This window comes from Varanus komodoensis, unplaced genomic scaffold (genome assembly GCF_004798865.1).
Source record: "Varanus komodoensis strain SLA01 unplaced genomic scaffold, ASM479886v1 scaffold35, whole genome shotgun sequence".
NCBI classification, from domain to species: domain Eukaryota; kingdom Metazoa; phylum Chordata; class Lepidosauria; order Squamata; family Varanidae; genus Varanus; species Varanus komodoensis.
In genome coordinates, this window is record NW_025335856.1 from 898,747 (window position 1) to 969,352 (window position 70,606).

Genomic DNA, 70,606 nt, shown 5'->3' on the forward strand with positions numbered 1-70,606 from the left:
GGCAGATAACACGCCTCAGTCTGCTCTCCTTCCCCACTGTTTGGTCACAGCCACTGCAGCATGGCAGAGACGCGGCTTCTCTCTATCGCAGAGGAAGCTGACTAAGTTCACTGGACCTAGCGGAGAAGCAAATTTGTGGGGTTTCTTTTTTTCAAAATGGTGTCCTTATTTACTTTTTTAAAATAAGTGGAATTCAAGGATACACAAGCCTGCTGTTTTAAGGCCAGCATTAAGGTGATCTCATGTTAAAACGGCTGTCGCAGCATGGCTGAGGTAGTTCCCTTTGGCTGACTTTCTTAACCACTGAGCACACTGACTGAAATTAGCTGCTAAGTGAAGAAGGCCATTTGGGCAACATGTTTGCCATTCCTCCGAAGTTTAAATAGCTTTCTCAGTTCTGGTTGCCTGACGATGCAGCTGTAAGAAGCCCGTTTTCTGTTTTGGAAGGCTGATGACACCAACCTGCTGCTTGAGTGAAGCAGGGGGATTGCTTGGCGGCAAACCCAGGAAACCCTGCAGTTGCTAGATTTTGCTTGGCAGCAAGTGCCACTTGGACCAACAGGATCTGTGGAATGAATGAACTGGGGTGGCCAGGGGCCTGTTAAAGAGATGAGGGCAGAAATAGAGACGGGAATGTTCAGAGGGGGAGGAGAATTTGAATTACACCCTGAAAGCTGTGTGCACACTGATGGACGGAGAACACTGATGGAAAAGCTGGGGGTGCAGTGGTGGAAAGGGCAAGGTTTTAGCAGCCAGCTCCACGCTGCCACTGAATGCCCAAGTTGGGCTCTGACACAACTGTTTTCCTGGTCTTTAGGGATCATGCCAAAGAGAGGACTGGACGTCTCCACCTGTGAGATCTTCCGCTTCTATAAGCTGATTGCAGTCAAAAGCCTGATAGAGCCTGTTTCCATGATCGTGCCTCGGCGGGTGAGTGGGCACCTCAGCTTTGGCATGGCGGCTTCTGAAATGGATGGGGCTGCCCCGGAGGAAGGTTGGTCAGCCATCGTAAATGTGGTCTGCTCTCCCTCTGCAGTCAGAATCGTACCAGGAAGACATCTATCCGATGACAGCTGGAGTCCAGCCATCACTGACAGCACAAGAGTGGATAAGCGGTGCTAATAAAGGTCAGTAGACCTATAATACGGAAGGGTCAGAAAGAAAGTAATCTCAGCTCTCTGGTGTATCCTCTAAATCCTGTTAGCTGCAGCCTGACAGAATAAAGTAGCTTTTAAAAGGGATGAGCGTGACTTGAGAGGTACCACTTCCCCTGATACACACAGAGAGGCTGGGTTTGCATATCCCAGTAAGCCATGGTGAGTTGGCGTGACTTGTGGACCTGCAGTGGGTTTGTCAGGGTGATCAGCTACCCTTGTCAACCATTGGCTTTTTGTTGGAGTCATTTCATCCATGATGAGTTCGCATGTGGTCTGAACCTGGGAGACGCAGTGCATCCTGAGTGAACCCCCAAAACTAGCCACTTGCATGTCCAGAGCAGCAAACCCCATTTGATGCTTTTGTCCATTGGGTAGCTGGTGAATGTCTCTGACAGCCCTCCCAAAGTGTCCAAGCAGCATTTTTGCCCAGCAGCAGGAAGGGGTGGTCTCTCTTTCTTTGCCACCTCCACCACCTGTTTCAGGCTGCTGCTGGTGAAGCGCCATGGCCAGGTGTGTCCCACAGGTAGCTTTCCTCAAACTGCCAAAGTGTTGCTTGCGTCAGCTGTCAGAGGTGTCCTCTGCTGCGCGCAGGAGTGATTGCTGCCAGGGATTCCAGCTCTGGCGCCTGGTTCCTGATGGTTGTGCATCTTTTGTCTCCAGGCCCTATCTTGATGTCTCTGAGACCAGGCTCTGTGATCTTGGACTCCTTGCCTCCATCTCCTGAAAAGACAGCCTTGGAAGCAACAGAGCCTTCTAAGTACCAGTATCAGAATAGGATGGCTGACACCGTTGAAAAGACAAGCAGAATCCCGGAGAAGTGGGGCCACCGGCAGGAAGAAAGGGGGCAGGAAGACAGGCGAATTGGGTTGTCAAATGGCTTTGATGTGTTCGAGTGTCCTCCACCCAAAACAGAAAACGAGGTACGGTTTTCTGCCTGAGAGAAGGCTTGTGTCAGCAGTTTGGATTCCATACCCAGAGCTAGCTCTTTAAGCTGGGTGCTTAATCCAGGAGTGAGCACATAGAAAGCTTTGGGTCAAGGGTGGGGGAAACCCACTTCCTCAGGGTGTGCTCCTGAGAGCTAGGACAGGTCTGCGTGGGTCTAAATCAGCCATACCTCTGAATTTGATGACAGCAGACCCCACAATGGGCACCGAGTGACAGCTATGAATGAAGTGCTATGACAATCAAATCTAAATGGCTTTCAAGCTAAATCCAACCCTTATATAATGCTCTGTATCCTATTTTAACTGGCAGATCACCAATTAATTTCATTTTTATTTTGGGACTGCAGTAGTGCTTCCAAGGACTGTGGCCTGCAAGGGGTGGGGTAGGATTATGTTTCACAGTTGTTCATCCCTGCTCTAAGGGCATGTATACTTCTGGCAGATTCAGTGTTATCTCTGACGCATGGAGGAAAGAGGAAAAAAGAACCCCGCTCCCCTCCTACTGTAGCTTCAAATAACTTGCACCAGACAAGTGCAGAAGCTGGATGAGGGCAGCAGGGATTGAGTGAGTCTCTTGCTCCTAGTAACATCTGCAGGGTGCTGCAGTGCACATACAAAAGAAGAAGAGTGGCGCTTTATTGAACCCCGTATCTTTCTTTGTCTGGAGGTGCATATAGATTTTGTCATAGATGTCTATTCTAAAACTTGAATGGCTCTGTGTGTGAACTGTGCACGCCAGGAGCTTTTAGAACATGTTGCATGAACTATGTATTTATGTATGTACAGCAGTCACTTTTTATATTTGCATTCCCTTCCTTTAATCCCCAGTTCACATATTGGTTTATGGGGGAGTCTCTAGCTCCTTGCTTCAGCACAGTTTCAAAGGAACATCAACCCATTACAGATAATGGCAGACCCACAGGGACAGTAATGTATAAAATCTCTGCTTTCCAGCTGTTGCAGATGTTCTACCGACAGCAGGAAGAAATCCGGAAGCTCCGTGAAATGCTGATCCAGCGTGAGGTCCAGATCAAACAGCTAGACCTGGAGATCAAAAACCTTCGCCAGGATTCAAGCCGGTTCTGACAACACGTTGCTCAGCAGCCTTTGGAAGGCAGCTCGGCTCCAGGACAGCTGTTGCCACAGGACTCGATTCTGGGCGGATTATGGTCCAGACAAGGGAGCACTTGGGGCTTCCCAGCAACTGATTGTCTGCCTGGAGTGCCCCTTTCCTGAGATGGAAACGGGTGGAGTTCTTACGGGTGCTTTGTTTACCAACCCTCTTTTTCACAAGGAGCTCCTAGTTTAAGAGGGGAGCCAGAGGCTCTCTGTGACTTGGAGATGTCTCAAGGTGGAGACCGGTTCCAACAGCCTCCTGCCCCTGTGGGTGCCCGGGTCTTCCTCAAAGAGCAGCGCATTTCTCCAGGGCCTGCCTAGCAGCTTGGACACTCCCTTACTGCCCAGCACCCAACTGCTGAAACGTGACGGTGCAGCCAAAGAGAGCAGCCCGGGGCTCTTCGCTGCAGGGCAACATTGCACTGAATGGCTTTCCAGTTGCCTCAATCTCACCCTTCCACTGCGTGTGTTTCTTCGCTCCTTTGTCACCTTGTCTCTGAACGTTGTACTAGGGTCAATGTAAGGCATCAGGGGAAAAGGTTCAGTTTAACCATCTTCCATTCTTGTCCATTTGATCAGGTTTGGGTTCTCCTTTTCCATGACTCTTAGATTTGCACCATGACAAAGTCCCAGTGCGCCTTACAAATACTGTAGTTGCTGCCTTGATACTTCCACCCCCGCTTTACTTCTTTTTGATCTCTTCCATTACCTGCTGATTTTCATGCTAGCTTTTGCAAAGTACTGCCATCCAAGGAATTGTCCTTGTTAGTTTCAAGTTCAGCAACCTCAGATTTCCCAGGTTTATGAAACCTGGAGTGGGGAAAATGCCATCCTGATTCTTCTAGGTACTTCTCCCTAATCATGAAGGTAGAAAGTGTGAGGAGGGAACAAAAAAGGGTGAGGGTTCCAGACCAACAGGAGCTGGTGGGGCTTGAAGAAACTCTTAAAGTGGCACTGCTTGTGATAAACCTGTAAGGCCCAGCTGACCTACAGGGTTTGGGTGAGGAAAGGGGAAGAAAAAAACACACTAATGGCAAACTGGTTAAACTTTATTAAACAGTGCCTAATTATATTTAAAGACTAGTGATTGATGGTGTTTCTTCAAGGCTTTGTGTGTAATTTTTACCCAGGAGGAATATAATCCAAGGTGCAGAGCAGGAAAACTGCAGCTGAAAGATTTTTGACTGGCAAAGACTGTGCTTCAGAAGAAATGTCCCAAGCAAAAGGGAAGCATTTTAATGCCTGATTGATTTCACTAAGAAAGTGGAAATAAATCCAAGTCCATGGTATTTACTGTAAATATGGCAGTGAGCCAACTAGGATCTATACCACTTATTTGCAAGCAACCCTACATAGTTAGTAGCCCACAGTCTTTACTATTGCCACGAACCACGAATACCAGTGAAAATTACTGGTGACACATTGACAACTTGAGATATATGCACTGTTGCACTTGTTCACCTGAGCTGCTGGTGAGCAAATATTAACAGGCTGCCCGCCTTTGTATGCTTAGCAGGAGGAATCAGATGCACAACTGGTGGTCCATGCACAATTCTCTCCCAGCTGTACATAGCTGTTTTGCAAATGAAGAACCCGCCATACCAAGTAGCTCATTAGCAAAATGGCAGCTTTTTGCACATGCAATCCTGGAATTGTGTAGTCCATGCTGATCACAGAATTCTGTTTTTCCTACAGAATATTTTTGTAGCATCCATAGCAATCCTATATTGCTGTTGTATTGTTTCCAAACTGTGTTTCAAGTGAAGGAGCACATATCCAGAGGCAACTCAGCTTGGCCCTCAGGTTGTGTTGCAGAAAGGGGGCTTTGCCGTTATAAGCCATGAAAGTTAATTGCTTATCAAAGCTGCACCTATATAGCTAATAGAATGCCTGGGATCTACCCAGATGAATCTGTAACTGGGCAAGTACCCCATAGGTGGAAGAGCTGCACCTATGGACACAATTGTACCATCTATTCAAGTTGTGGCTTGGTGTATCCTAGATGAATCTCCAGGGCTGGGGGAACTATGGGTGCACTTCATTCTGATTGCTTGAGAGGTGTGCCTTTTATTTGTTTTGGTGACATTCTGATCAATTGTTTGAAAGGGGCTTTGTGATGCAGCAACTGCTAGCAAGTTATGCTCGGCATGCTCAGTTCCACTCTGAAGTTAGATGGCTGCCAGTTCAATGTTTTTAATTCCGCTTGTTTCTGTTAGCATTCTGATGGTGAGGAAGAGGTAGCAGGTCTGCCAAGATAGGAATGGGGCAGTCTTGAAGGCTGAGGATCACTCTTACTGAGAAGGAAAGTCAGGAAAAGGGAAGAGATGCTATGCTGGAATTCTGTGCAGGTTTATTCTGAACTAGGCTATTCTCAACATACAGGGACACATCTATTCATTTGTATACAATGACTGAGCAAGCTTTTTTCTTTTTGCAAAACAGTGTAATCATTAACTTTTTAAAGCAAAGTAGATTCAGTGATCCAAAAACCAATTTAAGGCCAGTTAAAATTATTGCACATTGGCTCAAACACCACAAAGCCAGATTAGAAGCCTCGGCTGATGCCTTAGGAGACTGTTCCATGATCACTAACCATGTTGTATAAAATCACAATTTCTGCTTGCTTACAAGCAGCAAATAGTTATGGGTCAACTTACAGGATTTCTCTAGGAAAAAAGTTGTCACTTCATAAATAATACAGGGCCAGAACAATGTGGGAAGGACCCATGTACTCCTCCTATCCATCTGGATGTTGGCTTGAAAACCCAGGAACAGCATAGGTGCAGCTGGGCAAGTTTTAAGATCAAACAAGCTCAATTTATGACACAAACCTTCCAATTTTCCAGGCTTCCCACCTTGTGGTGCTTTAGCCAACATGAGTTACCTTGAACTTGGTCTTAAATTGGCAGTTTTTAAAAAATATTTGAACATAAACATCAATTCCATCAAATTGCTTATTTCCTGCGTTTTTTTCCAGTTCACCCCTTTAAGCTCTTTAGTATTGTTAACTTCAAAACAGGCATGGCTTTCAACTATAGACTAGTGCTTCCAGCTGGCTTAAGCTGCATGGAGGAAGCAGTGTTTAACATAGAAAAATATGTGAAAGGGCCATTTTAACTAAAATAAGACAGCCTTTGCTTTCAACACCATCTAAGCCCTTAGATAAGAATTACATATACCAGTATTTCAGTAAAAGAGCTTTGGGTTTTGTTTTTTAAGAACAAGTTTGCATTCACTCTATGCACTTGTGCATTATGTGCCTTCAATTGCAATCCTTTATACAAATTACCTGGAAGCAACATTTGACTCATATTTGTAGGACTGCTTTGTAAAGTCTAATATCCACATATTTTCCCCATCGTTATTTTATTCTGTCCAATCTTATGTGGATGTCCACTCAGAAATAATTCCAGTAGGATTCAGATGTGTAGGATTGCAACCTTCACCCAGTACATCAATGACTAATTTGTAATGCAAGAAAGGCCAGCTTTTTGTCCATACACACATAATGGGAAGCAAATTATTGGCTGGCTCATTGATGTATCACAACGTGTGTGTGTGTGCATACACATATAATAGGGGGTGGAGCTCCTGAATCTAGCATGGAACTCCTAAATTCACTAGCTAGAAGAGGATGAGTTTAGATGTGTTATGGTGCCCATGGGCACCAGGATGCATATGCAGTATTCACTCAGGTTGTGATGTCTCTGAACTTTTAAGTTCTGCACTGGACAGGGAGGGCTTCAACATCCTGGATCATCATTCAGGCTAGCAGAAACAATTATATAACTTGATATGGGCCAAAAAAATCAACTTATGCAGAAAGGTTTTTCCCCATCTTTTAAGTCCTGAGTATACATAATCCTGCTCATACTGTGGATTTACAGTAAATACAAGGCCACAAGAATTTCAGATTAAAACCTGGACATAACAACTTGACAAGTTTAGTTTTACCAAATAACGTTTATTCATTCAAGTTCTTAAAAATACTTTTCTGTTGTTGCATAAAACATCCTAATGTAAAAAATATTCAACGGCTTAGAAAAGGAAAAGAAGGCAGGAAAAGCAAAGCATGAAGAACAGTCCCCAAAACATTAGGACTCTATTTACAAAGCCTCGTTGCACAGAAAGTAAAAAGGGGACCACAGTCAGTGGGTAGTGTGTAGCCCCTGACAACCAGTACCGAGCCATCACACTTGTTCTTCTTGCTATGGCAACGGTGGGAGATGAAGGCCTGGGAACCCCAAGAGGATAAGTGAAGGTGCTAGCCCAGGAAGGCTAGATCTGTAACCACCTGGAGAAATCAGCTGCAGGGTGTGTGGAATGTCACAGGCATGGCCGACTCTTTGGCTCTTTGAGTGCTGCACCTGGGGGGAGGGGGTTGTTAAACGACTACAGATGTGCCTCATGTGCTCCTCAAGTCACAGATCATCCAAGGGGTGGCCCAAGCAATACTGAACAGTCCTTTAGGGGCACGGGAGGTCTTAGTCGTCATCTTCATCTCCTTCGTCATCTGCATCTCTTTTTCGCTTTTCACCTTTCCCACTTTCCTCTTCATCTGTACAATGACATGGGGGGAAAATGTAATGACTGTTCAAGGGGAGAGGCATAGCCCTATTGCCCTATACAAAGCCCCATAAAGAGATAAGTTTTGAGCAGGAGACTTCCAGAGCCACTTACTAGATGAGATCTAAGCTACCCAAGTTATAAAACAAAACTCTCCCAAAAATGGAGTGGATTATCAAAGATTGTTTAAGAAGCAGTGCAGAACAGTCCTTTTTGGCTTGTGATTGTCACTGACACCTTTTCAGGCTAAGCAATTAGCACATTTCCTGGTTCTACACATCAGGTAATTGCTTGCACAGCATTCATTCATTCACATCCCCAGGTGAAAAGAGACCAGTGAGGACCAAAGTACATCCTGTGGCTCCAAGGATTAGATAGCAAGTGGCTGATCAAAGGCACAGAAATTTACACCCCACAGACCAAAAAGATACAAAATACTAGAGCAACACATTATTGCAGTCTTTATTTGCACTTCCAATCTAAAATACAACTATCCCAATGCAAAGTATATATAGGGCAGTCCACATATAGAAGACCAGGCATAATGTGTGGAACTGCCCCATCCCTCAAATAGCTCCAGTACTATGTTCTTAACATCCCTGTGATAGCAGGGATAAGTTTTTGTAAGGTAAAAAACTATTACAATTCCATATAATTTAACAGTTGGGACTCAAGCCAAAGCCTGGAAAGAATGATTACCACCACTAGATTCCATTTCATTTTACCCACCCTCCTTGCTACCTACCCCAACCTTTTGGATGAGTTGGGCTATGCATCTTCGAAGTCTCTGCTGTCACCTTCCAGACCTGCCCTGCACATTGTCCCATTGGCATCCTAATCTTGTCATCCTGAAGTTAAAATTAAGGAGCTGTTACAAAACTTTAAACTTACCATCCTCCTCCTCTTCATCTTCCTCTTCTTCTTCTTCACCATCACGTCCAAACTCTTCCTCCTGAAAACACGCAAGACCACATTTGCCACTGAAATTTTAGTGTTTTCACTTCATATAGCATAGTCATGCTGGAAGGGCACTCAATTTCTGCTAGACAATGAAATTCACTATTTTATATAGTGAAAAACTGTACCGCAGTGAGTCAGACTCTTGTTATTTTAGTTGACACTTGCTACCAAGCTCCTGGCAGAAGCAGAGTGATGAAAAGCTCGCCAATCCAGAGCTGCAGATTTCATTATTTCAGTTGTCCTGCATCCCTGTTCCAGCTGCCAGCACAGCTCAGATAATACTCAGCACATTTTTGGAATTAGGAATTTCACCACCAAGGACAGCAGACAGGCCTAGTTATTCTTTTTCATACTTGGATGGTATGGCAAAAATGCTGTAACACTGAAAAAGCAAAAAAGAGGACATGCATTTAACCAACCTCTCCACTTAATTCATCTTCCTCATCTTCCCCTTCTTCTTCTCCTTCATCCTCATCCTCCTCATCAAACTCTTCCTCCTCACCATCTTCCTCCTCCTCCTCCTCCTCCTCCTCACCTTCTGAGAAAAGAAACAAGCATGAAAACTTTCCTTGAAATCAAGTTGTCCTAGGCATAGCCATTACAAAACATACAAAACCTACTCCCGGACACATTACTATGGAAACTCTTAGTACAGATAGCAGGTAAGCCCCTTTAATTTTACTCACTCTTTTGAAAATATAAAAGCAAAAGAATTGGGAAACTTCCATTCTCATAAGGGATAGTTCTCTGTTGGGAGGGGGCCAGCAGTAATGCCAGCAAGATCCACTATGACTGACCTCAACAAATTACATAACCCTGCCGAATGATGCTCCCTGCCAATCTTGCTGGGTTTCAAGCCAAATAGTGCAAATGACTGGGGAATGCAAAGTACAAGGGATAGGCCTATAATGTATACACAGTTACTACTGATCCGTCCTTATGACCAAATGTCCAATTGATCTAACACTTTCCCATTTCTTGTCCAAAGTTGTCCACTAAAGCCACTGAGAGTAATACACTCTCAGAAACAGCTCTGGCTGAAAGGAAGAATTTTACTACAAATGAAGTTCTCTCTGTGACCATACAGGGCTAAAAAATAACTCTGTCTTGTTCTGATATGTTCAGGAATCTGGTGAGGGTTTACAAATAGTTGCAACAGTCTTTCTCACCACAAAATGCTTTATGTTAAACTGACCGTTGGACACTACTCTGCATATAACTCACAGTGAGTGAGTGCAAGAAACTAGATATTAACACCTCTTCATTTACTGAGGCTTATGAAGCACTGCTGGGCATTAACATTACTCTGTAAGCCTCTCTCTGATGTCAAATAGCAATTGATTTTAGGCTAGCAGGAGAATGAGCCAAAGTTGGAATAAGTTGATGCTGCTGCCATAAATACACATTCTGGCTACATTTGTTGTGTAACAATTTGTTCATTCTTTAAGTTTAAATTTCTACTCGATACTACTGTCATTATTTCTTTACAGTGTGACTTAAGAGTGATTCTTCTCAATAACTGACTTCAGCCATTTTTTGTTTATTTGAGGTGTGGAGAACTAATCAGAAAGATGAGAATATACACCGAGCCACCTCAATCTTACCGTTATCATAGTTCTTCTACAGCTAAATTCCATCCCCAAATGAGCCTAATTTATTTATCAAATTTCTAACCCGTCTCATTAGCCATATGGCTCCCTGGGCAGGTTACAGAAATAAGATGTTCAAAGTTGGCAAAACGTTAGCCAGAGCCAGGAAACAGCCATTTTCAACTAGCCATTAAAACTGCTCAGCCTCACCTTCTTCATCTTCCTCATCAACCCCATCTACTTCAGCATCTGAATCAGAAGCTTCTTTATCTTCCCAATCATATCCATCCAGGTAGGTGAGCTGGGGGAGAAGCTTGAAGACACTCTCTCGGTAGTTATTTAAATTTGTTACCTCACAGTTGAACAGGTCAAGGCTCTTCAGAGAGTGCAATATTTTCTATGATCAAAACAAGTTCAAATTAGTACAGTGTAGACAAAACAACACTGGACAACTCTTACTAATTAATTTAAGATTTGTGTTAAAAGATCATTTTCAAGTGCCTGATTCACGTATTGTGAAGAAACTCATTGAAGCAATTATCTGTCTGAAACAGGAATAAAGTCATTGCAATCTGGTTCTCATTAGTTATCCTTGTTCAGTTATACTCTGTATTCCTGTAACATAAAGAGCTTGAACAGGTCATTCTCAACTTTAGGCCTTCATCCACAGTACAGGGTGATAATGATGTATACTATTGAAGTTATTTAAGGAAAGCTGAGATATGTACAGCCATTTTAAGCATATAAAGTCCTATATAAATATGGTTATTAAATATTACACAGCCATCATATGAAAATTTGGCATGAGTCTATACTTTCAATGGTTGTCTTGAGAACAACAGTGAAACAGATTAACAGTGTATTGGATTGATAATCACAGCTTTCACCATTTACTTCCTATAACATTTTCAAAGAAAATATTTTCAAAGACTGAGTTCAGACATAGGGGTTGGGCGTGGGTTGTTGTTGAACTATGAATTTGCTTAAACACAGGTTATTGTGTTGTCTGAACCTAGCTATGCTACGGAATCATGGGTTCTTAACTACGAACAATCCATGCAAAAAACCATGGTTTTTGTTGTGTTTTGTACTATGGGTTGTTCACCATGGTTTCTTATCTCAATTGGGTTCAGACAACATGATAAACCACATTTCAACAACTCACAGTTCAATCCACATGCAACCTTTTGACTCAATGATATTAATTTCACTTTAGTCAGAGCACTCAATATATACTTCCTATTTATAAGCCAATGTCACAAGAAATTGGAAACTAAGCCTCCTGCATCCAATGCAATCAAGTTGCAGTGACAATTTAAATGGAAGGAGATTTACCTGGAGACTACTCAGTCTTCACTTTCTGAACTCTGTGTGTAGAGAAACCGCATGTCAGAAAGGCTACATTGAACTGTTCTTTCTGACATGCTGCTTTTCTACATGAAGAGTCCCTTCCTTGGCTATAATCCTATATGCAGTTCCAATTCACATCAGTAAGACTTACTTCTGAGTAGGTACATTTGCACTTTTAGCACAACAGAGGGAACAATAACTGCCACTTTTATTCTTAAGTAGTACAGTCAAGGAAAAACTTCACCACTTGGTTCTAGATACTGTATAATCAGACTTAACCATTCTTTCCCCCCCTTTTTCGGAACTTAAATTTAAATGACTTAAGTCTAAGAGATTTTGGAAAATGCTTACAGGAATAAGGAACAACTAGTTTTCTTCAAAGAAATAAACTTCTTTTGTCAGATGTGGAATATAACTTGAGTCAGCATGCTATCACTGAGTTGTAATGCATACGAGCAGAACTTGCATTTCTATCTTAACTCATTTTACTAAATGGATTACATACCTATTTGGTTATTCGTAGCAAGTGATACAAATTACCAAATGGTTTAAGTGAGTTAAGAGCTATTGATTGAGCTACATTATAGTAGAATCAAAAAATTTAAATGCTGTAATTAACATGGTATTTTTGTAGACATACAATGCATAAAAGGAGACACAAAATGGAGTCTAGTTAGCCAGAAACACATTAGAATATGAACATAAAAACATAACAGCCATTAATACGTAAGGGCTTCAGAGCCAACCATCCCCTTTGCTCTTGCACCTGCAATTGATGCAGGCAGGGAAGCATATCCTCACTCATGGGCTTCTTTTGCAAATTATGTCAACAATTAGAGCACCAGTTATGAAATTTAATAGAAGCAGTACTGATTTGGACACACTTATTTAGTACCCATACAAATCTGACGGTGATGCAAACTATTTGTCTTTTCTGAGACTATAGAGGTTGAGCCAATCATTATATGACAGTATCTGACTTTGGACTCTTATTTGGACATCAGAAACATTATAGCTAGATAACCTATTAACATACCAATGGCTCCAAGGTACCAATATCCTTCAGCTTGTTTCCACTGAGATTTAGATGTGTGAGGTTAGGAAGTTTTTCTGCTAATACATCAAGACCTCCAGAAATTCTGTTGTCACTGAGCTCAAGCTACAAGAAAGAACACAAAAGAATGAAAAGATCAGCAACAGGATGTTTAGAATCCAACCCTTGGGAACTAAGAGCATTTGTAATTAAGTGTCCATTACAATAAAATCCTTTATAAAAACTGGCATGGAGATGGTCAAATTCTGTAGTCACTGAGGTGCAGCTGTGATACTGTCAAGGAACATTCCCAATTACACCATATAAACTTACATTTATCAAAGCATCAGCATGGGATGTAACCAAAGTGGCTCCAGCCTCACACAGAGTTAATGCCCATATCTGTATTAAAAATTTAGACCAGCATTCTACTTGCTTAACTGTCACAGTCCTCCCTAAAAAATCCCAAGAGCCACTCATTTTGAATGCTAAAAATCTGATTTTCCAGATGATGATGATCACTACTACACACTCTTTGTATCTCCCCCTTTTTCCTCTTGCAAGGAGCCCAAGGTACCTTACATAGTCCTCCTCTCACTTTTGTCCTCGCAACAATGACCCTGAGGTAGGTTGAGCTGAGAGTGACTGACCCAAAATCAGCTATTGAGTTTCATGGCAGAGTGGGGACTAGAACCCAGATCTCTCACATCTCCAGCCCAACGCTCTAACAACCATACTAGAGACCCCTTGCTTTCCTCATATAATTAGAGTTCTCAAAGTTTTTTGGGCAGAGGAAGGATTATTAAAACAGTTAAATAATGCAACCACATAAAGACAAAAAGAGAAAATGAACAAATGAAAAGAGATCTGAATATATTCACGTCAATACATGCAAACGGAAGTGTGTGGTGCCTTTAATGGGAGGGGGATGGAGAAAATGCAGCTTTCTAATAATTAAACATCAAGAGTATTGTCGATATTTTATAATAAGAATTAATTAAACAACAAAAATTCAATCCTGCAAATCTCTACTCAAATTTAATCCTACACATCCCTTACCAGGTATGATTAAGTACACAAAGGAGACAATGGCCTTGCTGGCTACTTGCTACCTCTATTACCAGAGGTGGGCTGCCTGCATACACCAGTTGCTGAGGAAGCTGGGCAGGTGGAACTCTTGTAGCCAACCTGCTTGAGGGAATCTGTGGGCAGCTGGCTTGCCACCACAGAAATGTGCTACTGCACTGGATGGACCACTGGTCTGATCCACCATGGCTTTTCTTATGTTCTTAAGGCTGCATGCAATCCTATACATTTGCACTTAGCCCTAAGCTTTAATCATGCTTAATTTTGAGTAGGCACATATAGGTGGCTGTTGTTATTACACTGCATCTATATTCCACCTTTAGGGCAGGTGGGTCTTATGTCTTGTCCATAGTTGTTCAGAGACAAAACACAATGATCCAAGTCCCTGAAGAACTGACTTCCTGAAATGAGGCCCAATGCCCCATGCTCAGTCTTTTTTTTACTGCAGCCTCATGATCAGGCATAAATACATAATTACTATTATTTTTTATTCAACTTTTCCCCAAACCATGTATCTGATGAAAAAACCTGAAAAGATTGATATCTTAAAATAAATTTAGGTTATCAGATTTGCTCCAATATGAAATTTCATATTTATCTGTTCTCATGCTCATACATGTAACAAATTCTAACCATGTTATCATTAGCATGTCTATTTGGAAGTTATCAACTCTGTACTGATGGAGCTTAATCATTATAAAGTGTACTTAGGAATGCAGCCTAAATTTCAAAGAATCTACACAGAAAACTTAAGTCACTATCTAAAGAATCTAGCACTTTCAAACTCCATGAATTTCAGCAAAATTAAGCATGTAATCCTCTCATTGAAATCTGAATATGATGGTACACTTAAATTTAAACAATGTGCTAATTACAGTGCTTGTTTTTATTCAGGTAGGTAACAAAATTCCTGATTATCTGTAAAGCTGAATCAGAGAAGTGTCTTAACTAAAAATTCTATTGCATCTGAAAACTAATGACTGAATTCAAAAGCCTTGCTTTTGCCAAGAACAACTTCAGAATCCCTACAATGATGTGTAAGGGACAAGTTCCAAAATAAAACAAAAAGTTTTTGTGGAAAAATGGCTGATGTTCTTTCCCTCATCCTGATAATTTTGTAAAAGAAAGAGGTGGGTGGGGGAGGCTGCCAATCCAGCTATTTTATGCCTCTATAATATTAACTGTTCAGTAACAATCTTTAGTCATTCTATCAGTGCTGGCAAGAACTTACCTGTCTGTGCTCCAAACCAAATAAAATCCATGTAAAATGAAAAGGAAGCAACGTATCTTTGCAAATTAAGTTATTTATTAGATTTATATTCCACTTTTTTGACTAGAACCTTCAAAGAGGCTTACAATATTTGCAAATGAATATACAAGCAAGAATAGCTTCAAAATGAAACTGAATAGCACAACCAACTCCTCTGGGGCAGGATGCAGCATCTGATATTCCTCCCCATGGGGCCACTGATGTCACTTGGCCCTGTAAGGAGGAGTTGGGAGGAGAGATCAAATCACTGGAGCAGGCCCTGATCCTCCCTTTGCCTGTTCTCTCTCATACTTGTATATAGAAACATTCTGTTCAATTTTTACCTCTTAAACAATTACTAGAACAGTACAATTAATGGAATATTTGCAGGAGTGACAATGAATAGCAGCCATGGGAGTGAAATCATCCTAGCCACAAAAAGCCAAGCACTACTACCCTTAGGTTTCTCAGCATTATTACAGTCTACCCATGTTTAATTTTCTTCCATAATTATCAGAGCAACATTGTTTTTAAATGGATCATCAGGCTAAATCTATGAAGACACTTCTTACAACTGTTAACATTTCTTGACTGCGAAGGGCAAACCTCAACCTCCTTTTTTATTTGCAGACAGTTTTGTCAGATATTTTATATGTTAATTAGACAATCACTGTAAACCAGCTTCATATAGTCTGGAATTGGCCCTGCAGAGAAAACTAAAAATCTTAGTTCGCCCACATTGTTTGCATAAAAATCAGGAGTTAGGCATGAAAGAAGGAACAAAAAGAAGGAACCACAGGAATATCTAGTTGAAATTTAAGTTGGCATTGTTATCATGTATCAATTCTATCTCTGATATAATGAACCTGGTATACTTGCACCAGCACTGTGAGAAAAGACAGGAAACAAGCCTACCCTTAAGTCTCAAGCACTTATAAATAGCTTACAAAACAACCAGTTTAAGGAACTAAGGACACTGAAAATGCACTTAGCTAAAAGAACCATTGGGCTTTTGTTAGGGAAAACAGCAGTAAGAGAATTTGCAACAGAGGACTTGCTTTTAGATTCATCTTTATGGAAATGCAAATGAGCAAAGCTTTGCAGAGATCCAGAAATGTCCCATCTCTCCTTTCAATAAAGTTGTAAAATTTCCAGACAATTTTATATTTTTGTATCATGGGGGAAAGCCATGTTTATTCCCTAAGGGGGGGAGTTGGGGGGAACAGACAATTTGGGGAAGTCTAAACTATTTTCTAATCCAAAACTAGTCAAATATTTCAATGTTTCAAAACGAAAAGCCCTTGGAGGGATGGCTTATTCAGTTTATAAGTTTATTCAGTTTATATTCAAAGTCCTAAGGGCAGCATACATAACAAAAGCAAATCTAATTAAACCATATCTCCTTTCTAGGCTTTGAAGAATAGACAAGGCCTTACCTTTTTCAATTTGGGGAGTTTAGGTAGATTCAGGACAGAGGTCAGTCCAACATTTATTAAGCTGAGAAACTCCAAGTTGACAAACGCTCCGGACAGTCCCTCAATTTTGCCTTCATCCGATCTGCAGTTGTCAAGAACAAGCTCTTGGACCTAAAGCAAGATACACACATAAATACAATTCCTTTAAAAGCAACAGCAAGTAGCATTTCCATGTAGAAAGTACTGTTCCTAGCAAAATGCAATACAAGCATGCATTCTTCTGCTGCTACACAATTATTTATTTTGATTTATAGCCTACGCAATCACAAGAACTTGGATCACAAAACACCAGCTACTGATGAATCACTACAACCCTTGACCACCAAGCACTAAGTTGAATAAAAAAGGTCTCACACTGCTTCCAAATGCCAACTCAACTTGCAACTTTGGTGGCAAAGGATTTCAGGATTTAAAGACAGCTATTAAGAGGCAGGCTGGATTTGATTTAAATCAAATCAATTTAAATCACTAGTCAGTAAGACTAGATTTAAATCATGGTTTACTACAGAATTCGCACACATGCCTGCCTTACCCGTAAGTAGAGGAACTCACAAAAATATTTCCAAACTGGGTCTCTTTTACAGTCTGTTGCCATTATAGGTTTTCTCCTCCAGGGAAAGAATATGATAAACCTCAGGTTATACACAAAAAGATCCAAAGAATAGGGGAGTATTCTGCTCAAAAGAGTTCATTTTCACTTTCTACTGCTCATCCCTTCCTCCTCCCACTTAAGTTCTTGTGCAGATCTATTCCACTCCCAACAATCTTCTTCTATTCATTGAATTTTTTGAAACTTAGCACTTAAGAAATAAGGGGATGATTCTGTGTACATAGATTTGCAAAGATACAATGGGATTAAGATCTTTCTCCACTCTGCATGTTTATTTTATGATATGTTTGCTCTGAAGAAGAGGCATGTGATCTCTGCAGACACAAATTCACAGATCTGAGAACTGTAAAACCAAGCATCTGTGATCATATCTTCTAGACAGAAAAATTGCCCAATGATTTTACAAAAATCTCTGGGAAAACTTGACATTGTCAATGGATCAATGGAAATCGCTTACCAACAAATTTAAACATTACATGAATATATAGCCTCATACTACATAATTAAAAACTAATCATAAGTAAAAACCTTATTTCATGATGAATAATCTTTGGATTACTATTTTAAACAGTAAAATTTGTACTTAGATCATTTTTCTTCAAAAAAAATTTATTTTTTAAAAAATCCAACCCTAATTCACCAAGCTGGTGGCTGAAAGTTGTATCTGTACAGAGAAAGGATAGGAAAAACACTGTATGATATATGACAATCTGTGCAAAATAGACAAAGCAATTTGCTCAAGGTCATTCCAAGATTGCACCAGAATACGAAACCCAGGGTAAAGTTTAATGCTTTATGTAGGATTACACTTGATTATAGTTTTGATATGGAAAATGACAATATTCCTATCTTTTAGAATATTCTTTACACTGCAAGTAGCAGAATAATGGGTTACTTTGTGGCACTTTACCAAAAAAATTTTGAGAAACAGTGAATATACTGTCTGTGTAAAAAGTAGCAACTCTGACATGTTTTAAAAGATACAATACCTCAATGATGAGAACACACAAATGCATACAAACCAATCTCACTGTACTCAGAAAATTCCAGCAAGCTGCTTCATCTATTAATTCTGACAGTTCCTACAAGCACCCAGAGAGCTGAAGTACAGTCCTACCCACAACATCACCACTTGCCTAGGCTCCCTTGACAGCATCACCTAGCTTCTTTGCATAGGACAGATGAGGAACAAGGACACTGACAAAGCTTTCCTTAGCTGTAACTTCCTTGTTCCTCCCCTTTGCTGCCTAAAGGAGCCAAGAAATGCCAAAAAATGCAAGCAGGGAAGCTTTAGAGAGAAGGTTGCAAGAGGGTTCTATGGGTTCTTGCAACAACTACAGCTAGCTCACAGTGTCCTGTATGAACTAACCAGAAAACAACACTGTACTATTTTTTAAAATATTCAAATAGTATTTCCAAGATCACAAGGAAAAGGTGCTACATTCAAGGACATGTACTGGCTGAAACCATGCTGTCTTAAAAGCTGAAATGCTCCCACTCTGGGGAATCAAATTAGTGCAATATTGTTATGTATATCCAGTGAACTTGGCTGGAAGCATTGGGAAAAAGGTACATCCAGCAAATAACACAAAAATCTGGTTTGCTCATCTGATCATTTCCACAAGAGACTGATTTAAACAAATCATTCAGGGCTTAGCAGCTTCCTGTCTGAAGGAAGAGGAAGATTTACTCAAGCAAACTTGTCATGAAGATACCATGCATAGTATCCAATGTAAGGTCTATGTAAAGTATCTCTATTAACACAATGAGAGTTAAGTTAATTGTAACAAACTCCCAGTCATTTCAAAAGGTCTACTTTATGCAGGAATGACATTGGATACTCCCCAATGTCCTAAATAAGAAAGGGGAAGTTATAGGACTTCATTAGCAAGATTACTATTACAAACAAACAAAATTCACCCAACTCTGAAGTGGAGGCATTTTGGGGTACTGGGAAAATCAGTTTCTGCCAGCCCCATTATTTACACATTTATCTGATTCCAGCCACCTCAATGCCTATAATTCCAATGGATTACTGTAAAAATGGACAGGATCTTACACTGCCTAAGTTACCAGTCATTCCTTCAAATACCAATTTCAGTCTCTCCACACAGAGTCGTAACATAAGAAAGGCATTAGTATACTTGGGATAATCCCAAGATTTGCAGATGCTCAAAAATCTTTCCCCCACCAAAAACTTGAGGGAGAAAACAGCCCTAGAAAACAGCCCCATAATAAACTCAATACCACAGAATACTGAGATACTGAGAAGAAAAAAGAATGGGGCAGCTAGGGAGAGAAAAGTTGAGACACATATTTAGAGTTATAAAAAGAACCAATACATTTTCTGAATAGTGATAACTTATTTGCTGATCCACACTGAGAAGCTACCATCAAAATGTTCTCAGCAGGGACGCAAAGGACAACTGCCTAGAGATATCAATGCAGACACTGAATATAGCTGGAATTGAGCACAACTATGTTCTGCCCATCTAGCGTAAAGAAGGACAAAAAAGCAGGACAAGACAATGAAGACTGGCTAAACTTGATAGTCACAGAAAATGTATTTATTTGGTGAGTGTGTATTGTGGAGGGAGACTGGAGTGGCTAGAATTCTGAAGCACTCCATACTGTAACAATTTTGTTGTGAGGCCCCACTTGTCACACTAGATTTGTATACCTTTTTGAAAGTCAGACATATTTTTATTAAGCACCATCAGTATATATGGCACTTGATAGAACATAAAAACTCCCTATAAAACAGCCTACAGTCTACCTTTTAACACAGTAAGTGAGACAATACTGAGGAGGATAGGTCCTGTTCTGAGGTATTCTTAGGAATAGAATAGCTACTTGTATACAAAGATTTTCATTACAGGAACTTGAATATGGATATAAATATGGTTTGCAGTACATCAGCAAGGTTTACTGATTTTCAATAGTGAAAAATAGCAAGTAAAATTACAAGTCAAAAATTGCTGCCATTTCTGATCTTGTGCTAATTATTCTTTGTTTCAGTGTTCCTAATCTGTAACACAGGACCATTACTTGCTTACTTTTGAAAATGTCTTTATCAGTTTTGTCAGGCAGTTTTGTAATCTTACATTAGTATCCCTGAAGTAAACTAAAGCTTCTGGAAGATACCAGATTGAAAAGGGCTGACCTACAACACTGTACCTTGTCTGAATGCTAGGTTTAGTCAAGAAATCTAAAAATTAAAAAGTCATGCTGGATCAAACCACAAGTCCATCCAGTCCAGCACACAGTGTCTTGAGACAACATATAGCTATCAGGACTATTAGTAAATGGTAGCCTTATTCTTATTCATCCTCTTTAAAAGCCATCCAAACTGATGGCCATACTACATATTGTGGTAGTGAATGCCATAGTTTATCTAAATGCTGTGTGAACTTCCTTTTATTTGTCTTGAAATCCCCACCAATCGGCTTCATGATATGACCCGTTTCAGTTATTATGAGAAAAATTACTCTTCCTATCCATATTCTCCACATCATCCATAAGTTTGAACACCTGTATGATATTTGCTCTTCTTCGCTGTTTTTCTAAGATGACTAGGCCAGACTTTGTAATCTTTCCTCATATAGGAGTTACTCCAGCTGTGTTTCAAAGCTCAAACCCTATTTTGGGACCTTTAAAAGCACAATGAATTAATTCTTGGGCTGCAATCCTACACCAACTGATACTAACTTATTATGTATTCCAGCTATTTGTTACCAGGTCAGACAACAATCTCAAGCAACCACACTCACTGCATATGCAAAAGTGAAGAAAAAATGCCCCAAATGGGAGGGTGTGCTGGGGAGTTTATCTTTTCATGCCAAACCTAGAACTACCCATGAGGTGGTGGAAAGTAGAGATACATTTGCCAAGGGCTGGCTGGTATCGCAACAGAATATACACACCAGCAGATAATTTTGCAATGAATTCCAAAGAACCAGAAAGTGAGTTATAGAGATAAAAGCACCATATAACATTGGCTTGCTACCCTTGTTACTATAAGAAGACAAATCTAAACCATCACTAAATATATTTGTAGAATTAGCTGCGCTTTTGTCATCAGTATTTTAATTTGTTGTATCAAATAGGAAAGGTCAATTTGTCTCATATTCTTTCTCCCTGCCAAGAAATTTTAATTGAGCCAGAATAAGTCCACCTGCTTACTTGACAAGCCCAATTATTTTCTGAAAATAGTGTTCCAAATCATTTTGAACAGTAGTTAATACTAAGGAAGGCAATAAAACTGTGTAAAACTCTACGTTACCCCATGATGAACTGTTATGTCACCAAATAGATTGCTCAGCACATCCTGATGAGTTTCTTAACAGTATTTTTAAAGTTCAAATATAACATGGTAATATTAATTATATTTATATCCCACCTTTTTTCCTTCCAAGGAAACCAATGCAGCTTACATAGTAGAATCAGAAGAAAACTGATCAGTTCTAACACAGAGAACACAGGCTGCCCTTTGCTGCTGACCCTCAACAAGCATATTACATTAATCTTTATACTCACTGCCTACCAAAATGATGTGTCAGTTGTGTAGATCATAGAATTTTAAATGTAGTTCTAGTTCTCAGGCCTAATCAACACACACAGAAATAACCTTCTAGATAATACTCTTAGCCACCCAAGAGTAAAATATTCTTTATTTTTCAAATTCCAGAAATAGTTATGCAGCTTGAACAACTTTTTTCTTACATTTCCATGATCTTACCCAAGGCAGCAGTACTAATTTATCTTGTCTCCTCCTTATCCCTCCATATCCAAACTGTTAATACAAATCCCACAGATCTTTGAGTAATATGCTTTAGAGGCTATGGAAATGAAGCTGTGGTTGGTTTTTGGAATGTGCAACTGGTACAAGACAAGCAACAGAAGCACATTACAACAGTGCTTCAGTGCCTGTTTCCTAGTTATTTCCAAGGCACATGCATCAGATTTAGATACCACTCAGGTGCCTGAGGCCCTTTCCAGATCCAACTATTGGCATAATTTCCCTCCCTCAACCAGTGATTAAGGAAGATAATGAGAAAACGTTGCAGTTATTTATTTTTTTTACCCTTTGCTAGCTGTTTAGTTTACAGAACATCCAAGCACTGTACTGTGTTATTAAAACATTGTTGGCACTCCCAGGGGTTACTCCCAGCAGTGATTATACTGCTGAACCAGGAAATGCAACAGGAAGCAGCTCCATTATTGTGGGAGGTAATGTAGGGCATCAATACTGCAGAACAGTGGCAGTGCCCAGGTATTACCCACTGATTTTTGCCACTCATGTGGATAGTAACTTATATGCAAAGCTCTTCTGTAATGAAGTAACACTGCTAGTAAAGAACAGTGTCAAAAATAAGTTGGCAAACCATCTTCAGGTTAATATTTTCATATTCAAGAAGCCACTGTCCTTTTAATGAATATGAAGGTAGTATAGCAGCATTTCAATCATAAGTTTCATGAAAAGTCCATCCTTCAAGAAATGGTAGTAAACAAGGACTCCACAGCCTCCTGAAGTTGTGCAAGCCCAAGGGCTGTCAACTAAGCAAAATATTAAATTATTCCCAGCAAGGAATTGTATGCTTTCAAAAGGCCTGAAATCTGTCTGGAACAGGTATGAGTGCGAGAGAGGGAGAATGGAGTAATAAATGTGCAGTATCTCCCAAAATGGAGGAGCTCAACTGGATGAAACTGTTTCTTCTTTTCAAACTTTGCAAGAATTCATAGAAAAAAACCCATCATGTTCATTCCTTGGGCATACCAATTCTCCCTGAGGGAGATGCAGTGCTGACTTTTCTTTTTTCAAGCATACATTTATAATGCTGAAAACACCTAAAAATGTAAAGCAGGAATAAGTTGACTACTCATGAAACTGACTGGGGTTTCCCTGGTGTGCCTATTTGTTCCAGTATCTTTAACAGCATTCAAACTCCCACCTCAAATAATAATAATTTAAAAATTAAAAAGATATATCTTATTGTGGTACAGAGATAAAATGATAAAAACTATAATCACAAATGGCGAGTTTTCTGTTACAATAAGGGAAGAATAATTCTAAAAAAAAGAAATATCACAACTCAAGAGCTGAGATCGGATATGGAGCCCCCTCCAGAGTGTAAAATGCATGGGAAACCTAGCTCTGCTGCCACTTGGTGTGTGATGAAGCCATCAAGGCCATTACCTCAGAAACATGTGCTGCTCCAAACAGGAGACTTAAGCCGATTTAAAATTGATGCTTCAAGTCCTGCACTTAAGTAAGGGTTGGAGTAGATGGCCTTATACACTCCTTCCAACTCTTCTGTAATTCTATGATTCTAAGAACGAACTTAATTAAGCCTGATAAAATATCGGAGGGGGAAGGGGTTCCCCAAAAAAGTCCCATCTTCTCATGCTTTTAAATGCATTTAAATCCCCCGTTTCCAGTTTTATTTCCCATTACGCTGTTTAACATGCTTTTGTTTTTCACTTCGCCATTTCTTTTGAAATCACCTTGAGGGTTTTTAAAGTCGAAAGACGCACTAGAAAGCCCTTTAAAATAAACGAGCAACCTCCTTGAAATCACTCGGGCTTTAAAAGTGCTTAACTTTGGCTCGATTTGTGCCCTTAGTTTGCTTCTGAAGCAGACGGGTGGGGGGGTAGGGCAGGCGAAAGAAAGAGGCAAGTTTTTGGCGGGAATGCGAGCGGCTCCGATATGGTGGGAGAGAAGAGGAAGCCGGCGCGCGCGCCCGCCCGCCTGCTCGCCCTCCGCAGCTGTCGCCCGCTTGAGGAGGGAGGGGCGAGTAGGCCTCGGCGCGCGCGCAGGCCGAGAGCGGCGAGCGCGTGTGTGGCGGGAGAGTGCGCGCCCTTTATGCAGCTGTTGCCCGTTTAAGACGGCGAGAAGGGTGCGCCAAACGCGCGCTACTGGCTGAGAAAAGGACGGACGCGGCGGCTGTCGCGCGCACGCGAGGCACCAACTGCCTCTGCAGGCAGCCCACGCTCTCGCAGTAGAGACGCAGCAGCGGAACAACATGGCGGCCGCCGACTCTCCTCAGCCAGCCAGCCGCTCGCGCGCTCGCTCACACACGCCTGCTCTGTCTTCCCTCCTCAGTAGCTGGCTACGATCGCACTCCTTATCCGCCATCCCCTCAGAGCTCGCATTAAGCCGCGCTCGCTCTCCCCCGGCTGGCGTGGCTGTACTGTGAAGGTAATGGTGGCGGCGGCAATGGTGTTCGCGTTCCTCCTCCTCCCCAGCTTCCCGCTTTCCCACCCATGCTTACATCCGGCGGGGTCCGGTTCCTTAGTTCCAAGTGGATCCGGTTCTTCATGTCCATGGCGGCGGCGTGAGGTGGAGGAATGAGCGGAACGGGCCCGGATTCAGGCCCTGTGCGCACGGCGCCGAGTTAACTCGCAGGGCAGCAGTTGAGGGGGAGTGGCAGGCAGGAGGAGGAGGAGAGGGCGGGAGCGCTCGGCGCCTCCTTCGCAAGCCGTCGCGGCTGCAGTTAAACTGGCAACGAGGCCTCGCCTGAGCTGAACCGAGCCCGATCGCCCGACTGACTGGCTGACCGACTGACCGCCAGGGGGCGCGGCGCTGAAAAGAGACTCCCCGGAACTTCCTCATCGTGGCCACTCCCCTCCGCGCTGGCGAGCGGCGTGGCCCGCGTCGAAAATGGGGCTCCCGCAGGACGGCCCCGCTCGCCTCGCAGACGCGGTCCTCGTTGCTCACGCACTTACCTCATCGGCAGTTCCCAGCACATGCTGGATGGCTCTTGTTTTGCACAAGTGGTCTTCCCCTCCGCCATTCCCCGGGCATCCACCTTCGGCAGGACGTAATGGAAGATTTATGCTTCCATTAAGGTCTGCAAACTTGGGACCCATCAAGCTAGATTCCCCCCTCCCCGAGCAAGTGTAGTGACGCTCCTGCTTCACTGTGGCTGCCCCAGGGATGGCAATCAAGGTGTGGTGTGGCTTTGGCCAGACTGATGGAAGCTTCAGTGCCTTAGCTGTATTGGTTTGATGCATAAGCTGGATCTGACTAAAGGCTCCATCTAGTTCAACATGTATTTTGCCACCGTAGATAACCCAACACTTTTGGGAAGTCCACAAGCAAAGTTTGAAGGCAATATTCTGTTTCTGCTTTTGAAACCACAAATTCGTATACTGCATAGTTGCACTGTTTTAAGTTCCATTTAGCTGTTGTTTTTAATAGCCATGGATAGGCCCCGACTCTATCACTTTTTAAAAGCATGCAAGGCAGTGGCCAACACAGCTAAATTCCATAAATAAGTTACTATATATCTGTTTTTGGTCTACTGCCACTCAGTTTCATAGGAAGCCCCTGACCTACTGGGGCTCAAGACAATGTCATCTTCCACATAAAATTCACATTTTTTCACTGCTTAGTCCGTCTTTGCTTTCTGCAGAAAAATCCATTAAGTTAAAAAAGATTGGATAGCTGTACAGTATCTTTTGATTAGTAGCACTAGGATCCCTTCTCCTGGAAACATCCCTAGCATTAAAAGAGAAAGAAAAATTTAATTGAATCTGTTTCTTCCACACCATCCATAAATTTTATGAATTTACATTATGTTCCCCTATGGTACTTTTTCTAAACTAGCCAACACTGTCAGTAGAACTCCCTTAGCATTGGTAGATAGCTACTATTTAAGCTTATAATTCCTGCTCAGTTAGAATGACCCAGTCTGGGTAAGTGTTAGGAATTTCCTGCTGGCATGGCTAGCTGTGGTGTTGATGTTCTAATAGATCTCTGGATTTCAAAGAAACCTTGGCTAATGGACAATCATTCCAGGGTACCATCTTCCAGCAAACTCCACAAGGTTCAATTATCAGGTGTCATTAAATGTAAACAATTGTCAAGTATGAGCTCTACATGAAAATGAACAGGAGCCCTTTTTAGGTCATATTTCTGTGTTTCCTAATAGTACTCAAAAGCACCAGTGTGCACCACCTGGGAAGTGATGCACTGCCCTTGAGCCATGTGCCTGTTTTCAGGAGTGCCTCTGGGTTCCACTTGATCCAGAGGAGCTGCATTTGAAATTAACATAAGCATCATTTTTTCAAGGATGTCTAGCGAGGGGGAGGGGCATCTTAGAGGGCTATAGGGTTTGGAAGGGAGGAGAGCTGAGACTCTGCAGTATGCATATGTTTTGCAATGTTTTCTTTGTGTGTGAGCTAGCTTTTTTGCTTGCTTTTATGTGTATATTTTGCCTGGCTGCATTTGTGTGCACAGGTGTGTGTGTGTGTGTTTCAGCAACACCAGATATCGCCTATGAATTGTGTCTTGTGAAAAATAGACTCTTTGGTCCCTGCCTGGACTTGAAGTCAGCTTCTTGGCCAAGTTACTTGTCTCTGAGTCTCATCATTTTACTTTTGTGAAATGGGTGTTAGAACAGAAAAGTGTAGATTCAGAAGAGTGGTTTTGTATTCTGGAGCTTGGACTTTGCCTGTACCTCTTACTTAGTTCTTAGGCGCATTTCTTTTAAGAGCACTAGTTTACATTTGGGAAATGGGTGTTTGGTGACTGGCTGTGCCCAGCTTGGCAGCCATTTTGTGACTGGGCAATTTCATGACAGCCATTTTGTGAGGGTTACTTTAGCACAGGGGTCTTCAAACTTTTTCAACAGGGGGCCAGTTGAAAGGTGCCAGCGATGGGCGCAGGCCACCAAGGCGGTGTGGGTGCGGGATGGGGGGTGGGCACGCAGGTGGCACATGCACGGAGATCGTTTTCTCCGAGTGAGTCCAAAACGATCTCTGTGCAAGCAAACCGCCACCAGGCACACATACGATGAGGCGGCAGCGGCTTCCTCGCGTGGAGATCCTTTTCTCTGAGTGAGTGCAAAATGATCTCCGCATGAGCAAGCCACTGCCTCACCACATTTGCATGCATGGCGAGTCCAAAACCTCTATGGCGGGCTGGATAAATGGGCATGGCAGGCCAGATCCGGCCCTTAGGCCATAGTTTGAGGACCCATGCTTTAGCACTCTTAACATTCCAAGTATGTCCACCAGTCCAAAAAGGTTGTAGACCTTTGCTCTAGTCCTCCATTCTATTTCCCATAGCAGTTAGCTAAATGCCTGTACACACAGTTGGTGCTCTCCAGAGATAGACTAATCCCTGATTTTCTCATATGTGATTCCTTGCTTTACAAACTAGGGATGGTTCAAGCTGTGAGCAGTTGGACAGGAATAGTGCCACCTGAGTACCAATAGAGGGTGGAGGAAGTTGACTAAGGCTCCATGATTTCAAAGTCAGGTTGAAAAAATGGGGGGTTTCAAGTGCAGCTTGACATGCATAGGTAAGAGAAACTGTACCTGTTGAAATCCCAGTTCTGTACACCTATTAAAGTTTGTTTAATGTCTGTTCTCTTTAGCCTTAATTTCAAAATCTCTGGCTATTTGCGTTAGGCTCAAACCACATTCTTCCTTTGCATCTCATCATCCTTCTGAGGGAGCTCTGAGAACCATGCTTTAAGAAACAAAAAATAGTTCAGGTACTAGAAATAGAGGCCCTGGACTGGATCTAATTCTGGCACCATGAGTTTTCAGGGGTTTCTTTCCCCAACACCCTACTTCAGTTCATAGGTAAGAAATATATAGCAATATTGGTAGCAGTGACAAAAAGGTTTACTGAATGCCCTTTTTGTGGGATTCAAGGGTTGATCTATCACTGCTCTGTCTGGACTGCACTGTGAAGTCCTTGTTGATCAGTGAGCCTTTACTGACCAGTGAGTTATATCCCTTGGCCTTTGGCTCCTTAAGCGAGTGGTTTCCAACAAGAAAGCCAGTATGGTACAGTGGTTAAGAGTGGAGGTACTGGAATGCAGTTTTGGTCCCCACTCAGCCATGGAACTAACTGGATGACTTTGGGCCAGTTACAGATTCAGCCCAACATACCTCACAAGTCTGTTGTTGTGAGGATAAGATTGAGAGGAGGAGAATTATATAAGCTTCCTTCTGTTCCTTGAAAGGAAAAAAGGCAGGATATATAAATACAGTAAAGAAACATACAATGCTGGTCCATATCAGACTGTTCATTTCTCAGGTCCTGTGTTTAAACTGGTCTGAGGGTGCTTCCAGGCAAAGCTTTTATCACCTGGTGATGTCCACTTGTAGTCTTCCTATGCTTTCCTACTGCTACTTCTTTTTCCTTACCACAGAAAATCCTGATCTAAAAACGAAGTGCCCCATAAGACCTTCTGGTTTGTGTTAGTCCTCCATCTGGAAGCACCACGTATATTTTTGGTCTCAATAATACACTAATACAATAATATTGGTCTTGTTGGGCTTATAACATTATTTGCCCAGGCAGGTGCAACTTGTGCTTACAAGCCTATACATACATTTTATATGGAGTGTAACACTAATCAGACACTGAGCAGCTCGTTCACTAACTACAGTACTCCAATTGTGCTTTGTCACAGTACTCCTGTTTCACCAGTGGGTGATGCTCATGTAACATACTGGCTGCTGATGCTTATGCTTTTTCCGAAGAGGAAAGGAAGGACCAAAAACAATATCAAAGTACTCAATTTTGGCTAGGCTTAGTAATTTATGTCTCAGTAACAAACATAACATATGCCTTTATAGCTACTACAGCCAGGCAGACCTCATTGTCTTTTTAGACCAGTTGGGGAAATGGGCTTCCTCATAAAGAGAGACAGATTATCTTAAAAATTGGATAGAAGGTATTGCAGAAGTGGAGAAGCTTTTTCAGCCTGCGGGTCAAATTTAATATTAGAGAAGTTCTCATTCTGGTGGCAGACAGGGCTGAAGGCCCTGAATGGACAAAAATACAAATGATGCCATCATATTTTAGTTTAAGGCTTGTACAGCCAATAATTATGCCTTAGCAGAGGCATTTCAACATTTAGAATGGGGGAAAGGCTATACAAAAGCCAGGAAACCACCAAGCAACCAGTGGCTAGGGAAAATGGGTCTGGACCAGGGGAAAGAAATGTAGCTGGAGGGCCAGAGATTTTGCCTCAAAGTTTGAGGTTGCCTGCCTCTGAAATTTAGTCTCCACTATATTTTTGTGTCACTTTGTAATACACCACCATGTGCTACTATTCATGGGCTGGAAGAAGAAGTTATCTTATCCTGTTACCTTTGCATATTTTGCTGACTCATGGTCATAATGTACTTAAGACTTTATCAGCCTCCAACAGGATGTAAGAAGAACTCAGCAATTCTTGCTTAGAGTGTTTTAAAGAGTTTCAGACAGGCCTTCATGTGAATGTATATAGCAACCTTTCACAACCTGGTGCTTTATATTCCAGATATTTTTATTCCAACTCTCATCAGCCCCAGCCAGTATAACCAATATGGTAAGGGATGGTGGAGTATGTATCTAAAGCATCAGGAAAGCTCATGTATAAGTGACTGCCCTATACTGTCGCACAGCTGATTTTTAAATTCTCATGAATTTTGAAAAGACAGTTTAAATAATGATAGGAGATGAAGTCTGAGTTTCTCACTCCCATATTTCTAATTGAAGTCCATATTGCATACTATATGCAGGAAGAAATATTAACTATCCTGCAAAGTGCTGCCACTAAAAGACTCTTAGAGGTAGGGTTTGCTGAGAGAGTTCCTCCCCAAAGCTGAGTGGGAATTTAAACCTGAAACACTTCATTTCTAGATTGGTACTTACTACAAAACCACTATACAGTGGTGCCTCATCCTTCAAACTTAATTCTTTTCAGGAAGCCATTTGAACTCTGAATTGTTCAATGTCTAAATCAATTTTCCCCATTAGAAAGAATGGAAAGTAAATTAATCCATTTAAACAATACCCATTTTAAACTTAAACAGCAAATACAGCCTCCTGAAATGAATTAGGTTTGAAGTAGTAAAGTTTTGTTAGTGCATTTACTGTACCTTAGTGAGGAGTGGTTATATACGAGGTGCGATCAAAAATACAGTAAATGTTTAAATTTTTAAAAAATATATTACAGTAAAAGACACATTGCCATTAACCCCCCTCAAAATACTCCCCCTCATTTTGAACACACTTATCCCATCATAAGTGTCACTTTCTGAAGCAGTTCTCGAAGTGCTCTTTCATGAGTGTCTTTAGTTGCACTATTGTGGCTGCCTCGATGTCCTGAACTGATTCAAAACATTTACCTTTCATGGTCATTTTGACTTTGGGAATAAGCTGAAAGTCACACAGTGTTAGATCTGGTGAATAAAGTAGATGAGGACACACCAAAATGATTTTATTTGACAGAAATTGCCATACCAGAATTGATGTGCATTTTGAATGGTGCTCTCAGGAAGACTAAGTTTGCACATATTGGCAACAAATCATGGATCAGTTAACCTACATTTTGCCAGGCTGCATACTGCATTGAAGCTGCTTTTGCTTTGCATGATCAACTTCTAGTTGGCCAGGGAAAGTATTGAAAAGTTGGAAAACCCTGAGACTGTTTGGTTCAACACTTAAAAGTGAGAGTATTACATTGAAAAGGGATATTTTGGTGAACCTTCTTTTGCTGCTTTTCCCCACTTTACTGGTGCCTGCCCATTGAAAGCTTGGAAATTGGTCCCTGTCAAATGAGCATAAATTAGCCTATATTCAATCATACAATATCAATCTGTTACCTACTTTACTGTTCCCTTTGACAGCTGAAAGAGATAAAGACATTGACATGGTCAGGTGACACCTGTTGGACATGACACTTGTTGGACGTAAATGTGCACTTGATGTTATGTGCCATCAAGTGTCCGGTTTTGGACCCCACCATTTAAGAAAGTTGCGGACAAGCTGGAAAGGATTCAAAGGAGGGCAACAAGGAAGATGGGATGGAAATGGAAAATGGAAACAAAGCCCTATGGGGAGAGATTGAAAGAACTGGGCATGTTCAGCCTCTGAGAAGAGAAGACTGAGGGGAGTTATGATAGCATTCTACAAGTACTTGAAAGGCTTTCACAGAGAGGAAAGACAGAATCTCTTAATCATCCCAGAGTGCAGGACATGGAATAATGGGCTCAAGTTATAGGAAGTCAGGTAACAGCTAAATATCAGGAAAAATTTCCTGACAGAGCATCATGACAACAGAACCAGTGACTTAGGTTGGTTGTGGGTTCTCTTACATTTAGGGCATTCAAGACGTAACTGGACAGCCATCTGAGAGGGATGGTTTAACTTGGATTCCTGCACTGAGCAGGGGATTGGACCCAATGGCTTTCTGGCCCCTTCCAACTCTACTATGATTCTATGTCTCTGACTTACGGTAACCCCATAAGCGAAAACCCTCCAAAATGCCCTGTCCACCACAGCCCTGCTCAATTCTTCTAAATTCAAGGCTGTGGCTTCCATTATGGATTCAATACATCTTATATTTGGTCTTCCTTTTCTTCTGCCTTTGACTTTCCCTAGCAGAAGTGTACTTACATGCTTGCAAAAGACTGACAAAAATAATACTTAAAATTATGAATATGACTGTACAGTGTTCTGGGACAATTTTTTAAAGGGATTGTGAATTAATGACAGTTGCACCAAAGGGTTGATTGGGCATATCTAGAGGATCAGTCATTGACAGGAGCATGAGCAACTTCACGAGAAACAGATAAGGCTTTGCCACACTTCCGAAGAGGCTCACTTAAGTGGTTCCTGCAACCCATGAAGAAACTGTTCTCCAGGACCTGGATGACATGACAACTCAACAGATGAAATCGGACAACTCCTAGACCAAGTCATGTGCTGTCAGGATGACCTGTTGCTGAAAAATTAGCCAACTTGCAGGAATCAGTCTTTTTTAAAAATATTTTTATTGTTTTCTTAAAAGAAATAGAGTACAGAAAAGGAAAAAAAGAAAAATGTAAAGAAGAAATAAGAATGCCAAGGGATCTTACACAATTATAACATATAAACTCTTTTACTCAATCAATACTTTGTTGAAGCTTGCAAAAGGAAAAATTATAAGTCTCTAAACCAGCAAGTTTTCCAATTGCTTCAAGTCAATTATGAATATCAACAATATTTTCAAGCTTCATTTTGTTCTGTATTAATTAAACTACATTGAATAAAATTTCCATTTATCATTAAATTATTCAGTTGGTCTTCTGTTTACATAATTAGTTAGTTTTGCCAACACTGCATAATCAGCCAACTTGTTTTTCCAGTCTTCAATTGCTGGGCATTCTGCTGTTTTCTATTTAGAAGCAATTGCAATTCTTGCTGCAGTCATATATTTAAATGATATATTCTTTGAGAAAATCTCTGTCATAATATTCAAAAGCATATTATTAGCATTTATAGGAAAGTTAATTTTGAAACTTTTCTGTATTTCCAGTCAGGGAAAGGTACAGTGAGAGACTTGACAGAATTTGAAAAGCTGATTGTACAACAAAAGGATCACTTGTTCGGATAATTTTACAAGCAACTACGCCATTGATCTGAACTTTAGCAAGCTAAGAAATGCACAGTAACTTGGATGTACAACCTTGGAGAAGAAATACCATCCTACCAATGGGAAACTTTATGGAAGAAGGAAATTAAATTTGCAGCCAGTCAAGCACTAAGAGAAAATTGGTATAAGACTTTTTTTTTTAGTGGTACTTTATTCCAAAAGTTACAGAAAAAATGGGCAAGAATTACAATGGAAACTGTTGGAAATGTAAAGAAGTAGATGGAACTTTCTACCATATGTGGTGGACTTGTGATAAAATTAAAAGATTTTGGAAGTTGCAGGAAGCAGTCTTGATTCAGCTGGTATGATAACCTGCCATGACTAGTTGCTCAGAATGGGTTGTGCTGTGCAAACTAAGCCTTAGAGTGAATCCCGTGTTCCCCCCTCAAGGACGGTATCTAAAGGACAGAGGGAAGGCAATCAAAATAGTAATGTAGAAAGAAAGTTGCAACTGCTGATGAAGACTCTGATTTAAAAAGAAAAGAAAAAGCTACAGAAAAATAGGGCTTATGGATAGGAAATGTCAGCATGTTGTCCTTAGATATAATTTAGTCTAATTATGCAAAATGCTCCAAAATATTTGTAACATTAATATATACCACTTTTGATAAGAAAAATAGCACCATTGTAAGATTATTTAAAGTTTGTACATGGTGAAGCATTCTTATAAATGCATTATCAAATGGTAAATTTACTATTTAGCATGCCTCGAAACCCATTTGTAGAATGCCACTGCTCTTGACCTGGAAAGCAAATTCATCGCATAGAAGAAAATTCTCAAGCCCATTTCACTGTGTGAAAATTTGTTTGGAAAGTCTCCATGTCAAGCTCAGCCCATAGACTCGCTCCCAAATAGCCCAAAATCCAGGAAAAGAATTCTGTGTATTTATGTACAACCAACATATAACCGGACTTTCCCAGGGCCCTCTCTTTATGAGTAGCTTCTCCAGCTTGATTTGTTGCAGACATTTTGGACTTCAGCTCTTTCAAGATATTTTTAAAATATGGTAAGTGGTATATATCTAAAGTTGTCATCATCACATTATATTAGCTCCAGCTGGTATGGCCAGTGGTCAGGAAAGCAGGGAATTGTAGTGCAAAATCTAGAGGGCTCTAGGTGAGAAAGCCCACCTTATGATGTCTACCTGAATGGCACTTGCAAATGCATATAGTAAATCCCCAGTGGCATCTTTTACAAGCAAAGAAACTTGGGGAGGAGGGTTGCTATTTTAAAACAGGTTTGACACTAAATTAGATAAAAGTTTTAACAGGGAGCTCTAAGCTCAAAATGTTTGAGAAATAAGATGGTATTTCAGAAAAGCCATACTTACTATGAGGGATTTTTTTCCGGTGTTTGGGCAGGGATATGCCAGGCTGTACACATGAATTTAAACACCTTTGCACCATGATAAGGAAAAAAATAGTATTAACATACCAGTGTCCAAACCAGATAAGATGCTTTGGGCGGGTAGGGTTTTTTCTTTTCCTGAAACACTCATTTTGCACTAAAGCATTTGGCCAGATGATTCTATGGCAGATCTAAACGCCTCTGTAAATATAAATATATAAAATAAACCATTGCAAATGGCGAGCTTAGAAAAGGACCATTCATATTCTGGAAGTTCACAGGAACCAGTGGCCACAGCTGAGGAGTATGCAGTTCCAGGTAATAAAGTTTATTCTGGGAAGGGGAATGTTTTAATGGTCATAGATCTACAGTTCTAGAATTGCATGCACTTTGGGTATCCCTGTTTTTGGTTATTTGTCCTTGATAAAACTGTTCCTACCTGGGAAGAAATGTTGGAGGTACATTTTCCAAACTTTGCTTGTATGTAGTAGGATTCTTCAAGCTTCAAAAAGGATGAAAACAAATAACTTGGTAAGTATGCTGGAATATGTTTGAACAGATATTCTTTCTGCTCTGAAAAAGGAAATGGGATTAGCACTGACGATACCTCGATTCAAGTCCCTATCCAGCCATAAAGCTCCCAGGGGTAACCTCAGGCTAACCCATCACAATCTAACATACCTTAGAGGGTTGTTGTGAAAATAAAATGGGTGTATGAGAGGAGCTTTGCTTGTTTTGAGCTTCTGGAGGAAAGGTGTGATACAACTGTAAAATTTGTTCCAACCCTATCAGTTTAAAACTTTGTATCTGTCTTCACTCACAAATTAAATCTCTGAACAAGAGGCAAATGCATCACAGGGCAGACCCAAAGGAAAAGTATATTCTCAAAATGGTGTTTGCTGAGGTGAGGCAATACAGTGCAGAGTGCATTGCACATGGGCATTTGTAGGAGGAAATCAATAGGCAGGAGGAAGGGGAACTGACCCTTCCCATGGCAGGGCCAGCCCTGTCAGTAAGCAGAGTGAGTCAGCTGCTTCAGGCAGCTAATTTCAGATATGAAAGGACATCATATAGTTACTGAATTATTTTCTTTCTGATTGATCATTTTTATTGCCAGCGAAGGGGTGCAATATTTGCAAGATTTTCTTCCTCCGGTGCCAAATAACTTGACACAGCCCTTGACATTGTGTGTCTGACATGGAGGAGGCATGGTCTCCATGTGCTTCGCTGCCCCAGGCAGCAAAATGTCTCCGGCCAGTCCTGCTATGGATTCTCTCTTGCAAGTGCTCCTCTGAATCTCCCCATAGGCTCTCTTGGAAATTCCATCATAAGACAGAGTGCAAAAGCTAATACAACAAACAAAATGAATTATATCTATTGGACTTTTCCCAGTATTTGAACTTGCCTGTGAAAAAATAGATTAAAATGGCTGGGTGTGGGATACAGGAATTGCATGGGAAAATTACTGAGAAGGGGGACCCTGCTCTCCTGCCAGGTCTCACCCACACATGGCCCATTCATTCCTGCATAAGCCTTACAGGAAAAACACATGTATTTGAAAATGCCAGTTTTGCCTCATAATGGGTAGTCCATTTGTTTTATTTATATGTCCTTTTTGCTGAACCAACAAAAAACAAAAAGCTGGGGCAGCACTTTACCTTCATCCTCCCACAACATGTTTACCCTGATAATCAAATTACTGAGAGCATTTTTGTTGCAGCTGTATCAGAACTACAACCAGGCCCCTTGTGAAGTTGGATATTCTATTTTTTTTCATATCAAAGTGAACTATCATGGTCATTTCTCTTTTGCATCTGCTCATACTTATTTGAAAATAAACTCACTATTATGGTTTTTACTTTTCCATTTAAAATACTCAAACAGAGCTTTGCTTTTTTATTTTCAAAAGGTAAAGTATGTCAGTAATAAGGAAAGATGAAACACAGAATTGCATGAACAATTTTAGCAGTTATAATTGGCACAGCAACCCCAATGACATTTTGCTTTGTCTCATCCAAGGAGCTGAAAGCCACTTTCAACTCTACCTGTATGATAAACAATTGCTACGAATCGTCAATGTTGGTGACTTTCCTGGGTTTTGCTGCAGCTGAAGTTCATAATTAATAGTTTCCCCTAAAATCTTACTAAAATTTCTTCACCTCTGATCAACATTTTATTTTCCAGTGTGGCTTTACAACACATACAAAACAAGATATCATCAATAAAAGAGCCAGTGTGAGATAGTGGTTAGAGCAGGGCTAGGCATAAGAATTGTAGTCCAAAACATCTGGAGAACACCAGCCTGTCTATTCCTGAGTTAAGAGTGTCAGATAAGATCAATGTCCAAATCGCTACTCAGCTATGAAGGATATTAGGCAATTTACCAATCACTTTCTCTCTGCCTAAATGATCAAAAGCTGTGACGATAAAATGGAGTTCATATGCATGCCAATCAGCCTAAGCTCCTTTGTAAATGCAACAAATTAATAACAATGTAACTGAATAATGGATAAAAACAGCTTGTGAAAGCAACACAAAGCCAGGATATCCTGCCCCTGCTGCAGTGTAGATTGGTGCCACTATATCAACCAGGGTTACCACTGACATTTGCAGTCCCAAATTCATGATCTACTTTGAGAGTTTGATAGAGATGGAGCATAATAGCAATGTCTCTACTTCCTCCTATTGCACTGGCTCTATTCATATAACTTTGACTGAAAATACTGCAAATCCTTTGTCATCCAGTGGCCATGTAACTCCTGGCACACCCTCATAGGGGTGCCAGTGCTGCAGTGAAAATACAGGTGGATATAGAAAAGCTGAGAGTTCTCTGGAAAACTGCAGACCAGAAAGCAGCTTGCCTCTTGTACAGTGGAAATTACTGCCATGAAAACTAAGAGACTCATAATAATTACAAAGCTTTGGTAGGGGTATGGACAATCAATGCACCACACTATGAGATGGCTGGGTGTGCAATGGAAGAAACACGACTGTAACCCAGAGCTCCAGCATACACAGTGGCTTCATTCTGTCATCTGTGGACAATCAACACTGCAAACCTAGGCATGCCTACTCATATATAAGCCCCATAGTGGCCCGATAAGATTTACTGTTAAGTAAGTGCAGTGCTTTTTTTGTAAAAAAAAAAAAAAAGTGCTGGAACTCGAACTCAAACTCACCTGCAGTAAGCGGGTGACCACACGCACCAATCCCAAGCAGAGCAGAGAACTCACTATCTCACTATCAGGTAGCAGATAGCAGACACAAAAGCAGCCTGCAGGCACTATGTTAATGATGTTGGCTGCTGATCTGCTACTGGATTCAAAATCACTTCGTAAAATCCATTGGAAAAAAAGGTGCTGGAATGCCATTCCAGTGCGTTCTATGACAAAAAAAGCCCAGAGTAAGTGTATATAATATTGCAGCCTAAAGGCACAATGCTATGCATCTTTAGACAGAACAGAAGTTGTACAACAACTCCCAGCATGCTCCAGGAAGCATGTGGAAACAGATTATCTAGATCCAGTTCAATCAGGTTTCAGTTTTGGTTTTGGAACAGAGACTGTCTTGGTTGCCCTGTGGGAGAGAGTTTAGGCTGATTCCCAACTAGGACTCTATCTGGACAGGCAGAGCCTAACAACAGTGATCCATGCTCTGCATGCCTTTGGAAACAGCCCAGAGACTTTGGTCGGTTCAAAACAGAGCAGCAAGGCTGCTAACAAGAACTGGCCAACATGAACACATCATACCAGTCCTGTATCAATTGCATTGGTTAGGTCCAGGTCTCATTTAAAAGTGCAAGCATTAACATTTAAAGTCTTAAATAGTTTGGGGCCAGGTGATATGAAGGGACACCTCCTCCCGTATGTGCCTACCCAAACCCTGAAATCATCATCAGACATCCTTCTCAGAGAGCCCCCTCCAAAATGTAAGGAGGGCGGGTACTAAGGAAATAGCCTTAGTTGTGCCCCCTCCCCCATCTGTGGAATCAGCTCCTCAAAGAGCTGCACCTGGCACCCATTCTTTGTTCCTTCTGGTGCTGGGTGAAAACCTTTTTATTTTCCCAATATTTAAATAATTTTTATTATTTTATTTTTTTATTTTTTACAAATATTTCTGTAACTCTAGACTGATTTAGCTGCAGTTGTGGTGGCTGGATCATTGTTTTATTGTTTTATTGTATTTTATACTAATTGTATTACTGTGGTTTTATGACTGTTCTATATTAATTGATGTATCTTTAGATTTTGTGAACTGCCTAGGGAGCCTTTAGGCTGATGGGCAGTGTAAAAATAGAACTAACAAATAATCCCTTCCCCAAATAGTGCCTCTAGTCCCTTGAAATATTTTAGTCTATACTGGCATATAAGGTGACTTGTGTATAAGACAAGATTGATATTTTCAGCACAATAACCCTAATAGAAAACTCCATGTCCAAACCAACCCCAAACTGGCACCAAACATGCAATGCCCTTTGGCAGTTGCCCTTTGGCTGCTGCCCAAGAGCACCACCCAAGGGCACTGTCCTGTGCACCAACATGCCCCCGCCTCATCTCTGCCTCCACTCCACAAATAACAGGTGTGGTGAATGCTCCCGTCTTCTTCTCCTCGGTGCCAAAATTCTCACCACTCGATGTTGGGGTTGTGTGGTGGCAGGCAGTGGGGACAACTGAAGCTGTTCCTCTCAAACAAGATATCCCCCTCCCCAATTCTTGCCTTGCTATTTTCAGTCTCAAGGGTTGTCTTACCAGTACATACGGTACCTATGCACACGTGCAGACGAACTGGAGTTGTGATGTACTCTCTGGCCCTGACCTATGTAGGTTGAGTAACCAGGCCTGGTACACAGAATTGCAAAAACATGGTCAGGTATCCTTCAAAAAGGGGCTTTATTATGTTGCCTTGTTTAAGAGTCTTCTTCATTTGACTGTAATTAGTTCCATTGTACTTCTGGATACTTTCTTCTTGCAGAGGTTGTCATCACACGCCGTTTGAGAGACCGAGAGCTTCTCAGAAAAAGGAAAGCAGAAGCAGAGGAAAAAGAGACTCACCAGTGGGTTCTGGGGTAAATTAGGGTGCTGCCTGAAAAAGTGACATCATTGTTAGTTATTGTATTAGTATAGTATTCCCTGTCTAGGCATTCCAGAATGGTGAACAGTACAACAACAGTAGCCCCAAAAGATGCAAGAATAAAGACAAGGTAACATCTGTGGCATATCAGCAAGAAAGGCTTCCTTCGACAAAGATGTCCAGCAGGTGCCCAGAACAATACAATGGTGCTGCCTGCCTGATCTCCAGAGGTAGAGCATTCCATAGAAATGGGGCTACCACACTGAAGGCCCTTCTCTTGTTGGATGACATTCGGGCCATGGGTCCGTGTGGAACCACCAGGAGAATGTCCAAGGATGACTTTGGGGATCAGGCACATTGATAAGGGAGAGGGTACTCTCTTGCTTATCCTGGTCCAAAGTTGTTTGAGGCTTTGTCCATTAGTCCTAGAAACATTAAACCTGCTATTAAGAAATAGGGAGCCGGTACAATTTCTTCAGCAAGGGAATTGCATTCTGCACTGGCTCCTGCTTCCAAAGCTGCCTTAAGGGCAGCCCCACGTAGAGCACATTGCGGCAATCAGGTTCTGAGAAAAGCAGCACCTCTGTCATTGTGGTCAAGCCATCCCTGGTCAGGCAAGGCTGTAGCTGATGAACCGATCAGAGGCAGTAGAATGCACCTGAAGTTGCCTTGGTCCTTTGGAATTCCAGAAACAGGGAAGGGTGTGGGAGTGCCCCCAGACTATGAATCTGAGCTTCCAGAGGGAGTACAACCTCCTCCAGAACAGGCAATGAGTCTCTCTGCTGGATTTGGGAGCCACCCACCCACAGAGCTTCCTTTTTGCCAGGATTTGGCTTGGGTTTCTTGGCACTCATCCAGCCCATCACTGAGCCCAACCACTGAACTAAGAGCTGCAGAATCTCTCATTTATCACCGGGAGACAGAGTTGTGTGCCATCAGTGTGCTAATGGCACTTTGTTCCAGATCCCCTGACGATTGCTCCCAGTAGCTTCACAGAGATGGGAAACAGCATGACTTCCTGTGCAATTCTATAGTTCAATTGCCAAGTGTCCAATGATACTCTCTGAAATTGAGTCCACAGGTAAGGCCAGAGCCATTGTAACACAGTAACTCCAGTGTCCGACCCATGGAGTAAATCCAGGATAATACCATGGTGAATGGTATCAAAAATGGATGAGAGACTGAGTAGAATTAACAAGTTCGCAGTTCCCTGTCCGTCTCCTAAGAATGATTGTCCATTAGGGTGGCCAAGGTTGATTCAATCCTGTAACAAGGTTTATTTATTTAAAATATTTATATGCCATTCTAAATCGCAAAAAGCCTCAGGATGGCTTACAACATGAAATAAAATCTCCAGCCCACACTGGCTGCAATTAAAAACACAGAAAAAACCATATTAAGACTTATTAAAATATCGCTGAAATAAAAAGGTCTTAACCTGGCACTGAAAAACAAATAACGGCGCCAGGCGGACCTCTCTGGGGAGCGCATTCCATAGGCGGGGCGCCACCGCAGAGAAAGCCCTCCTCCGGGGACTTTGCTTCCTAATGTCTTTCATGGAGGGTTCCCGGAGGAGAGCCTCTGCTGCGGATCTCAAGGGGCGGGAGGGCAAATATGAAAGAAGGTGTTCCTTCAGTTATCCAGATCCCAAGCCGTTAAGGGCTTTATAGGTCATAACCAGCACCTTGAATTGAGCCCAGAGGTTGAGGCAAAACAATCCATTAAGTGCCTTGTGTGCCTGTACGTTTGTTAAAACCATATTTAAATAATGTCACTGAAATGATTGCTTAAGACCCGATTCAGAACATGTTAGTTATGCTTAAGTCCCACTGAAATCAGATAATGTGTATGATAGTTAGAAGGAGTGGCAAGGAGTTATGGATCTCACACAAGTCTTACCAGTGAACACTGGCAATTGCTTTAAATTACTCCTTTGGTTTCTGAGATTTCACTAGATGTCATGTTTCAAGGATGGCTTTGCAGCATATGGGCTAGAAACTTGCTTTACTTGCAACAAAACAGAACAAGTGTCAAATCACACAGATCACACTGCATTTGCATGTAACGTTAGTCTAGCTGTCCCTTTGATATATAAATTATGCTCAGAAGGTAGTGGAAATGGTTTTTTGTAGGGGGATTACGTTGTGAAGGTCAAACATGGCTTCCCGGTCCCTGCTGCCATGTATTCTGTTCTGCTTCATCTGCAGTGGAATGACCTAGTGTGACCCCTACAGTCCTTGGGAATCCGAATCGCTCAGCCACTAGCACATCCTCTTGCTATGTATGATGTAGCCTTTGCATTTGAACATGAGGAGGACTGTATGTATCATTTCAGAAACCAAACCATGAAAAACTAAAGGGAGGATTTAAGAATTATGAAAGGGGATGATTGCCAGCTACAAATTCCCATCAAATCTCTTGCAAATGACTCTTAAGAATAATCTGTTCTTCAGCACTTGCGTGACTAAAATGCAGTCCTCGGCTCTTTGGCAGGGAGCACAAAATGAGCAAACCAGCAAAACGGGGAAGAGGGACCAGGAGGGGCCGTGGCCAGCGCCAGGCTCTGGAAGCGCAGGCAGAGCCGGCAGAGGAAAAGCAAGAGGCGCCAGTGACCAAGCTGGAGGAAGAACCCACAGTCACTCTGGATTTCCAGGCAGAGCCTCCCATGCCCCTTCTGGGAATGGATGAGCTGTACATGCAGCAGCAAGAACCCGAGGCAGCCCCAGCTGAAGGGGTTGTTTCCCCAGTGGGTAAGTAGCCTTGGGATGTGCCTTTCTTCTGGGCAGGGCCAGCCCAAGACAGGTGGCTGCCTGAGGCAAGGGACAGGATGGGACCTCCTCTTCCCTGTACAGAAAATGACAGGGTGGGCATTGAACCCCTCCTTCAGCACTTGTGGTAGGATGGGCAGCTTAAAGGGCACAAACACTGCCTTGCTCTGCATAATGGCAGGACAGGTACTGCTTTCAGGGTCAGGGAGGAGAATCCTATGGTTAAATACTGTGTGATGTCTTAGCAGCCATCCTTGGAACATTTCTTGCCCCTTCTGTACTGCAGTTCCTCAGGATTACTGGTCAGTTGGGTCAGATAAGGGCAACGTTACACCATTTTCATAGCTGGGACTATAACAAATACAAGGAAAGGTTGCTTTGGTTTAGAGTTGTTGTTAAATTAAATTTATATACCACCACTTAACTATAAAAGGCTCTCAGAGCAGTTTACAACCACGAAAATACAAGATACATTAAAATACAATATAAAACAAAGTACAAAATTCAAAATAAAATAAAATCAGCTACATAAGACAATAAACACAATTTACAAAGTTTAGAAAGTTTCTAAAATGATAGCAGCCAATTCATAATCATCATGTAGCCTACAACTACAAATCACCCACCCAGCTCTCCAACAGCCAGGGTCTTAAGGTCCTCCTAGCACCAACTGGGCACCCTCAGCAGTGCCCTTTGGCCGCTGCTGAGGGTGGAAGGTCCCCAGCGAAATAGGCCAGCATGGTGGGAGGGGCAGCCTTGGAAAGTCCACCCATGAGCACTGGTTCCACCATTCTCCCCTCCCTTTCCCAGCACTCTACCTGTCGCCAGCTGACCTGGGGGCTGAGGTCTTCCTGGATTACTCAGTTACTACCCAGCAACCTTCCAGTTTCTAACTCTCCAAAGTTTTATCATGCTTTTCCTTAGTAACATGTCTAACAGGACAATGGACTGGAAAATGGTATGAAAGGAAAGGGTTAAGTGTGTCTCTTCCTCAGTGCCACTGCTGCATTTTCAGAGCCTTCCACAACTGCTCTAAAGTGAAAAGAAACATATCAGGGGATTGTGATGAGAGCTCTCATGCATAACATGTGGTTCCGCCCTTAAAATCTCACCAGATCAGATGGCATCTGGTGGGCTAATTTTGTGATGTTTAACCTGTGAATAGCCCAGACAGTCCAGGTTCATACATCACACTACCAACCTACCAATGGGGCATTCATATGTTGCTGCAAGTGGCTTGAACTCAGGGTGCATTCCCACAAATCTCAGGTTATTTAACCCACAATTTACTCCTAAATACAGCTGTTGCATACAGATCAGTGCCTGTCCTAGGTAGTTGTTATTGAACCAAAACAAGAAGCAGTATTTTCTAGGATTAGAAAATAGAAATACTGGTCCCTTTCTGCCTCCTTGGTGAAAGGTCTACTATGGGTACAATGGGCATAGGTTTCACTAACTCCACACTGATGGCACTTTACAACAAATGTAACTATAGAAAAACACACATGGAAGCTGGCCTGAATGTGAGCTAGTTCTCCAGTAAATGTTCTTGCTTAGGGATGATCCTGAAACAATCTAGAAATGAGCAGCTCTCTCAGGCAAGGGAGGCCAGATGCAAAGAAGGTCAGGGGAGGGGTCCTGAATCTTGAATAATTATGCTGGTGTAGCTTGAATGCCCTCTTCTGCACAACTGTTCCAGATACAAGAGCATTGTCCTTTTTAAAACCTCTCCATTAGTTTTCTCTAATGATGAAACCATATTCTAAACAGTTTTATATTACACAATGGGATAATATAGCTGTTTTCTTAAAAAACACTTTATGGTAATATTAATTATAATTTTTCAAACTGTTATGGATACTGCAACCTTTCAAAGAGGGAAAATTTTAACTAGAGTAGAACCATATGTTTTATATATAAGGGCAAACAGAGCCAATGTATTTACAATGCCTAGTGAATGTTAGTAAGATGCTTCAGGACCTCAGAAATAACCAAAGAAATTGAGGTTAGTGACAGGGTCAGCACCTTTAAACCAGCCCAATGGAAATGTTTGTACTTAATGTCTTCTTTGTTTCCCTATTCATGGTGAACTAGAAGAGGCACCCAGCTCAGAAGAACCTGAAATCCCCCTGTCCCTGGAAAATGATCATGTGGACCAGGATTTCTATGGTTGTACTTAATTTAAAAGTTGGGGTACAGATGGTAATCGACACTGTTTAACTTGAAACACTGTTAAAATATATGATCTCCTACCTGTGTGAGCTATAATTCTTCCTGAGCAATAAAACTTAGTTCTGTTTGGTGTTACATTTCTGCAGTGTTCTCATCCCTGAAATGGCTACCAGAGCTTATCCTATGTGCCTCCCACTTCTCCAGGATGTGAGAAAGTCCAGAGGCAACAGCATTGGCCAGAACTGGCTTCCTTTGGAGAAGGGTTGCCTGGGGTCTTGTGGCATCTCTAGATTTGCTTTCCCTACAAAGATACAGGACAAGGCAAGTAGGGGCAAGCTTGAGTGGAGACCAAGCAGAATGTGTACCCCTGCGAGGCAGCAGATACACTTGCTTCCTCACATTGGACAAAAAGGTGCCTAGCTCACATCTCACAATCTCTCTCCAACCAGAGATGGCTGAAATAGGAAGGGTTGTGTCATTTCCTCCCCCATTCAAAACATTCAGGAGAGAGATCAAACTACTATCTAAGCATTAGCTTCCACTGAAGAAGCATCCACTGGTCACCCTGGGCCATCAACAAGGCATCTCCCTAACAAAAAGAAGCGACTAGCCCAGCAGTATATGCCTGTGGATTCACTTCTGAAGCGCAGGGACAGCCATCCTCCTCTTCCAAGAGGGCCTCTCATAAGAGCACACAGAACCGAGGTAGCTCTCTTAAGGCAGAGCAACTCACCTGATCGATGGGCAGCTGTGAGCAGTGGAGATGAAGGGGCCTTGGCCCTACAAAGAGCCTACAAATGGTGGTAAGTGGGTGGCTGAAGAATGAAGGACACAGTTGGCTGAATTAGAAAGAGATCTTTTTCCTTGCATGCCCTCCTTTTATTCCCCCTGCCCCCATCTTCCTAATCTATGGTATGGTCACACTAGGACTGAAAAATGTTATGTCTGGGCTGTACCAGTTCAGAGTACAAGTGGATTGTGCCTCACACAAACACATATACATACAGTCACCTTCTTTGCTTTGTGATCCAAAAGACAATATGGAGAGAAGAGCGCCATCTAGTGTTATCAATGTCACCCCACTCCCACTGAGTTATGGGGGTAATATATTACGAACAATGGTCTATTATATTGTTCTCCTTGGCCAGTTATGACCAATTCTGGAAGCTCTAGACCAGGGGCTTGGCAGGTAGACTTCTAAGATCTGCTTTATTTTTTGCTAGACTTCTAAAACCCACCAACTGGAACCAGGTGCAAAGACACATGGTTAAAATGTAAGCATTGTGAGCCCGGAGATCTGTTTTGGGTAACGCATCCAGATGCAGTTCACTGCTGTTCTGCACAAGAATCTGCTTCTATCTCATGCTTTATTTCAGCAATATAATTTAGGGTGAGAGAAGGGACATTTTTGTAAAACAATTGTTTAATTGCTATTACATTATTGGGAACAAGAAATCTTTACCAATCCGCCTCATGTTGCCTAGATATCTACCAATAGAGTCAAATCTACCTTCTTCTTAAGGGTGGGCAGATTTCAGGCTTCCTGTAGTCACTATATTTTCCTTGGAACTTCAGTGGCAAACAGCAAACGTGTATCTATTAGGATTGAGGAACGGGATGTCTTTCAGCACACTCCTCAGACAAGAATTTGCTTTCTGTACAAACACTCAACTCAGACTCCCTGCCCTGCTCCCTCCCCAAATTTCCCACTTACAAGATTATTCATTTCAGTAGCCTAATATGGGGGGGGCATTTTTTGTTTTATAGCTGCTCTTAAACAATCAGGAGTCAGAAACCCTTGGAGATCTGCACAAGTCACTCAGAGGTTTTTCAGAAGGTCCCAATAGATCTTCTGCTCACCTCTGCTTTAAAACAGAAGTTTTCAGACTTCTGTTCCATGGAACGCTGTTTGGTAGGTGAGCTCTTTGCCTTTGAAATAGCATTTTGTCTAGCACGACCAATCTTCACCAATCTGTTGGTGTATTCTAGGGTCTTTCTGGCTGCTGAGTACTGGACTGTACGCTGTATGAACCAACGCTCTCCTGGATCACATATGGGGACACCATTCTAGAAAAAAATGATATGGAAATACAGTAGCTCCCCAAAGGAAGAAAGCTAGAAAACCATAAATGTAGATACAGGATGCAGTGATACAGGAAAAGAGTTAAACATGTTAAACAGCTAAATGTTACGATGCTCTGTGTGTGTGTGCGCGTGTGTGTTTACATTTTGTATTGTTAAACCCTCCCGAGACTTTGGTAAGGGGACAGTCTACAAAAGTTTTAAATAAACAAACAAACATGGGGACCGGTATGTTGATAGTTTTCATGTGGGGGAGCGATCAGGGGGTTAAGCTAGAAGCCCACCATTCCTGTCTCCTCTCATGAACAAACCTGAGCACTGATGAAAACTGTGGCTCTAGGTAAACAGAGGGGATGACAAAGATTCATAGTTCCAAATGATACAAACATAAGAGAAGGAAGCCTGAATGACTGAGAGCTTCAGAAGGAAAGAACTGCAGGTAAGAACGGACTTGCACAGAAGGAAAAGTAGCCAGTGGGTGAGAAGGGAAGCAAGACCTGTGGCTGAGCAAACAGATGCTACTCAGCAGATGGTTTCCACTTACCTTGCTGGAGTGTGCCCTCTTTTCATCTGTGAGCCGATCCAACTGCATTGTACTTGCCCAGGCTGGGTTTTTCTAGCCAGTTTTTACAGGTAACCCCATTATGATGACCTGGGCACCTTATGACATCACAACGATGGGAGGTGAGGTTTTGAGACCTCATTTACAAGCAAGGCAAAATGCTTTTTGACTCTGGGATCTGCAGTTTGAGCCTTAAGATTACATTTCTATCCTTTCTCTCAGGGCTTTCAGTAGATCAACAGCATTTCAGTTGGCCCATCATTGCCTTCCAGTTGATTGATCTATTAAATTTAAATGAAGGCACATATTGTCCAAACCCCAGTATAAGTGCCAGTGTAATAATGAAGGATAACTTACAATTTACAAAAACACAAACTGCTATTCATGGTAAGAAAGAAAGATTGTCTTCGATATTATTCTTAGGCATTTTTGTGGGTTTGATTCAAAGCATTGCCTAACTGTGGAATTTTTTTTTACTCTCCCTGCTCTCCCAGACACATGGCTTTACTATTACAGTAACAACCAGAATCCAAATAGCCTAAAAAGAAGCAACTGTGTCCTTAAGAAACAGGAAATACCTCAAGAAGCAAATGTGGTCCTCAGTTCACCCCCATGATGACCTCACAACATTTAACTGCATGTGTCCTCTACAGGGCTGCATGCAAAGTCCTTACTAGGTAGCATATTCAGTTGCAGAGAGAGAGAGAGAGAGAGAGAGAGAGAGAGAGAGAGAGAGAGAGAGAATAGTCCCCAATGGGATCCAGGGAACCACTACACCTCCCCCGCCCCCAAGCCTTGAAATCTGACTGTTCCCACTGCCCAGCTCTAGTAATCTTCAACCTTTTTAGCTAGGAATTCACCTTACTCCTCAAGCATCAATAAAAGCCTTGATGTTCACCCATCTTCTCTCACAGGTTCTCTCTTTCCCTCTCCTCATGGCTTTATTTCTTCTTAATAAAAGGGAAAGGAGAAAAAAGAACTGGTGGTGATGCATCCACTGGGATTCACCGTAGACTTGAAACTGATCCTGCTAATTGAAATGGCCAGCATACTGAGCAAAGTGGTCTGCAAGAATCCTGTCTTAGGGAACAATCCAGTACATATTTAGACAGGAAAAAAGTCCTACAACCCCCAGCATTCTCCAGCCAAGGAAATGTACATAGGAGAGCACTTTTAACTATTTTGGAAACAAAGCCCCTCCTGATGCTCAGATTGCCGCATCCAGTGACCGGGATGCTTGGACAATCTTTCTGTTAAAAGTAGCCTACGCTCTAGCGACCTGAAGGAACAAGACTGTGCTTGCATGCTTGATGAAAAAGGTTTGATAAACAAATATAAACCCATGCTCACAGTGACTGTGTGCATGCACCCTTGAGTTGTCAATACACACGCGTTCTGCTGCTGACTTCAAAAGAATGTGGATACCACTCTTAAATATCATACCTAGCTGGTCATCTCAACAATTTTGCAAATTCTATCAAGCAAAAATTAGTTTTATTGTTCTGAAATTCATTTACTTGCTAATGATAAATCCTCTGAACTTTCCTTTAAAAAAATGTTTTTCTTCCATATGGTTCGCTCATGTGGGCAGTTTTAAAAATATTATACTGAATACTTTAAAACATAGAGGGTTTGGAAACTTTGGGAACAATCTTTATTCTGGTGTATTCCACAGCTTAAGGGATAGAAATTCTTCATTTGGAATATCCAGTTATCCCCCGCCCCCACTGGCTCACCACCTTTTAATATTCTCTTCGGCACTGTGCATGCATATATTACATCTGTGGGCCAGTGTGCCTCCTAAGGTCCATGGCCCCAAAAAGTAGATGAAATAAAGAGGAAAAAAATCCAGTTATTGAGAAAATAAAATCCTGACAAAATCATGCAGCCAAAAGGATGCAAGAATATGCAAAATTACCCAATGCCATGTAATTTATTCATATCACAGAATCCAGTGAGATTTTGGCACAGAAGCTTGCAGACCTTTTGTACAATGCAGAATCCTGGACTTGCAATCCATTCTTCAGAGGACACATCAGGCAGAATATACAAGCATCAACAGAATTGGTACATGGTTGAAGAAAAACAACTTCAACTGTCAAAACACTGGAACTGAATGAAGTTGACTGGCAGGAGATTCAGGCCTGACCAAAGAAAGTATTTCTTCACACAAGACATAATTTACTTATGGAATGTGGGTGTTGCTATAAGGATTGGTGATGACCACTAGCTCAGATAGATTTTTAAAAGCATTGGAGATTAGACACAAGCTGGAGGACAAGAAGTCTCTCCATGGTTATCAGTTACCATGGGTAAAGGAACCCTGATATTCATAGATAGTATATTTTGCAGCATGTGCAGAGACACTGGGGACAAACTACAGAGAAAGGCCACCACAAGCTTCACATCCTACTTCCAAGTAACCAGCTAGCCGCTGTCTTAAGAATGCTGGACTAGTTGGCTCACAGTTTGGTGCAGCAAAATAGTTCTTACTTCTCTTAAGGGGAAATACTTCCAAGCACTTGCAGACCAGACACATGTTGTTTGCATGTGAACTGTATGAATCTTATAATCCAGAAATCCTACAACTGTACCATGTTAAACTGCAGGTGGGGGTGGCATGTTTGAATGCTCTCTGTATAAACTCCCCATGTGTAGAAAATTAGGTAGGAGGCAGCTAGCTAGAATTCTTCTGCATGACAAGGAGATATTTCTGTTTTGACTTGCAGGAACATTCAAAAATGCAATGTGCAATCCCTGAAGTCTGAATTTGTACAGCACGGGATCCCTGTGAATCCTAGTTTGGTTTTTTTCCAGCCATGCTCTGCTAACTGGATGCATGGTCTCTACAGTTCTAGTAATGCAGCTTTTGAGTCAGGATTGCCAAGGTTATTAACCAGATAACCTGATTGGATCTCTAATGCAGCAGCAAACAGGGTAGCTCTTGTATTACTTGCACCTTTCATTCTGCAACCTTTCTACTTACCTCTTCTAGTTTTCTACTCGCTTACTTGCCTCTTCTATTATATCTAGGTTTCTGGGTTATATCTTGGTCTCCCTTTCCCAATAAACATTTGGATGTATTTATATTTTATTACAAATTATAAAAACTTTTGTATATTAGGCTTTGAATACATATTTCTAGACAAGAAGATCATAAGCTGAAAAGGGGGGAAACACATTACAAGATATGAGAAAAGATCCATCCTCTTTCAAGACATTTGTTTCTAGGAATATGAAGGAGTGAATTAGAAATTTTCCTCTATCATATCTTCAAACATCTGATTACATGGCTGCTAACTATGGATTACTAAACACAGCAAAATTCCAGACAACTGACTGGAAGCTAAATGCAGATAAAGGAGTCAGTGAACAATTAGCACAGAGGTGTGGAGATAGGTTGCTGTGCTTGTTATAACAAAAAACTACACATCAGATAAAATCAAAGATCTGTCCAACAACATTGGTTTTAAAAGTTATTTATTGCATTCCCAAAGCCATCAGAAAACAGAACTAAATAGAGCTTTTGCCTTATGTACCAGAAGGAAGTATGATTCATTGACCCCATATTTATTAGTTCAAATGATTTTGTGAGTCACTGAATACTTGTAATCGAGGGTATTAAGCACACACCTACTACTTATTCACAACTTGTTAGTAATCCGGCTAGGCAAAAAGAATGGAAACAGAAAAAGAGAGACTGGCTATTGCTATTTACTGAAACTACTGTTGCAGCACATAACTTTGGAAAGGCAGGGAACCCACAAAGTCAAGTGGATGAGAAATAACAGGAATGGGAAAGCCCAGGAAAAACCCGACTATTTTGCAATTCTTGCAAGAGGCCATTTTCAGACTTCACAGGCTTGCCTTAAAAATGCTTCCCTGTGCCCTCTAAATATCCATCCTCTGCCCCTTAATCAAAAGCTCCATATCACGTAGTGCACTAACTTCAGAAATATAGGTTTTTATGGTGGCTGAGAACAGTGGACCACCTCTCCACCATCCTGCTCCTCTTGGGTCTCTTAACTGTGGTTCTGACAGGAGACTTCCGGACAGTTGCATCAGACAGAGGAATACCACAGGCCTCTCCACAGTGCAAGGTTGACACGCCTATATGATCTAGGCCAACAGAGGGGCACAAAAGAACTTGTCCCCTGGCCCCACATCGGTGTCTTCACAGAACCCAATTTCCTCCTGGACTTCAGATAGCAGAAACAAATCTTTCCATGTTGCTGGAATAGGCAGCATGCCGCAGGTAAGCACTGGGGCTGCCGAGCTGCCCGCTGGCGTTGTACCCATGGGCTAACGAGCTGTAGGAACTAGGCGACATCCTGCCATAGAAATCCATAGTGTCGCTACTGAGTGGGGGCGAGGCAGGCATCCCGAGGCGGGCAGACGCTCCAAAGAGGTGGTTGCTGTTGCTCTGGGAGTAAGAGCCTTGGTTAACCTGGAGCTGCTGGGCCCCGGAGAGCGGGTACGAGTAGGGCACGGCATTGTGCGGCCTGGGGAGGCCAGGGCCTGCCGCGCAGCCTTGACTGGGATAGGCCGCAGATCCCGCGAAGGAGCAGGCGTTGCCGGGGGAGGGTGCTATGTCCGGGCTGTGCTGCTGGGCCAGCTCGGGGCTCGGCTGCGCCATCAGGGGGCCCAAGCTGAAGAGGGGCGGCTGGGACGGGTAGCAGAGGGCGGCGGGAGACGCGTAGGCCGTGTTCAGAGGAGGCCCGACGGACTGGGCCTGCGCCTCGTGCATGTAGGCTGGGTACGTGGACAGATCGCTGCGCTTGAAGCGCTTCCGGCGGCGCAAGAAGCTGCCGCTCTCGAACATGTCCCGGGCGTGCGGGTCGAGGGCCCAGTAGCTGCCTTTGCCCGGCCGGCCGGGCTCTCGGGGCACCTTGACGAAGCAGTCGTTGAGCGTGAGGTTGTGACGAATGCTGTTCTGCCACTTGCGCGGCCCGTCGCGGTAGAAAGGGAAGCGCTCGGTGATGAACCGGTAGATGCCGCCCAGCGTTAGGCGCCGCTCCGGGGCGTGCGCGATGGCCATGGCGATGAGCGCGATATAGCTATAGGGCGGCTTCCCGCGCTGCACAGGCCGTTTCCTGCGGCGCCCGGCAGGGCGCGAGCCGCCCAGCGCTGCCGCTTCCTCTTCCGACGGCTCGGGCTCCAAGGCTTCTCCTGGAGGCGCCGGCTCCTCCACCTTCACCAACGCCGGCAACCGGGCCCCGGCCCCAGCCTCGGGGTCCGTGTGGCTCGTCGCGCAGGTCGACGATTGGGGGCTCTCAGCCGTCATCCCAGGCGCTGGCCCTGGCACCGACGGCGGCGGCGACGCGGGTTCCTGGAAAACCACGGGCACCTCTTGCGATGGGGACGCGCCAGCCTCGCTGCTCCTTGCTGCCGTCCGAAGGAGGGTCTCCAATGCAGCCCGGCTTATCAGGCTGCTGATGGAAAAGGAGTTGGAAGGGAGATTCCGGCCGGCTTTGGAGCCCGACGTGATCGGAGAGTGATGCCAAGAGACTCCCTCCTCACAGACAGCGTGGACGTCGGGGCAAATCAAAGCTGCAGCAGGAGGCTGGATCTACAACGTCAGGAGCGCCTAAAACCGAGGTGATCGCCGAGGATCGCTGCTACTGCAGGCGTCGACGGAAATCGTAGTTAACGTGTTCACTGCGCCTGAGGGACCGGCTCCCAGTTTGTCCCGCACAGGGAATTGGGAAGCGCTGCCTTGACGCCGCCTTGAAAAAGACCGCAGCACTGGAAGTTGGTCGCTGAGCGAGAAGACTGGATCCTCGGCACCTCGAGTCTCCAAGGTTCTTGCGACGCGAGGAGAAGCACCGAGGAGGCTTCCTTACTCGGCAGCTGCCGCGCGTCGAGGCGTGAATGAGCGTCCACTTACTGTTCCTCAGGGAGCGCACAGGCAAATGGGGACGACGAACCTCCCCCTGGAGCCCGAGACCTCGGGAAGAGCCAGCCGGACAGCAGAGGGACTCTCCGTGCATGAGGTGCCTCTGCCTGCCCGCCGCGCTCTCCGCACCTGGGCAGCGAGCCGGCCGGCGGCACTCCCTGGCAGCTGCCGGTGCCTTAAAGGGACGGGTGGAGACGCAGCTTGCCCGAGCAGCAGCCTCCCCGATGAGAATGCCGGGGGCGCAGCAGACCCACAGGGCTTTGCTGAGAGGGGTTGCCAGGAGGGAGGGGCCTGTCCCAGGGCAGGAGCCGGCGGGAGGCGTCGGCAACGGGAGAGGTGGAGGCGTGCGCGGCTGCCCGGTCTTTCCCCGCCTCGTCCGAAGGAAGGCGGCGAGAGACGCCCAAGGGAAGAGGGGCGGCAACCGACGGCGCGCAAGAGGCAGCGCTTGCAGGCTCGGCCCGCCTGGACAGAGGTGCGCGCATGTTCGATCGGCTGCCCGGTGGGGCGCTTTCACAGGCGATGTGGGAACAGACCCGGGTTTGCCATGGACTGTGCACTGACGCCGGTTCACACGGGCGTGTATGTACCTTTATTTCTGAACACTTGCGACCTAGTTCAGTGATTCATCCTGCCTAGTGAGTAGGAGTCTTACTTTAAGGCATAACTTGCCTACCCTGCCCCTGGCTCAGTATATGGCCGTTTGGGAATTGGAAGGGGGGTTTGCAGGCAGGCAGTGCAAATGACCGTTTGCACGCTCAGTCGTGCCAGGGAAAGCAAAGGAAGCAGCTCAATCCCAGGCTGTGTTTCCTCTGGCTTTGTTCAGTGAGTCTGGCACTCAGTTAAATCTGTGGTGACATGAAATGCTTAGGCTGTTATCCTTTATTTGCTTAACTAGGAGAATGCCCCATTGGGCTGATGGGAATTCGGATTGGACCTGCACTGTTAACTTGGTGTGCTTTGCATCCACGCATATGCAAGGCTTCCCCTGCCCCATCAGCCACCGCTGGAACAGTGCAGTGAATTGCCTTACCGATGGAGCTGCAACTGCTAAGGACCAAACAGGCAAGATAGATGCAGGTGGTTGTCTTTCTTTTCTATGCAACAGAGAAAGCAAGTCAGTTAGTGGTACACAGGTACTTGTCCCCCCTGTCCCCTGAGTATGGAAGAGAATGGGGTCCCTCCACATCTCAGCCGCTCACCCAAGCTCTTCAGGACTTTATATGCCTGGTGAATGTTGTGTGTGAGTTGTTTAAGTTTAGTTTCATTTGAAAGAAAAGATGGCCAGAGAGGTGTCCAGTTGCAGTTCATGAAATCCTGGATGCTGTGGAGAAAGAGGACACCGGGCTTGAAGCAGCAGTGTGTGTACACAGGGGTACCCCAGGAAACCCATGGGCAGGCATTTCAGAATGGGTGAAAGAAGGGGAGGCAAAGGCCTCTCCACCACATGATATGGTGATGTGCAGTGATTTAGATGGTTTTGACAGGATCTGAGGGCAGATACGAAGAATGAGTCCCTACATGGCTATTGGCTAGATGGCAGAGCTAGTGAAAGGGACCTCCAGATCCAGAAGCAGAGAGCAGCGACTCTGAGGCAGTGGGGACTACTCTCACTGTCAAGCCCTGCTTGTGGTCTTCCCAGAATCATCTGTCCAGCCATGGTTGGGAAGGATGGGGGTTGGGCTGGAATAGCCCTCCCCAACCAGACACCCTGCCAATGAGTTGGACCACAATGCCCATCATCCCAAGCAGTTGGGGTGATGGGAGTTGTACTCCATCCTCCTTGGAGGATGCGTAGTTGGGAAAGGCTGACAGTAGAAGTTGGACCATTGTTTTGATCTTTCTGTCTTGCTCCTTTACTAAGCAAATGTTTATGTTGCTTCCAGCCATAATACTTAAAGTACCTTACAAGAATAACAAAAATATGATGTGACTGTAAAATATCAATCAACCACTGCATGGTACACAGCAATCAAACCGCACACTATATAAACTTCAGGAAGAATGTTATGATATGATATGTTATGATTCTGAAATGAAATTTTAGAATTCAGCCTTCTATGTCACAGTACCTTTTCTGAAGTAAAATGTGAAATTTCTTTGAACTTTTTACAGTCCATCATATAACTCATGTTCATTTTGGATACAATCTGGAAGAGTGAATCTCTTCTATTTATTAATTTGGCTAAATAAAGTATGATCTTGTTTGAAATGGCCAAGAGAGGCAACCGAGTAGAGTGGTAACCAAGAGACTCTGACAACCCTTTCCTATTATGCCAGGGTTACTGAATAAATGTTGAACCTCCTATGGAAGGTACATTGAACTCAATGGGCTATGTGTTTATTGTACTGTAATGTGGCAGAGACAGGGAGAAAAAAGTACTTTGAAATATTTATAGCCCATCATTCTTTGTCTAGTCTGAGATACATAAAACAAGAATAATGAAGTGCATCAAAAAACAAACAAAACAAAAACCCAAGAATAATGGCTTAGAAGGTAAAAAACAACAGCAACAACAAGAAGATAAAACAACTGCAGTGAAGATGTAATATGCTCTTGCTTGGGATAAAATAACACAGTGGGACTTACTTTTGAGTTGCCATAGATAAGATTGTAGCATTAGGGTAAAATCTGGTATCTTTCTTACTCAGAGTAGACCATTGAAATAAATGGGACTGAAGTTCATCATGACTAACTTGGCATAGTCATTTCAATAGGTTTTCTCTAAGAATATACATTAGATTTTACCAGTTGCCTTTAAGGGCCAGAGGCCCTTCTGAACTGGAAAGTCTTGACAATTCAGCGGAAAACCATCCAAGAGGAGACAAAGAAGGCCTCTTAAGTCTGCTCTAAGAAAGCCTTGTCCAAACTAAGTTTAAAACAGGCTGACAGTCTCTGAATGATCTTAATAAGCAGACAAGCTAATTATATTTATATCTGGTGTTAGGAAGTCATCTATGGCTCAGTTTGAGAACATACAACCTAGCACCAGTGCCACTGGTCTTATCACCCTATTTCAGCAGGATCCAATCACCTGAACTTTATAAAGTTGCAGATGTAAGTTGGCTACGTTATCTGCAAAGTTATCCTAGACACCATTGTGAGACAAGCCATAAGAGAGGGAGACTTTTTCACACTGAGGGGTCTCGAACTGCATTTGCTGGAGCAGAAAGTTAAAATCAACTAATAATGCAGTTCAAGTAGGGAGCAGTATTGAGAGATAATGTCTACAACAACTTTGTGCAACATGAGACCCTCCAGATATGATGGATGGCATGCTGGCTAAAATGTAATAGAGTCTATTGTCCAACAAATCACATCTGGATTATCCCAATTTGGGCAAGGCAGTCAAGGATATCTTGGAGCATGCAAATGTGATGTTTTAACAACTAACAATGGAATCCTAAACATATTAGTGGTAATACTCAAGTTTATCCAGGAGTCATTTTCATTGAACTCAATGCAGTTACTCCCAAACATAAATTGACTTCGAACTGCAACTTAAATGAAACTTCCATGTTCAGATGCAGTCCACCTTTTCTAGGCCAAGGAAGAGAGAGAAGAAGAAAAGGCATTCCATATCTCAAGCACTACTTCTGAGCATCCCAAAGCCATCTGGCCACTTCTTTAGTATGATACCATCCATGTTTATTCAGAAGTAAGTAATTGATTTTCATTACTTACTTCTGAATAAACTGAGTCAGTGTGACATAAGAGCTTAGAGGACTGGGATGGGACTCAAAAATCTGTGTTCTAGTCCTCACTTGGCTATGAAGCTCACTGGGTAACTTTAAGTTAGCCAAACTTACTTCACACAGTTGCCATGAGAGTAAAATAGAAGAGGAGAAGGGGCATGCTTGCTGCCCTGCATTCCTTGCAAAGAGAAAAAATGATGGCATATAAATATATATTTTAAAGTCCATTGTTTTTGTGTGTCTATTTGTAGTTGTTCAGCCTGCTTTGATGCATCTTTAATCAAAGGCAGGTACTGCTGAATTTTCCCCTTACTCCCAGGTAAACAAGCGTAGAATTGGCACTTCAACCTAGGACAGATATTGAGTATTACAGATAGGGAATGTATTGAGAAAGAAGCCTTGAATGTAATTCTCTCCTGTTGCATTTATTTGTAACCATGATAAAAGTAAAAAGGCAAAGGACTGACACAATGCAGCTGTAGTATTGCTTCAGATGTATACAGCCAGAAAAATCGAATGGGAGTACATCCATGGATTATGGGGAAGGGAGCTAGAGAGAAAAGGATCTGGAATCAAAATAAGGGACTGCCAAGTTTTGATGATTAGGTGAAAGGGGAGAAACACACACAAATATTTGGTAGAAGCCACAGCATAGGTTAGACATCTGGTATGTAAACTATATACAACTCTAAACTCATAAGCTGAAGATTAATACAATTTAGGCACAATCTTATGAATGTTTAAACAGAAGAATAGTTGAGAGTATGCTGGGAACTGTAGGACTTCAGTCTAAACATGCATGCAATTGCAGCCTTATATCATTAGTGAGACTTAATCTTGAATAGATGGGTATAGAATTGCCCTGTTGGTAAGGTTTGTGATTTTAAAGAAGTGGAATTTGCAACTGTGGATCCTTAACATATTAATTTGCATTTGCCTCCCTCTCTTTCTAATCCTGTTTACTCTGTTTCCATTGAGAGCATTTCCAAAGTTGAAAAGAGAATGCCAGAGCAGTTCTAAATATCTGTGTTTACTTGGAAATAAGTTGCACTGGGTTTAAGGGGCTTACTTTCAATCCAAGGTGCACACAGAACTGCAGACTGTAAGGGTATTTAGGTAGGAGGGATCCAGGTTTTCCTATTTTCCACTGACACTTCAAGGAAGAATGTGGTACCTGGAAATGCACCCCTGAGAATTCAGAAAGCAACATTCATTTCCAAAGGAGGGGCACCAGCACCCAGGCAGAATTGTGTATTTTATTGTCTGGTGAGTTTAGACTGTTGCAGCTTTACTTTTGACTTCTCTCCCTGTAAAACTAAACCAGTACTTGAGGGGGTGGAAAGGGGAGTTGAAAAGCTAGTCGTAAGAAACAAGCTGATCTACAGCGGAACTTCTGATTCTAAAAAGGCAGTTAGTTGAGAAGATCTGTAAGAAAAAAATACTACCCCCCAAAGCCCCTTATGCCTGCACCATTACATTCATTACATTCAGGCTGTGGGTTCCAGTCTCAATCAGGCACTTGGATTGATGAAGGTCTATTCCTTTGGAGTTTACGTGAGCCAAAAAGGTTTGCTTGAGAGTTTATGCAACAATAACTGTCTTAGGATGCAATCCTATGTATGTTACAAGGAACAAAAAATCTTTGGCTGGGGAATGCTGTGAGGTGTAGGATTTATTTTTCCTCTGTGTAACCTTGCATTGCATTTTACCCATAATTATTAATATTCCACGAAAAGCCTTTTTAACAGTTTGTCTCATGGGCCTAAAAGGAGCACTTCCTTCAGGGGTTCTGTTACAAACGTATCCTCTTATTTTCATAGATGGGCTATTTTTGTAAATAGAATCACATGAAAGAGAATTGAGCCCTTCCCATTGATTTCACTGGAAGAAATAATTTTCCTTCTTTTTTTGGCTCAGGAAGCAGCAACAGAACACTGTGTTTGCTTGGTGTGTGCCTTTCTTGAGAAAATGATGAGAAAAATAAAAAATAGTCCTGAGTTTTTGTGTCAGCGATGGCCCTTCTAACTGAAACCACTTTGCGATTGCAGGGGGTATGCTGAAAAGCATGCTTTAGTTAATTTGCTTTGTTGATTACAGAAAGTTCACCTAGATTTGTCTGAGACAAAATAGAATGTTTTAAAACAAAAATACTTTTTGAGAGGCCACCTCTCTCTGTCAACAGGGCTTAGATGTTATATCCATCCTGTTTCTAATACATGCAGATATATTGCACGTGTCTTTGCCGAGTACTACGGAAACAAAGGATTTGTTTGTAAATCTAAAGCAAAGAAAAGAAAGTTCCTGCCCAAATTCATGCTTATGAAAGCCACATAATTCTTTTTCTAATGGACCAACACGCTCCTTATGCCTTTGAATAAAACGAAAGTCTTTCTTTTCTGCTTCAGTAAGTCTTTGACGTAGAAAGAGAGAGTGCATCATGCCATTGGAGGGGCGTTATAATTTGATACAAATGTAATTGTATTTCAGTAATAATAATGCTTTATTTCTGTAAGTATAATAAGAATAATAATTGCAACTAGATCACAGTTACTATTGCAATATATTTAGAGCAGTGTTTTATAGCTTAAAGTATACACAGCTGAACAGAAATGCGATCAGAGCAGATTCTGAATACAATTGAATAACACAAAACTGGTGTTGAATTCAGTGTACAGCTCACAATCTAAACTGTAAAGTGCAAAGTAAGCCAATTCCTTAAAGCCAGAACACAATAACAATAATTGTCCCATTACATTAATATAATATAATCAATTCAATAATTTATGTATTAACGTCCCACCTTTTTTCCTGCAAAGACTTTAAGACAGCTTACATAGTCTTCCTCCTCCTCTCCATTTTATCCTCACAACAAGAACCCTGTGACATAGGTCAGGTTGAGAGTTTAGGCTCAGCCCAAAGACCCCCCAATGAGCTTCATGGCCAAGGGGAGACTTGAACCTGGATTTCCCAAGTTCCAGCACCCTGCACCACTCCAGCTTATTAACTGCCATAACAATTCTCCCGGCACAAACCCACTGCCCCCTTTGATTGGGTCACTGTTGGAAACATTTTCTATTTGGGCACAGTAAGCTTTAGTCATACATGCTTTTACCTTTCAGCTCCCTCTGGCATCCCCGGACAACCCTTCGGCTGCAGCACAGGCCATCCCAGCACCTTGCAGAGCCGTGTCAGGAGAGCGCCTGCATGATGCTGCTAGGTAATGGTCTATGATCGTTGAATTACTCCGGACATGATCGGCCCATTCTTTCTGTGTGAAAGGAGAGCATCTTTGCTCAGGAGTAGCTCTACACCTGGGCTTCCTTCCAAGTAAGCGAGTCTAGGATAACAGCCTCAAAAAACTACCAGACTGTTGGAGTAACCACATTAGTGCAGCCACCAGAGAGAGTCTGTCGGAATAGGTGTGCTGAACTGTAAATTATGTTATTCTTGTAAGTGGGTTTGATGCTAGTCTGGTTGTATTCTAATCTAATCTGCCTCCTAATCAATGGGGCAGGTACATCCAAATTAACTGAAGTCTCATTCATTTCTGAGTACAACTAAATCTGGATCGAGCTCCAGATCTCCATTTTAGAAAAGTTTTAATGCCTGCTAGGATCTATTTAAATATGTATTACGTATATGTAATAGGGCATGACCTACTTGGTTAAACAAGTCATTGCTTATGAAGGGATATAGGAAAGAAATCAGAAGAAACACTGAGTTTAGTTTCAAAGAGACGGAAGGATCAGCATGAATTCAGCCATTCTGTGGACCATGATGATGATGGCGGCAGGCCAGGCATTTATTGAAGAGAGCAGTCCATTAAAGGCGAAGGGGCAAGCCCATACCCACTTGCCTGGGAGTGGCTCGCGGAGCTTTGTGGGATCCGTGTAAGCATGCATGGGATTAGCCTGTGCTCCCAAAGGGACTTCGAGGAGTTAGTTTCCCTTTCAGATTATGCAGTGGGGGAAAGCACAAGTTTTAGGATGGAAGAAAGAAAAGTTTTATCCCTCAAAGTAGTCCAGTGCAGTAATTTGAAGAATAAAACTTTCCTCCCTTCTGGCTGCTTCTGTCTTTTCCAGCTGCTTATTTCGGATATTCTGCAGGTGTGTCTAGCGCTCCCACCCCGTTTTTAGACTATAAAAAGCAAAAATAACCGTACTGGTCCATTACATAAAATTATCCAAATCAACAGTTGGGCAAACTTGTATGAGAACTTGTATGGAATTTTGAATAGTCGTAATTAAGGCATCGCCCTTTTAGACTGATTTTTAAATCGGATTTATTGGCAGCAACGACTGCAATTGGAAAAAGCTGGTCGGGACAAATGCAAAGGTTTATTTTGGGGGAGGACATTAATTTACCGTTGATTGGGTGCGCGTAGTATTTATTGTTACGTTGGTTGTATTTTATACGATCTGACGAGCTGTGCACAGTGTTCGTTAAATATAAAGACACAGCTATTTCATTTTATTTAGGTGGGATGATGAATACATGCGTCCTGTTTTTAAAAGGATATTAAAAATGGGGTGGGTTTTGCCGGGAAGCAAACCTCATTCTTCGAATCTCCCCCTTTCCTCTGCGGATGAGCTCAATGCCCCTCGCTCGCTCAATGCCAAGCCGTAAGAGAAAAATGAACATAAAGCTGTGAGCCAGGCTCCTAACTTGGCCGCGACGCCATCCTTTCCCTCCTACTCCCAACCTTTATTTTCCTTGGAAGTAAGTCCATCCCATTCATGTCTGTGGGGCTTCACTTTCGCCAAGGCCAGCGCTTGTGATCTGGACCTTGCTCTGCGCACCCTCAGCCGAGTCCTTGTGAACGGACGCCCCCTTATTCTAACGCGATTGACTTTCAAAGGGATCCTCGCGTTTCTGCTCGTCGGAATTTTAACCATATCCCTGGATTTGCAAGATGGGCACCCCGCGCCTGTCCGGGTTTAAAGCAGGGTGGTGGGCTGGGTCCGGCTGAGTTCCTGGGACTTGCTCTCGGGTAAGCACGCGCCCAGGCGTGCATCCCAAATCGCGCATGAGCCCATCCGAGTCCCTGTTCCGGATCCGACCCCATCAGCAGCAACTCTTAAGCCGCTGCGTCGGGGGCACAACATTCGGGCCAAGCGCCGATTTAGAATTGCCTTTGATTGTCTAAGCCACCCTTCAAAAAGGGTGCCCGTGCCAGAGTCTTGGGATCGAGCCCTAGTAAGAGTGGGGTAGACAAATACGGGGTGGGGGTGTCTGCGGATATTTCTTCCCTCCAGGAAAAGCCATACTCCTGCACTGGCGATCTGGAGAGAGGGCCGCTCCGAAAGAAGCAGCGGAGAGGCGATTTCCTTCCGAAGGACGCAAGGTTGATGGCTCGTGTGGATGAATTCCGTCTCTGATCGCGTGTGGTCCGAACAAAACCCCGCGCTCAAAGGCAGCAGTCCTAGAGACCCGCAACCTGTTGATTTAGAAAACAACACGTATTAGCCCCAGAAAGACACCACAGACCTAGGAGTAAGTCTCATTGAACTCAATGGGATTTACTTCGACGTAAATTAGATGGGCATTGGATGGTGCTGGAAGCCTCCCAGCAGGGTTTCTTCAGATTTCCTGTCCAGATAACCTTGGTTGCTCAGAAAGTAGTGGGCAACTTGGAAGCAGAAGAGCTTATTTGGATTCAGATAGAAATAATTTTCTTTAAGTACAAAGTACCACTGGGAGCCAGCAAGAGTTGAGGGGCAATTCAGCTTGTTTTCTGTGGTGCTCACATGTCTGAGCAGGGATGAAACCTGTATTCTAGGCTGAATTGTAGCTTTTTTTCCCTTTTCCTTTTTTATGCTGGCTTGGATAGCAAAGACACCTTTCTCATGGAAGGTGTGTCAGTCAATCAATTTATTATTTGTACCCCAGCTCGCTTTTCAATTTTCCAGACACTCAGAGCAGCTTCACTGCATAAGAAAGGCACCAAGCAAACAAAACTAGCTGTTGGTTTTTCTGAAAAGCCAGACATAATAAAAATGCCTCCATATACCAGCTGAAAACAGCAATTTAAATATAATCCCAGAGCTCAGCAGCAGTGAAAATCTGTAAACTCTGGATAGTTGTGGGAAAGAGAAGTGATTGCCATTATATACAGGATTTATACCCTGCTTTTCTACCACAGCATTCAAAGCAGTTTACAAGAGTTCAACAAAATAATGTAAGATACAAATCGAACCGCTCACAAGAGGTAGGAACACACAAACACCAGCCCACTGGTTTCAAAACCCAAAGCCTTTTTGTAAGTTTTCAACATAGGAAAAAAGAAGGGTGGTGCAGAGGGAGACCTTCATGGGGAAGAGATTTGAGAGTCCTGATTTCATTACTTAAAAGACTGAAAAGATTGGCAACATGTAGGCATGGAGGCCTCTTTTTGAGATGGACACCGGCTGTGGGCGGGCACCCTGGCCAGTCTCTCCTTCGGCCTGCCAGGCAGCATCAGTATGACACTTGTCTGCGTCCTTCCACTCTTGCGACCTGCAGATGCTGCCTGGTCTCTCCGCCTCAGGCACCTGACTTCAGCAGGAGGTCACAAAGGCTGGCCTCTCTTCTCTGGCCAGAGAGCCCTTCATAGACGGAATAGCTCTCCTTTTCTCTTTCTGTCCAGGCAGACAGAACCAGGAGTGCATGGACACATCCTTTCTGTATCAAGGAAGGCATTCTCTTTAGCTGTAGTCAACTGAACAACAAAACCCAAATCAATGAATTTAGTTTTCCTTATTGTAGGAACTCCTACATAATGCACATTATAATGCACATAATTTCCTCTCCTGGGTTATTACATGGTAGAGCTGAAGCACTGGGATGCATTATCTTTTGGTTCCCAGACCTGAAATAAGGCTGTTTCATTTTAATGAATTCACTAGAGAAGCAACACTTAAATCAGGGCCAGGCAACTCGCAGCTGTGGACCGGATCTGGATCATCTCACCTGCTGCAGGTGCCAGGCTTTTCCTTGAGAAAGGAGGATCCCTGTTTGGCCTGTCTGTGTTGGACAACCTGATAACATGCAATGCAAACCATCTCGATAGGATTGTAGAGGATGGTATATAAAAGCTTTAAATAAAACAAATAACTCCTGAAAACATTTTAATTCAAGGCAAAGGAACTTTAATTCTTTAAAAGTGAGTGAATGTTAACCTATAGTGATCCATATGTCTTTAGGTCCTATGCAGGCTTCCCAAAGAAGAATGTCTAGTATTGCAAAATTACTGAAATGCAGGCTCCAATGCAGCAGAGGGAATGGGAAACTCCAGGCTATGGGTGCCATCTGCCCCATGGAGGGTTGCTCAACTTCTGTGGACCCCACATCTAAGCATGCCCCACCCCCTCCCTTGTGTGGCCTCACAGTAAGCAGTAATCCTATGCACATCCAATCAGGAATAAGCCCCCCTGGGCTCAGTGGGACTTATCCCAAGTGAACATGCTGAAGCATCAGAAAAATAAAGCCCTTAATGGCTTGGGTCCTGGTTACCTGAAGGAGCGCTTACGTCCATATATGCCCGCCCGCCCGCCCCTTCAGATCAGCGGGAGAGGCCCTTCTCCAGGAACCCTCCGTGAAGGAAATTGGGAGGGTAAGTACTCGGAGGAGGGCTTTCTCTGCGGTGGCGCCCAATCTATGGAATGCGCTCCCCAGAGAGGTCCGCCTGGCGCCGCCGTCATTTGTTTTTCAGCTCCAGATGAATACCTTTTTATTCAAATGTTATTTTAATTGTTAATATTATTTATTCATTTTATTCTTTGGCCAGGGCGACTTAATTTATATTGTTAATTCATATTGTTTTATTGAATTCTATTTATTTATGGTTTGTGAGCTGCCCCAAGGCTTCAGCGAATGGGGCGGCATAGAAGTCCCCTAAATAAATAAAATAATAAATAAAAAATGGTCAAGAGCCCATTTCATAAAACCATTTCTGTCAGTTTCATGAAAAATTTCTGTCTCCCCCCCCCCCCCCCCGCCCACACACACATCTAGTTGTACAAGCCTGCTTAAAGAGGTGTTTTTCATGGCTGAATTGCTTAATTCAGATGATCTGCCATATCAAAGTCTAGATATTGTCCAGAATACAGTCCAAGACCTTATTCAGCTTGGCTTTCTGTGTGACTGACCAAGCACAGGATAAGTTAGAGCAAAATAGAATTTAAACTGTAAGTGGGAGCTTTGTGATGAACATATGTTACATGAGCTCTTTTGTGGGGCAGAATATAAGTTGACAAATTAATATTTATTAATGTATTCCTTCTCTGTGGAATAATCACAGGCTGAGCAGGTATCCCGCTTCATAGGAGCCGCCTTTTATAAAGGCCTGCCAAAGAAGAGTCCTCTATTTGAAGAGCTTTCCAGTTTAAGCTGGGTTTAAAGGGAACAAACCATAGAAAGGAGAGCTGGGCCTTGAAGTTACCCTTCAGCAGCACCTGGGCATGGATCACCTGGTCAGCCTTCCCTGTTATAGTGAGATACCTTGTATTTCTGTTTAAATTATAATTACTATTTCTAAATTTGCATCTGTAAATATAAATTTACAGATGCAGACTTTATGTACCCTGGAATCCCCTTTTGTCCCCATTTCTGATGATGTGTTTCCTCTCTTTTCTGCAAGATATAAATGGCCACCTGAATTGCAGACGGGAAAATGCAGAAACAGGGTTAAGCAGGGCTGGTGTCCTGCTGTGGCTCACGTACCAGAAGCGGACTTCTGCTGATGCTGCTCTCTTGGTCCTGGCTGCGGTTTTCCGCATCATTGCTACCTGTTTAGCTTTCTTCTCTGGGCCTTCTTCTTGTAGGTTAGGCCCAGAAAATGCAGGCAAGTAAAGAGGCAGCAGCAAGAACAGTGAGGGGGAAGTCGCATGGGGCCCTGATGAGTGTTTCTTGTGAAAGCACCTCTCGAAGCCTATTTTCAGCACTGACCACTAAAGAAAACCACCCAAAACTTTAGCTGCAATCCACAGGCCATTTTCAGTAGCAACAGTCCACTGACTTTAACAGTACTCTTCTGAACAACATGGTTTATGTAAACAGCCACTTGAGCCAGATTTTCAACTCCACCAGTAGCTACTTGTAAAAAACACAATAGATCAGACCCGGCGAGCTGCTCTGCATGTTCCTGCACCCAGTCAAGTCCTGCTAGTTCTTATTTCCTGTGTGGCTCAAAGCAATCACATTGGCATCAGCTGAAGTCACATCTATGACAAGTGTTATGACAATCTAACATGGCTTTTAATATTTATACTATCATTCAGCACAAGAGTTAAAGCCAACATTATATAAAACAATGTATTTATAAAACTATTCCATCACAGTCTATCATGACAAATGAGATCTTGGGCTATGTGGGTAATCTGCTAGGACCAGGCATTTACTTTTTAAATTCGTTTATTTTTATTTTTGCTCAATAGATCCAATATATCCATTGCCGAACAGCTCAAGGTGACATAGAAGAGACTGGTTCCCCTTAAAACAAAGTGGGCTGCCTTCATCCTGAGTGATCCAATTTGTGTCCGTGAGAATCGCTGTGATCTGGCACTGCCTTTTGAAGTTACAAAACAAGAGTGCCGAAGAAACAAGATCTTTTAACACTTGAAGCTCCTCTAACCTATGTTTGGTGATCTTGAGTGTGCATTCTTGGGTATAAATGTCAGAATCATCTTGCTGGGCCAGACCAAGATCCCAGTAACATGCAGTCACCAGACAGTCCACTAGTGGACAATGGTCTGACTTTCCCCATCCTTGCTGGCTGCAGAACAAAGTCAATGGGCAACATCCAGGGTGACTGTAAGGAAAGAGGCGATACTTGCACGGCACAAATTCTAAGATTACCAAGAGCCTCCCATTACTAGGATGTCCCTGCATATGTCCTTTTTACATTTCCCTAGCTACATAGGTGAGTACAAATACAATGAACTTCTGTGGGAATGAGATAAAATTTCTAAACCTGGAAACACCACTGTGTAATGTACAAAACCAGCCCTCCTCTCCTTCTTGGCAGTCTAGTCTCAATCAAGAAGAATTTCAGAAGGTAGCAGAATGTCTGTTTGTATCTGAAATAGGCCAGTGCATTATGCTGCTTCAACCTGACACCACTCAGATGTGTTGTATTACAATTCTTATGCCCCCTCACCACCCAGGTTTGAGAAGCTCTTTACACACTCCTCAAGTTCCTTGTAGGCTTTCTCTCTACAGTTCCAACCATTATGATGATGGTGTCTCTCAGAAGTAATAATGACCAATATATTCCCAATCCCTATGAGGAGTACTCCAGGCATCCTGGAGGAAGAGCTCAGCAGTGCCTCTTGGGCTCAGGGGCAGGGGACATCTTACAACACTCTGGACGTCTAGAAGGTCACAGGCCTGTCAGGCCTTTTTCCAAAATCCCTTTTCTTAATTTAAGACTTAGTTGATTTATTTTGTTTGTACCTTGCCTTTCTACCATAAAAGGTGGCTTCCCACCACAATAAAACTCAGTTAACATAATAATCCAACAAATGTATTAAAACATTAATGAAAACATATCAGTAACCGGACAAAACACAGCCAGCCCAACAGGCCTGCTTATACACCAAAGGACTGTTCAGATAAAAAAAAAAAGGTCTTTGTCAGCTGGCAGAAGGAAACAGAAAGGCAGTGAGCCCAGCCTCCCTTGGCAAGGAGTTCCACAGCCTAGGAGTGGCCACTCTAAATGCCCTCACTTGTGTTACCACCCAAAGTCCTCTGAGGGTGGCCTGTTTTGAAAAATAGCTTCTCTAGATGATCTGAAGAGCCAGGCAGGCTCATAGAGGGGAGGGTGGTCTTTCAGGCAGTGTGTTCTCCAGTTGTGTAGTATGGAGCTATGAGACATAGCCGCTGCTTTGAATTCTGCCCAGAAACAGACTGGTAGCCAGTGAAGCTGTTTTAATAGGGGCGTCTCAGGCAAAAAACTGTGGCCACACCATCCAGGGCCAGCTGAAGTGTCTGAATACTTATTTGAAGGTAGAGCCACATAGAGTAGTACCTAGAGATGAAGCCCTAAGGGACATCGCAGGCAACAGCTATGGCTTTGAACAGGAATCCCCTAGCATCAACTTTGCAAATCACTCCCCCAAGAAAGATTGGAGACACCACGTCACAGCACCTCCCAATCCCTTTTCAGACGGACTTCTGAAGTCCACTGCCTTGTGTTTTGGTGCCTTTGTCTCCCTCCCAACTAATGGGCACTCAAACTCCCAAATTTGCTATTAGGGGGAATTAATGCTAAGAGTACAAAGTTCTGTTTAGAGAAGCTCTCTCCTCCCCTGCTGTCCTGGAAGGCGAGCGAGCACCAGGGCATCTCCATGTCACATCACCACAAGCAATCAGGCCCTGGATCAGGTGTGGGGTATATTATAAACATTTTCTCTTTCCTTTTGTCAACTGAATTAGGGTGGGTGGGTAGGAGGATTAACGTTTCTAAAAGGGACGAATAAGCCAAACACTTTTAGCTATGCCTCGTCTGAATCAGGCCTATTGACTTAACAAATGCGCTGAAGAGTAACGGCTGATGAAAGAAGCGGATGAGTTTAGGGGGCAGCAGAAGGCGCTGCACTTGGACTGGCATAATGCTGAGCACACAACCTTGGCGATGTTTTTCAGGGTTTTTTTTTTTTGACAAATAAGAACTTGAAAACTAATTTTGGCCAACATTGGCAGTCCAATTTTCTCAAATATGTACTCGTGCCAGAATTTCCAGTTATTAAGCTGCCAACAGCACTTGCTAGCCCCAGGGCCTCCATCTGTCCAAGGGTGCAGCCAACTGCAGCGTTTTCCCATGCAAGCCCCATTGAAGCAAATGAATATCAGAGGGGCTTCAGGTGTTGCGTGGATTGTGTCACAGAACTGTTTGGGCACTAGGTGGCACTGGACATGGTGGTATCAGGATGCCATTTCCTGTTAGGGTTCGTTCTTTCTGTTCTTGTGAGAAAGTGAGACAATAAAATGGTTCCCACAAAAAGCTGCACAGGTGGAGAACTTCCTGGTGAAGTGTGCCCCAAATTTGTTCTTGAATATTGATTGCTTACAGTCCAGAAATAACACTCAAGAGTTGCTGTTTTTTTTTTACCTTAAAAATACATAGAAACAGTTGAAACAAGGGGCTGAAATGAAGAAGGGATTCCAATTTTCCAGTTTAATTAAAGCATTGCTCTGAGACAAAGACTTATTTTAAAATTAGCTTGCTTTTTAGATAATGTTCCCTATTTTTGTGCTACTGGAAAAGAAATGAAACACTGAAAAATTGTAAATTGAATTGTTTTACAATGCATACACTGGTTGACATCTCCTTAGGGTTTGTCGGACTTCTTCTCAGGTCTTCAGGAAAGCTTTGGCAACTCACCTGTTTTCAGTGGCCTTCATGTGGAATGGGGCCACCACCTTTTGGGACCTGTGGGCACAGGTGGCATTTTGAAACAGTAGCTTAGGCACTATCACAAGTGAGCTATGGGAGGGTAGGGATGGGAAATGGGGCAAGGCTAGTGACAAAAATGTAGGGAGCACCTGCCCTTTTATCGGTGTTTGTGAGTGCATTAAGCATACCTTGTGTGTTTACTTCACAGCTGAGGCCCCACTAAGGGCCTTGTTGCCCAAAGGGTCTCAGGGGGACATTTTGTCTCCTCACCAGCCATTGGTTGACAAGGTGGGCTTCCCCCACTCAGCCACACAAGTAAATGGGGGGATTACTTCTTTTCCTTGGACAGAGGAAAACAGCTTTGTGGGTACAGTATCATCCATGGGTGCTGGCTGTGGCTTGCTGCTTTTATTATGTCTACTTTTATTGTGATTATATCCACTTTGTACAATTCTTACTTTGTCCATTGTGTCTTGAGAAGCTTTTGCCCTTAAAGGGCACTGAAAAATAAATCTGAATAAATAAACATGTTTAAGATCTCTGTCCCACAGATACCTGTGGTAATCTGGCCTGAATGTCTAATATTAGAACCAGTATCAAATACCTCTCAGCCTCTTACTATGATGGGCAAAGGAAGAGAAGATGAGGCGGCTGCGGAGGACTACGTATTGCAGAGATTCCTTGCCGGTGCCATGTTGCCTGCCTCTCCCACATTGGGCCTCTGCCCATGGGGACCTTCTCAGTGAGGACTGCTGGGGAGATTTCTCGTCCTCACACAGTGGCATTGCTTGGCTTTCTTCCGCTGGAGCGAAGAGCAGCCATGACATGGGAGAAAATCAAGAAATGTGCTCTGGAATGTCTCCTAGGTAGGAGCTAAATCTGTTCCCTCCTTCCCAGGGCCAGGCCTGCTTCTGTTGCCCTTTCCAATGTAAGAGGAACCACTCCTGTCAAGCATAGTGGAGGGAGGGTGTTTGTGCGTAGACAAATGCAGAGTGTGATTTGTGTGTGAGAGAGAGCAAGCAAGGGCTACGTGTTTGTGCTGCAGCCACATGCTGTGTTTTGCCTGGATGCCCCAAAGAACTGGAAGTCAGAAAGGAGCTTCCATAGGTCAGAGGCAGGCACCAATTTTGCCCCTGCCCAGCCTTCCGGGATTCATGCCCTTGCCCCCTGCTGTTGCACCACCACCATTCAGGTGGGTGGGGAAAAGGGGAAGGTTGCAAGGTACATGTTGTGAGGGAGCCTGCCAGCTGTGAGGACAGGGACTGCAGCCACGCATCCCCTGTCCTCTCACATATCCGCTGGACCTATGAGGACTATTCTCACCTGCCTTGAGGATTCTGTCTATGGGTTCTTCTTTACAAATCTGTGCTGTGTCACACAAAATGGCAAATGGGGGAACCCAACATTTTTGGGGTGGTTGTGATCATCCTCCTTTTCATAGCAAATCAGGAACAGAGATGCAAATATCAGTACTAAACAGAGCTTGACTTCTTCAGGGTAGGGCTAAAGCATTTTCCTAATCCGAGGCAGCAAGTTGCTCACTATGCTTGATTGCCCTCAACTTTGCAAGTTTTGCTTCAGCTTTGCTCAGTTTGAGGTTCCCAAGTTTAACACCTGCAGCAGAGTTTAACCTGCTGGCTGCCGGCCTGACATGAGGCCCTCTACATTTTTTGGCTTCCAGATCCAAAGAATGCGGACCTTTTTTCTTTTTTCTTTTTTGCAGGTGTGGAAGAGGCAAGTGCATATTTTCTGAGAAAAGCAAGCAAAAAACAGTGTTTCAGTCCCAGGAAGTCATGAAATGCATTTACCTCACTTCCAAGCACTATAAAGTCACTGACTGGAAAGAAAGTGCCATTTTATTCAGTTGAGGTGTGTGCTTTTCTGTACAGAATTGTAAGGTAGGGTAAGAAATTGCTTCCTGCCCAATTGTGACAAAAGAAATTCTACAGTCAGTCTAGGATTTAAATCTGGGTTAGCTACAACACCCTTGCCAAATAGCTTCCCTCTGCTTTTGATTTTTTCCAAGGTGCGTTCCATTTTGATTCACATTTGTTTAAAAGGTTACCATATAATTTCCAATCA

The 70,606-nt window shown here is 42.9% G+C and overlaps 5 protein-coding genes across 10 annotated transcripts in view; 3 read left to right on the plus strand and 2 right to left on the minus strand.

The window, feature by feature from the left end:
* CORO2A (coronin 2A) overlaps positions 1-4,506 on the plus strand; it is a 15,722-nt gene extending 11,216 nt beyond the window's left edge. The window contains exons 8-11 of the mRNA XM_044439686.1: positions 818-930; positions 1,037-1,127; positions 1,818-2,077; positions 3,056-4,506. Of these exons, the coding sequence (XP_044295621.1) occupies positions 818-930; positions 1,037-1,127; positions 1,818-2,077; positions 3,056-3,187 (596 nt within the window). The 3' untranslated portion in view covers positions 3,188-4,506. The remainder of the gene's footprint in view (positions 1-817; positions 931-1,036; positions 1,128-1,817; positions 2,078-3,055) is intronic.
* A 2,654-nt stretch (positions 4,507-7,160) lies between these two features.
* ANP32B (acidic nuclear phosphoprotein 32 family member B) lies at positions 7,161-24,657 on the minus strand. 2 transcript variants are annotated; one of them, XM_044439682.1, is made up of 7 exons: positions 24,407-24,657; positions 16,487-16,636; positions 12,719-12,841; positions 10,543-10,729; positions 9,163-9,278; positions 8,675-8,735; positions 7,161-7,775 (listed from the first exon to the last, which is right to left on the minus strand). In XM_044439682.1, the coding sequence occupies exons 1-7, from the start codon at positions 24,458-24,460 to the stop codon at positions 7,702-7,704; spliced, it is 765 nt and encodes a 254-aa protein (XP_044295617.1). In that variant the 5' UTR covers positions 24,461-24,657; the 3' UTR covers positions 7,161-7,701. The 2 variants fall into 2 exon arrangements, with proteins under 2 accessions (XP_044295617.1, XP_044295616.1); XM_044439681.1 differs by having other exon boundaries at positions 9,163-9,281.
* Positions 24,658-34,059: 9,402 nt separating this feature from the next.
* Positions 34,060-44,053, plus strand: HEMGN (hemogen). 2 transcript variants are annotated; one of them, XM_044439684.1, is made up of 4 exons: positions 34,060-34,226; positions 38,880-38,973; positions 41,472-41,728; positions 43,841-44,053. In XM_044439684.1, the coding sequence occupies exons 1-4, from the start codon at positions 34,145-34,147 to the stop codon at positions 43,924-43,926; spliced, it is 519 nt and encodes a 172-aa protein (XP_044295619.1). In that variant the 5' UTR covers positions 34,060-34,144; the 3' UTR covers positions 43,927-44,053. The 2 variants fall into 2 exon arrangements, with proteins under 2 accessions (XP_044295619.1, XP_044295620.1); XM_044439685.1 differs by having other exon boundaries at positions 38,880-38,961.
* Positions 44,054-50,025: 5,972 nt separating this feature from the next.
* Positions 50,026-52,749, minus strand: FOXE1 (forkhead box E1). The gene has a single exon (XM_044439634.1). The coding sequence runs from the start codon at positions 51,844-51,846 to the stop codon at positions 50,764-50,766; it is 1,083 nt and encodes a 360-aa protein (XP_044295569.1). The 5' UTR covers positions 51,847-52,749; the 3' UTR covers positions 50,026-50,763.
* Positions 52,434-68,618, plus strand: LOC123028112. 4 transcript variants are annotated; one of them, XM_044439636.1, is made up of 3 exons: positions 52,434-52,930; positions 59,271-59,368; positions 64,769-65,208. In XM_044439636.1, the coding sequence occupies exons 1-3, from the start codon at positions 52,434-52,436 to the stop codon at positions 64,978-64,980; spliced, it is 807 nt and encodes a 268-aa protein (XP_044295571.1). In that variant the 3' UTR covers positions 64,981-65,208. The 4 variants fall into 4 exon arrangements, with proteins under 4 accessions (XP_044295571.1, XP_044295572.1, XP_044295573.1 ...); XM_044439637.1 differs by lacking the exon at positions 64,769-65,208 and adding an exon at positions 65,565-68,618 and having other exon boundaries at positions 52,475-53,037; XM_044439638.1 differs by lacking the exon at positions 64,769-65,208 and adding an exon at positions 65,565-68,618 and having other exon boundaries at positions 52,475-52,930.
* Positions 68,619-70,606: the final 1,988 nt, after the last annotated feature.

Coding starts and splice junctions, on each gene's coding strand:
- ANP32B (XM_044439681.1), bottom strand. CDS start 24,460: ATGGACATGAAGAACCGGATCCACTTGGAACTAAGGAACCGGACCCCG. Junction 16,637..24,406: donor GGAACCGGACCCCGCCGGAT/GTAAGCATGGGT, acceptor ATCTTGCTTTAG/GTCCAAGAGCTTGTTCTTGA. Junction 8,736..9,162: donor AAGATGAATTAAGTGGAGAG/GTTGGTTAAATG, acceptor GCGTGTTTTCAG/GAGGAAGAGTTTGGACGTGA.
- HEMGN (XM_044439684.1), top strand. CDS start 34,145: ATGGCGAGCTTAGAAAAGGACCATTCATATTCTGGAAGTTCACAGGAA. Junction 34,227..38,879: donor TGAGGAGTATGCAGTTCCAG/GTAATAAAGTTT, acceptor TTCTTCTTGCAG/AGGTTGTCATCACACGCCGT. Junction 41,729..43,840: donor AGGGGTTGTTTCCCCAGTGG/GTAAGTAGCCTT, acceptor ATGGTGAACTAG/AAGAGGCACCCAGCTCAGAA.
- FOXE1 (XM_044439634.1), bottom strand. CDS start 51,846: ATGACGGCTGAGAGCCCCCAATCGTCGACCTGCGCGACGAGCCACACG.
- LOC123028112 (XM_044439635.1), top strand. CDS start 52,475: ATGGGGACGACGAACCTCCCCCTGGAGCCCGAGACCTCGGGAAGAGCC. Junction 53,038..59,270: donor ACGCCGGTTCACACGGGCGT/GTATGTACCTTT, acceptor TTTACCTTTCAG/CTCCCTCTGGCATCCCCGGA. Junction 59,369..64,768: donor CGCCTGCATGATGCTGCTAG/GTAATGGTCTAT, acceptor CTTTTCTGCAAG/ATATAAATGGCCACCTGAAT.